Here is a 72089-nt window from a genome sequence, read left to right as displayed (position 1 = left end):
ATAATACTTATGTTCCATGTCAGGAATTCATCACTAGACAGAATAGAAGCACTAGTTAATGATTTCTTTGAGAGGTCACTATGGGAAGAAATAAAATAGTGGGCTGGTGAAACCATATTAGATTCATAGAGTAATAAGTGACCTCAGTTGTCATTTACCCTAGCCTTGCATTTTAGATAGGAGAAACTGAGGTTCAGAGAAGAATTATGACTTGTTCAAGTTTACATGTAGGTTTATTAGTGGTAAAGTCGAGATTTCAAGAAAGCGATTTAATCCTATACTAATTTCTAATATTGCTCCAATTTATTTGCTCCTTCTATTATAAAATTTATTTCCTAACATGTTTGTATTTGTATATTTTATATAATAAGATTAATAGTCTATCTGACTCTACAACTGAGAGCCAAATTATTATTCAATATTTTAAATAACTACTTTGTGCATTTCATCATTAGAATATAATGTCACATTCTTTTTTGCATGCAGTTTACAGTTTAATGACATCCCACCCTTAATACAATTAATATGATAATAGCCTATCTATTTTTTTTCAGGTCATTAGCTGACTATTTCAACACAAATAATTCTGTATTAAAAATATCTACCCTCTTTCTTTCATTAAATTGTTATTCTAAGATTAGGTTTTCTATGCTTCTGTAAAAATCTATTTTGCTATATTTTTATAGATAACAATAAAGTAAAACTGGGAAATAGATAAAATTATTTTGAAAATACAAGCATGACATTTGAAGGGTTGCTTACATAATAATTAAAAATTTTTTACATTAAATCTTTTTTTCTTGGAGCAAATGTGAAGGTTATTTTTTCTGTGTTTAAGCATATGTAAGTCATAACTACATTACTTTTAAAAGTATTAGAAACTCAAATAAATACTGAGATAAATGCAATCATGTCATGATCGGGCTAAAATAAATGCACTTAAACTATGCAACTGACTTCACTGGTAATTAATCTCCAGGCTCATTTATGAATTTAAAAATTTGATGCATTGTGAAAACCTTTATAATAAATTTGGAACATATATATATAAGTAATATAAAATGCACATAAGTTATCACTAGGACCCCAGTGACTAAATGGACAAGGATAATAAACAGGCAATTCAGCCAAATTTAAAAATAAAAATGGCTAATAAATACAAGCGAAAAAATTGTTCTCATTAATGGTAAGAGAAAGAAAATATGACTAGGATTATGATTATGACTATTTTTTCACCTAGATAATTAAATAGTAAAAAAATTATGAAATGTTTATGCATGCATGCTGTTGTTATAGTATCTTTAGTATCTCTAGTATAAACTGTACAACCCTTTATGACAGGAATTTTTCATTATATTAAAAATGTTAATAACCATCGGACCAGTAATTCCATTTCTAAGCAACTAAGCCTGAAAAAAATTTTATGCATGAAGATGCACAATTCTGTATATCAAAGTAGTATATATAATAGTAACAGCAAGAACTTGAGATAATTTGAATTCCAACAATAAAAAAGATATAGAATTATGTTCATATGATAAAATTATATATATTATATGTATGTCACAATTATATAAGTAAAATGTGAAGAGAAGAATCACTGGAAGAAAATACATAAATATTGTTAATGGGTAAAACAATCCAAATGCATTTCTATACTTTCCACATTTTATATAATAAGCAGTTATAACTTTCAAATTAGAAAAATTAATTTTAATAATAAAGATAAAGAAATGGGGAAAAATTTAGAAACATGCATAGCATATAAGAAAAATGTCCAAGCAATTAAATCCATACTAAAAGAAAAATTAGGTTTGATTTGACAATTCTAGCAGTAATTAAAAAAAAAGAGATAAAACCTAATGCTGGTGAAAATACAGGTTTAATTTAATAGAATTCTTCTGGTAGTTAATTTGACAATATAAAGAATCTTAAAATAATTACATATTCTTCCCCTATAATCCTCAGAATCATAGGAATATATTCAAGGACATTATTTGAATGGTTAAAAATAATTATAGTTATTAATATCAGCTTTACTTTTAACACCTGAACACTGGTGACAATCTAAATAATTCAACAATAATTAAATGATTAAATAAATGATGGTTTATAAATTCAGTGGTATATAATGTAGCTACTTAAACTCAACAGAATGATTAAATGGAATAGAAAGATATGATTACATCATTTATATACTATATACATTAGAAAACATTGGAAGAAAACTCTCCCAAAATCTATAAATAATTAGTGTGTTAAATTAGAGATGATTTGATTGACATTTATAAATCTTTTCTAAATGCTTTATAGTAATGAGAAATCTTTTTAAAACATTGCTTACCACTTGCACCCTAGGTGGCACCTCTTCTGGTCCTGTAAGTTCAGGTGGCAGATCAATTATGTAATGACACATTTTAGTCACATCCTTGCACTAGAAAAGAATGAAACAAAGATAAAAGAGTCATGAAATTCATATCAATGTCATGAACCCAGTTCTAATATGTGATTTCCAGAATTTTCATGTACTTGTATTCATATTTATAATCAGGGAAAGATACTAAAGATATACATAATTCATCAACAAGATGAAATATATATATATTTTTTTGTTTGCAGAGTGAGTCAAGTGTTCAGTATCAAAGTACAAAACTGTGTAATTTTTTAGTTAGTCTCAATTGTGGTGTAGGCAACATGCAGATGAGTGAAAAGAAGTAATAAATTTTGAATGTTCATTTGTATATATGTATATTCATGGAACTTTCAGGAGAGGCAGGAGGGCCTAAGAATATAACTATTTCCCAGAATATCACCCACAGGGAAAGAAGTCAAATATTAAAATTAGTTATCATGACCTCCATGAATATATATTTACTGTGGATTTATCTCAAAGTGCAATTTTTACAGGAAATTTTGTATATCCCTATGTATATGCGGTCAGGAAACATACTGTCATTTTCCTTAAATATGGCAAACTCTCTGAAGGAAATCTGAACCATGTGAATTTTAATGCTTTTTTGTTAATCCTCACTCAAGGATATTATTCTATTGATTTTTAGATAGAGTAGAGGGAGGGAGGGAGAGAGAGACAGAGAGAAACATTGATGTGAGAGAGACACATGGATTGGTTACCTCCCAGAGGACCCAGACTGGGGCTGGGGATCAAATCTGCAACCTAGGTATGTGTCCCTGGCCAGGAAACAAACCTGTGACCCTTCAATTTGCTGGCTGATGCTCTAAAAGCTGAGCCAAACTGGCCAGGGTTCAGTATTTTGATAAAACAGAACTTGATTCTAAGATGTCAGTAAGAGTTTAGGAAAGAAAATTAAAACATTAAATAAAAGGAAAGAGTTATAAATAATGGACCAATAAACAATCTACTTATCTAGAAAAGCTCACGGGGGAAACTGTAACTTATACATACTTCTAAATCACTATAACTTACCTCAATTTCAAATAAATACATAAACGTTTATATTTTGATAGTATAAGGGAAGAAAGGCAATTCTCAAATTTTTTCAAGCAAATGTAAAAGTATTAAGTCTAAGATTGGCCTCAGGTAAGGGGATCACAGGAAAACACAGTGATTTAAATAGTTAAAGAGCAACCATTCTGAAGTACACCTGAAACCAACACAAAATAACATTGGAAATAAACTGTTATTTAAAAAAATAAGGTATCCCATCATATTTTGACAATTTATATGAAATGCAAATAAAAGTAAATAAATTGTTAAAGAGTAAAATAGCTTATAATCTTAATGACTTGAAATAATCTATGGATAAAAATACATATCCATGCTAGTATCACATGCGTATTTTATCCCTGGTAAATATTTAATTTGATATGAACATTTGAAGTGTAAAGTTGTAAATATGGCAATAGGTTACACATACATGCATAGGTTCATCTGTTTTAACCTCAAGTCTGAAAATATTTAGGTTGGATATTATCTTAAATAAAATCTAGTCCAACCTTTTCATTTTGGGATGAAGAAAGTGAGGTTGTTACAACATAACATTTGAGGTCTAAGGGGCAAGGATCATGTCTATATACTCTTCGTATCCCTTTCATCTAAACTCGGTGCCCAGAACATAGTGTATGTTCATTTAATCTGTACTGAGTGAATTAAATTCTTCCCCAACTGGAACTTCGTGCACCAACCAGCCACTTTCTTAATTGTTATGTCAATGCACAGTGCCCGTTCCTGTTTCCATACTGTTACATTGATTGAAAAGTCCCTACCTTCACCTCTGTCTAACCAAGTTTTTTCAGCTTTTAGAACCCAGTTGAGCTCCAATTTTTTTCTTTGAAATCTTTTTTATTGAATTTATTGAGGTGACATTGGTTCTTTTAGTCTTCTTTGCACACTATGACTATCTTCCTATTCAAATTCTTTTGTGGAGCAATCTACTATCTAAATCATTAACTTGGACCACACGGGTAAGAAGAAAAGGGTAGGGATAGGTGAGGGTGGGTAAAACAGAGCTTTCATGAGTTTATTAGGAATGGGGCAAGGAGCAATAATGAGGCAGTGTTAAGCTGCTTCACTATAAAGTTTATTTCATAAACCTACAGTTGGGCAATGTTGGTAAACACCACACAACATAGCCTCATCTGATGCTTTCATTTATTTGGATACCTTATTGTCTCAATTAGGCTATCAGGCTTTCTTTTACAAATTAGGTTATCAATACTTTAAGAGCATGCAACGTATTTTGCATTATGTAAATACCCTTAATATAGTGTGTAAAGAATATCTTTAATAAAATATCAGGCAAGCCCAGAAAGCACAAAGACAACCAACAAGGGTATTCATTAAGACCGTTCCTGGCCCCTTTTGCTTTCCAGACCTGGCTACTCATTCTCTTATCTCCATTTTGACTCTAGAGAGATCAGAAACTAGGCAGACAACTTAGAGGTCAGGAGTGAAAGAAAGAAACAAATCTTCCTTACCAAGTTGCAAGTTCTTACTTCTAAAAGGCTATAGTTAGGAGGGGATTATGTACAATTTTGAATGAAGTTGAAGCTCTGATTTCTACAGGACTTAGAAATTCTAAGTAACTTCAAGGATTTCTATTACTTAACCGTAAACAGAAATGTCATAGAACTGCCAAATTATTAATCTTCCATCGAAGTTTAAAGAAACATGGGGGGGGGGGAATGAATATGTGTTAATGATAATATCAAACAAATCTTGCTTGACAACATTCTAACATTACAAGTAGTTATTGCAGGAAGGATTATCATGGGACCGGGTTTATCCATTGCCCTTTTGCAAGAAAAATGACTATGTGGTTGCTGAACTTGGGGAATGGGGTTAAGTCATCTTGAAAAACATAAAAAAGGATTGTTGTTACTGTTAATGGTAAGTGTTAGGACATATTTCCTCACCTCTTTTCAAGTGAATTCTGAAATGGTGTATTTTGATCTCACATTCTCTTCCCCACTCTTTTTTTTTTTTCTTTCTAACAATGTAAGGGTTACTGTATATGTTGAAATTTGCTGGAGGACAATGGCCTAGTGATAAGTAAAGATAATCAAGGCATGAGCCATCTCTAGTACTCTTTCCATCTTACCAAAAACACTAGTTCCGTTCCCCGTTTTCTAAGAGAATGCAGAAAAGCACTATGAACGCTGGCTACTTGCTAATATAGTCTCAAAAATACACAATTCCTTGTTATGTTTCTTGTCCTAAGTAAAAATGAATTTGAACTAGCTTGAAATTTACAGTATACACATTTTATGAATGTCGTTTTTCCTTCAGTGCATAATTTTCTTCCTGATACACAAAGAAGAAAAAGCCTCTGATTAAAAGTTAATGGTTTACTATAAACGGTGATAAAGTAAATAATAGAGGAATCAGTTTAAGTGATAAGTAGTACTATTCCTTAAATATCCCATCATCAGGGATAAAGAATGTCAGGTTGACCTCCAAAGATACACCAGAGAGGGAAAGTCTAAAAAGCTGTTCTAAATAGCACTATCATTATTAGAACCCTGTTAGACTGTTTTTCTCTCAATGATAGTACTTTATGCACAACAAAGGAAAAGACTAGAAGAAGAAGAAATATATATTATTATCCTGGCATTTGTCATGGTTAAACCATATATTCATTTTCCTCAAACACTAAGCTAAACGATTGAGATATACTCCAGATAAATCAATTAAAATAACACAAATTCTATTCAGATTGTGATCTGTATATTGTTTCATGCTTTTTAGTCAAGCCATAATTTATGACATTAAATAACTTCACTAATCACCAACATTTATTTTACAATATGGCCTTTGTGTGCTCCTGATAGTGAAGTTGACAATGTGATCAGAAAAGCACTAAACCTGGCTTTTTATATAATATGTCATTCTTATTCTCCCTTTATTTAATTGGGAGATGACAAATAGTAATGGATAGAGTGCATCTGCTTAATATTGAGCTGTACCTAAATTTCAAATTTACAACTTTCCACTCTTTCACTCTGGGAATTGAAAGGAATTTGGACAATTGATGATTTAGGATACTCTATAAGGAAAGAAAAGATAGTCAGAAAATACTTGGACCAAATCTACTTTGAATCTTCCACTATTTATCATTTAGAAAATGTCACTTTCCTTTTTTTTTAAATCTTCACCTGAGGATATGTTTTTATTGATGTTTTAGAGAGACAGAGAGAGTAAAGGAGAGGGAGAGAGAGAAACATTGATGTGAGAGAACAATATTAATCAGTTGCCTGCCATAATCACCGCAACCAGGGATCGAACCCACAACCTAGGTAATGTGCCCTGATTGGGAATCAAACCCTCAACATTCAGTTTATGGAACAATGCTCTAACAAACTGAACCATATCAGCCAGGACAAAATGTCACTTTTCTTTCTTACTTGAGAAGCTAAAGGTGCTAACAAGATAATCATTCCTGTATATGTATCATTTGGACCAACAATGATAATAACTATTTTGTCTCTGTATGATGGCTTATGCCAAGAAAACAGTTTACTGGTAGACCTGGATTTACACAGATAATGATTTAACCCTTCTGCAATTAACTGTATATTCATCAAATCCATTCATCTATCAATTTCAAAAATTTATCTTCTATTCTTAGCAAAATAAATATTTTCATCGAGAGTGACCTCCTCCTGCTTTCCCACTAGCCTCCTAGATTATAGAAATGTGAATTTAAATTATGAGTATATTGCAGATTACAAATCAGACCAGTTTAGAACTAGCCTGGGTTCCATAATTTATATACTGAGTGCCTCTCATCTATGAATCTAATTATCTATGCCAACTTTCTTATTTTGTAAGTAAGGTTTGGCAGGAGGTAAATGTCAATTACTAAAAGGAGAATTGAAATGTGAGTCAGAAGTCATAGCCTCCCCCCCAATTTTTAATAATTTATTTTGTTACAGTTTTTCCTTTTCCTCCCTAGACACCCTCCCTCACATCCCACCCCGAAGCCCCACAAACATTGTTGTCTATGTCCATTGGTTATTCATACATGCATATAAGTTCTTTGGTTCATCTCATCCATTCCCCCTGCCCACCTACTCTGAGGTTTGTCAGTCTGAACCATACTCTTTTCTGTCTCTGAGTCTATTTCATTCATTAGCCCACATTGTTCACTATATTCGAAAAATAAGTTATATCATGTGGTATTTGTCTTTCTCTGATTGGTTTATTTCACTTGGCATAATACTCTCAAGGTCCCTCCATGTTGTCTCGAAGGATAAGAGACAGAAGTCATAGGTTTAAGGGTTGGCTTTGACCCTTTTAAAAATTTGTATCTTAGCCACTAAAATGTCCCTAATCTTGTGAAGGAAAAAGGCACACAAGACCAGAAACATGGAGAATACCAAAAAAGATGAACCCAAAGAGGCTCACACCAAGTAACTTCATAATTAAAATGGAAAATATTAAAGACAAAGAGAAAATATTAAAAGAAGCAAGAGAAAGACAGTTACTTACCTACAAAGGAGCACCCAAAAGACTGTAAATGGATTTCTCAACAGAAAAATTTCAGGTCAGAAGGGATTGGCATGAAATATTCAAAGTGATGAAAAGCAAGGGCTTACAACCAAGACTACTTTACCCAGCAAGGCTACCATTTAAAATTGAAGGAGAAATAAAAAGCTTTACAGATAAGAAAAAGATAAAGGAGTACAGTACCAACCAAGCAGTATTACAATAAATGTTAAACAATTTTCTTGAAGAAGAGGAGAGAAACATAGTTATAGAGTACAAAATGGCAGAAAATATGAAAATGTCAATAATCATTTTAAATGTAAATAGTTTAAATACTCCAATCAAAAGACACAGGGTGACTGAATGAATGAGAAAAAGAGACCCATATATATACATGTTGTCTATAAGAGACTCAGCTCAGAACAAAAGACTCACACAGATTTAAAGTGAAGGTATGGAAAAATATATTTCATGCAAATAAAAAAATTTAAAAGCTGGGATAGCAATATTTATATCTGACAAAATAGACATTAAAACAAAGACTATAATAAGAGACAAAGAAGGACACTACATAATGATAAAAGGAGTGATTCAACTAAAGGATGTAACACTTGCAAACTTTTATGCACCCAATATAGGAACACTTAAATACAAAAATCAAAGGTTGATGGATATGGAAAAAGATTGATAGTAATACATTCATAGTAGGGGATTTCACACCCCACTGTCATCAATGGATAGATCTTCCAGATAAGAAAATCAACAAGAAAACAGCAGTGTTAAATGACACACTATATCAGATTAAATTAATTGATATATTTAGGGCATTTCACCCCAAAGAAGCAAAATATACATTTTATTCAAGTGCACATGGAAGATTTTCTAGGATTAACCACATGTTAGGACAGAAAACATGTTTCAATAAATTTTAAAATATTGAAATCATATCAAGCATCTTCTCTGACCATAATGGTATGAATTAGAAATCAATCACAAGCACAAACAAAAACAAAAACACAAACACATGGAGGCTAAATAACATGTTACTAAACAGTGAATGGGGTAACAATGAAATCAGGAAAGATATCTAAAGATACCTTGAAAACACTGAAAATGGGAGCACAACAACTCAAGATTTATTATACACAGCAATAGCAGTCCTAATAGGAAAATTCATAGCATTTCAGGCCTACCTTAAAAAATAAGAAAAATATCAAACAATCTAAACTTACAGCTAAAGGCACCAGAAAAATAACAACAAACAAAGCCCAAATTAAGTAGAAAAAAAGAAATAATAAAGATTAGAGGAGAAATAAACAAAATAGAGTCTAAAACAAGATTACAAAAGAGTAATAAAACCAAGAGGTGATTCTTTGAAATGATAAACAAGATTGATAAACATTTAACCAGACTCACTAAGAAACAAAGAGAAGGAACCCAAATAAATAAAATCAGAAATGAAAGAGAAGTAACAACTGACACCACTGAAATACAAAGGATTGTAAGAAAATTTTACAAACAACTATATGCCAACAAATTGGATAACTTGGACAAATGGATAAATTCCTTGAAACATACAATCTTTTAAAATTAAATCAGGAAAAATAACAACATCTGAATAAACTGATTACAACTAATTAAATTGAAGCAGTAATTTAAAAACAAAACAAAAAAAAAAAAACTCTCAACCTCTCAACAAATAAAAGTCCTGGACTTGATGGCTTCTCAGGTGAATTTTACCAAACATTCAAAGAAGAACTAACACCAAATCTTCTCAAACTATTCAAAAAATTAAAAGAAGCAGGAAGACACCTAAGCTCATTTTATGAGGTCAGCATTATCCTAATTCCAAAACCAGATAAAGACACTACAAAGAAAGAACATTATAGGCCAGTATCCCTGATGAACATAGATGCTAAAATCCAAAACAAAATAGTGTCAAACCAAATCCAGCAATACATTAAAAGGATTATAAACCATAATCAACTGGGGTTTATTGCAAAGGTGCAAGGTTGGTACAATATCTGAAAATCAGTTAATGTGATACACCACATAAACAAAATGAAGGATAAAAATCATAAGTTCATATCAATAGATGCAGAAAAAAAAAAAGGTTCTGACAAAATCAGGTATCCATTTATGATAAAAACTCTCAGCAAAGTGGGAGTAGAGGGAACATACCTCAACATAATAAAGGCCATATATGATAAACCTACAGCCAACATCATATTCAATGGGGAAAAACTAAAAGCATTTCCCTTAAGTTCAGGAACAAGTCAGGTATGTCCACTTTACCACTCTTATTAAATACAGTACTGGAAGCCCCAGCCACAGTAATCAGAAAAGAAGAAGAAATAAAAGGTATCCCAATTGAAAAGGAAGAAGTAAACTTGTCATTATTTGCACATGAAAAAACTGCATATAGAGAACACTAATTATTTCACCAAAAAAACTACTGAAACAAATAAATTCAATAAAGTAGCAGGATACAAAATTAATCTCCAGAAATTGGTTGTATATTTTATTTACCAATAATGAACTATGAGGAAGGGAAACTAAAAAGACACTCACAATTACAAATCATCCAAAAAACAACAACAACAAAAATAAATAAATAAAAACTAGGAATAAATTTAACCAAGGAGGTAAAAGACATTGCTTGGAAAACTATAAGACACTGAAGAATAAAACTGAAGAAGATGCATATAAATGGAAGTATATATCATGCTCTCATGGATAAGAAGAATTAACATTGTTAAAATGTCCATACTACCCAAAGCAATCTATAGATTCAATGCAATTCCTATAAAAATACCAATGGTATATTTCACAGAACCAGAACAAATAATCAAAAAATTTATATGTAACTATGAAAGACTCCAAATAGCCATAGCAAACTTGGGAAAGATAAACAAAGTTCAAGGAATCACGCTACTTGATATCCAACTATACTACGTGGCAATTGTAGTAAAAAAGCAAGGTCCTGACAGGGGTGAGAGGGTAGATGGATGTGGAAGAGGGCATAAAGGAGATACATGGTGATAGGAAAAATAAAATAATATAAAATAAAAAGAAATATATTTTTAAAAACACCTGACACATAGATTAGTGGAATGAAATAGATAACCCAGAAATAAACCCATGTTGACATGGCCAATTAATATTTGACCAAGGAGGCAAGAACATACAAAGGAATAAAGACAGTCTACTTAATGAATAGTGTTGGAAAATTTTGGCAGATCTGTGCAAAAAAAAAAAAAAAAAAAATGAAACTAGACAACCTTCTTACACCACATACAGGAATAAACACAAAATGAATTAAAGACTAAATGTAAGACTAGATACCATAAAAATCATATAAGAAAACATAGGCAGTAAATACTTGAACATCTCCCTTAGTAATATTTTTTTTATATATCTCCTTGGGCAAGAAAAAGAAACAAACAAATGGACTACATCAAACTAAAATGTTTTTGCACAGCAAAGAAAATCATGAACAAAATGAAAGATGCCCCACTGCACAGAACATATTTATCAATAATATATCTGATAAGGGGTTATTATCTAAAATAAATAAAGAACTCATACAACTCAACACCTCCCCAAAAGAAACAAAGAATCCAATTAAATTGGGCAGAGAACCCAAATAGTAGTTCTCTAAAGAGGACCTATAGATGGACAATAAACATATGAGAAGATGCTCAATGTATCTAATCATATGTTAAATGCAAATTAAAATCAATGAGATATCACCTCACAAATGTCAGAATGGCTATCATAAAACAATCAACAAACAATAAGTGTTGGTGAGAATGTGAAGAAAATGAAATCCTCCTGCAGTGTTGGTAGGAATGTAGATTGGTGGAGTCACTGTGGAAAACAGCATAGAGTTTCCTCAAAAAATTAAAAATAGAACTGTCTTTTGACCCTGTGGTTCCACTTCTGGGTATATATCCAAAGGAACCCAAAACACTAATTCAAAAGAATATATTCACCCCTATGTTCCTTGCAGTGTTATTTACAATAACCAAGGTATAGAAGCAATCTAAGTGTCCATTGATAGATGAGTGGATAAAAAAGTGGTGATACACATGTATAATGGAATAGTATTGGGTGATATAAAAGAATAAAATCTTACCATTTGTGACAGCACAGACTAACCTAGAGAATATTATGCTCAGTGGAATCTAAATAACAATATAAACAAACAAAACAGAAACAGACTTATAGATACAGAGAGGGGACTGATGATTGCCAGAAAGGAGGTGGGTTGGGGGGGGTCTATGAAAGAGGTAAAGGGAATGAGAAGTACAGATTGTAGTTACAATATAGTCATGGGCATGTAACATACAGCATAGGAAATATAGTCAGTAATATTATAATATCTATGTATGTGCCAGTTGGGCAATGGAAATATCAGGAAGAATAGTTTTTAAAGTATATAATTGTCTAACCACTATGCTGTACAGCTGAAACTAATAAAAAAAAATAATAGTGAATGTAAAATGTAACTTAAAAATACTTTCAACAATAAAGATAAACCAAAGAACTTATATGCATATGTGCATAACCAATGGACACAGACAATAGTTTGGGGAAAGCAGGAGCGCAGTGAGAGTGGGGAGGAGGGGGTCAAAGGGAAAAAAGAGGGGTATCCATAATACTTTCAACAATAAAAATTTAAAAAATATAAAATATATATTCACTTCTTTCAAAAATTTTAGAAATTAAAATAAAGTTGTATCTCTGTCAAATCACTCAACTTATATGATTATAATAATATTGACTAGGGTTGTTATGATTATTAAATAAGACTATATATATATATATATATGTCTGTGTGTGTTTTATAGTGCTTGCAAATTATAATCTACAATATACTAATGAGGTATTAAGATATTAGCAATAAAATGTATTCCATATGACCTGTTCTTTAATGCAATGCCATCATTTGTTTGCAAAGATAAAGTATAAAAATAAATGTTTAAAAGTATATAACACAGTTTAAACCTCCTGAAAATGTATGCGATTAATTTCTAAGTAGCATTATTTTCATTAATAAGGTTATTTATTTAACTTACTTTCCTAATCACTTTAAGAATGAGGCATTAGTTCCTTTAAAAATATATGCTAATGCATATATCAGAATATCCATCAACGGATGGACGGAAAAAGAAAATGAGGTATGTCTGTACTTCATACAATGGAGTACTATTTAGCAATAAAAAGAAAGAGTTAATTCATACAACAACATGAATGAACCTTGGAAACACTATGCTGAATAAAGGAAGCGACTCACAAAATTATCATAAAACAGTATATGCTATGTTGCCACATATTAGTTATGATGTTTCATTTTGGGGTGATAATGTTTTAAAACTACATTGTTGCATAGTTCTGTGAATATACTAAATTCCACTAAATGTTACACTTCAAATAGTTAAATTTTATATGTGTTCTATATCTCAATAAAACTGTTAAAACAAAAATTTAAAAAATAATAAAAGATCATTTCTGTTCATGTGTAAAAAAATATAAAAGAAAAGATAAATTAAAATGAAGCTATACATTGCCTCTCATAACAACAACCTTTAAATATTGCACTGCTCAGCCAGTGTTGCTCAGTGGTTGAGCATTGACCCATGCACCAAGAGGTCTCTGGTTCGATTTCCGGTCAGGGCACATGCCCAGGTTGTGGGCCCGATCCCCAGTGGGGGGCGTGCAGGAGGCAGCCAGTCAGTGTTCTCTCTCATCGATGTTTCTATCTCTTTCTCCCTCTCCCTTCTTCTCTCTCTAAAAATCAATAAAGAAAAAAAAATTAAAAAAATAAATACTGCACAAAGATATTTAATTTTTCCATTACATAAAATCTATTAATTTCAGATATAAGATGCTACTGGTACAATTATATTTCCTTCTATGGTGATCCTGATTTATTAAACATGTCACTCAGATTGCATCTTAATTTCTAAAGGCATCACCACTTACTATGTGCCACAAACATGTCACATTACTGACATTAAAATCTTCAGTGGTTTTAAATTCATCTGATCACTAAGTCAATTAAATGCATAAGGAAATCAGTTGCATTCCAATCTTCTTGCAAACATTTGAAAAATCACTGAATAACATTATGTGCTAATAGTACCCATTGAGCACTGAAAATAGTGTACTGCTTTTTGTTACTTTTAACATAATTCTGAAGGTGCAATTTTAGCACATACTTCTAATCAAACATAAAAGTACACTTTAAACTAAAAAACTAATTGACTTAAAAGAGTACTTTATTGCAAAATTCCATGAAATAGCACATTGCTCATTTTAAGTAAAAATCCATTTTCCAGTGTTTTATTCTCTTAAAGCTTTCATGAACTAAACCACTTTAATAAGTTAGCATCTGCTGAAGTATAAATATTTAAAAAAACCTGGGAAGACACATACTTTGATATCATCTTCTAATTGCTAAAAATCTCTACCCACTGTAGCAATATTTTTCCTTTCTATATTTCACTCTAATTGTTCCTCCATATTCATATAGATTCTCTCAAATCTAACATTTTCTGATTTAGATAAAGGATATCACATCACTTTGGGTTACGAAGTAAAACAAATGCCAAACTAACAATCAGACTAATCTTTAAAATGTAAATGAATCTAATGAGTATGATTGCTATAGATAAAGAGGAAAGTAGAACATAGTGGCTAAAAGCATAGACTCTGAAGATAGACTCAGTTCCAAAATAACTGGCAGTGTGACTTTAAACAAGTTAATCTCTCTGTACCTCACAACTTCCATCCTTAAAATGGAAATAATCATAAGCATGAATCTCACAGAACTATTGTCAGAATTAAATAAGTAAATGTATGTGGACAGTGATTAGAATAGTGTGTGTCATGTGGTAAGAGCTATATAATGATTCATTGTTATTATCTCTAAGTAAGGCATTATCAACGCAGCTTTTGAGAATTAATATGTACATTTTCTGTTATTCTGCTTTTCATTAGAATCTGACCTTTACTTGGAATTACTCAAATTATTCTCAAACAAAAAGTGAACATTAATTATCCTTTTTGTTCTTGCTTCTTTCTTGTTCCAAGTCACACAAATTTTCTGAGAAGTTATCGTTCAGCTGCATTTTCACCTGATTCATGGTGCAGATGTGGCTACTACCTCTTCCAATAAGAAAGATAGATTATTTGTTTACTATTGAGAAAGACTTTGGAAAAAGAAATATTGTTACTGATTAAATATAATCAAAGCATAGCATTTACTTAGGTCATACAGCATTAAGGAGATTGGATAACCTGAATTATATAAATTTAAAAAATACCAGATACCACCTACAAAACGCCAGTCATATAATCACTAGGTTTTTAGCTTTTAGAAATATTGATGCATACACAGAAGTTCTTTGGGAATTCATAATTTATTTACCCTGCAAATACTATAGGTTGTATACTTTGATGATAATTAAAGAGCAATAAGCTCCTTCCTCACCCACCACGCCCTTTGATGCACTTCAGAGAAAAGAACGTGAGAAATTATAGAGTCAAGGGGGGAAAGGACTTTCCAGTTTTGGTAGAAACCCCACCTCATGGTTTTTTGTTTTGTTCCACAATGGTTGTTTTCAAACTAGGCACTATTATAAAATAGACTAGAACCCCAGGATTAGCTTCAGGCTACACCTGCCTCCTGCCTCCTGCTCTGCTCCATTCTACTTGAAGTCCAAACACACAAATAAAATAAGAAAAATCTTGTCTAAATAGTACTGATATGTCTGCAGGAAATAGTGTGTTAATGCATCACCATGCACTGTACAATGGTTTAACATGCATGGTTTCATCTGGGTCCTTCTAAAGATTTAATATTTGAATTCAAGTATGTAATTTTAGGGGTAGACATTTTGTTCACTATCGGACTTCAGTACTTAATATAAATCTTTAGTAATAAAAATAGTGTGGTACTAGGAGGGCATTAAAACTTACTAATAGGTAATGAAATAATATACTGTCCAGAAACAGACTTTCATTTATACCGTCATTAAATGTTTCATAAAGACGCCAAAACAATTCAATCAAAAAAGCAAACTCTTTTCCATAATGGTACTAGAACAACTTAATATCCATGGAACATACAACAATCTGTAACCCCTACATTAAACCATACAAGAAAATTATTTTGAAATGGATCCTGAATCTAAATGTAAGAACTAAAATGACAAAGCATCTAGAAGAAAACATAAAAGAGTATCTTTACAACTCGGGGTAGGCAGTTTTTCTAGACATAACACAAAAAGAACCGACACATTAGACTTCATCAAAATTAAAAACTATTGCTCAACAAAAGACTCCATTGAGTCAATGAATATGCAAACCTACACTGGGAGAACATACTCCTAAATTAAATGTCTGACAAAAGACTGGTATCCAGGTTACATAAAGAATTCCAATAACTCAATAACAAAAACACAAACAACTATTTTTTTTTAGAAAATGGGCAAAAGTTTTGAGCAGATACTATACACACAAAAGTGATATATGAAATTGCAAAAAAATAAAAGCATGTTTGAAAGTACTTAACAAAATGTGTTAACACCAAAATGCAAATAAAAGGTACAATAAGATATCACTGTACACCCACCAGAAAGGCTAAAATTGAAAAGTCTGAGAATACCAATGCTTTTTGAGGATGTGGACCAATTGAAAATTTTGTACATTTTTTTTTATCCTCACCTGAAGACATTTTTGCAGATAGAGCGGGAGGGAGAGAGAGAGGAAGGAAGAGCAAGAGAGACATCGATATGAGAGAGACACATCGACTAATTGCCACCCAGACGACCCCAGCCGGGGTTGGGGACAAACTGCAACTGAGGTACGTGCCTCTAGTGGGAACCAAACCCAGGACTCTCTGGTCCACAGGCTGATGCTCTAACTGCTGAGCCAAACTGGCTAGGGCTGTACATTTTTATTGTAGTATAAAATGATATAATTACTTTGGAAAAAGTTCTGGAAGTTTCCTATAAAGCTAAACATGCATCTTCCCCAGGAATCTCATTCCTAGCTATTTGCAGGGAGAAATAAAAACACATGTCTACAAAACAGCTAAAAAATATTCACAGAAAACAATGGATTTTTAGGGCAGTGAAAATACTCTATAATACTATGATAATGGATATATGTCATTGTACATTTGTTCAAACCCACAGAACGCAGAACAGCAAGTACAAGCCCATAATATAAACTGTGGACTTTGGATGATTCAGATATGTCACTGTAGGTTCATCAATGATAATTAATGTACCACTGTGGTGGGGGTCACTGATAGTAGGGTTGGCTATGCATGTGTGGGGGTATGAAGTATATGGGAAATTTCAGTATCTTCCTCTCAATTTTGCTGCAAACCTAAAACTGCTCTAAAAATAGTTTCTTAAAAAATCCTTCCATGAAATATACTGATAGAAACTTTATTCATAACAACCTTAAACTGGAAATAATAGGAACCTCCATCAACAGCAGGAAAGATAAATTGTGGTATATTTATACAATAGAATACTACATAACAATATAAAAAGAAAAATCAACTGATATAAAATATGTTGAGTGAGAAAGTCCTTACACAAAACAGCACATAGTGTATAATTTTATTTATATAATTTTTTAGAATTCTCATAATGAATGTGAGACAGAAGAAAATCAGAACTGTGGTGACCTCCTAGTGGGGGGTGGGAAAGCAGGTGAGAGATATCAGGTATGACTCGAAATGAACAGGAGTGAAATTCCTGGGTGAGGGTAATGGTCTATATCTTCACTGGGGTTTGGATTAAACAGGTATTTGTATTTGTCAAAACTCACAGAAGGACATGCTTAAGATTTTTATATTTCATTTTTGTAAATTTTATCTGTAAAACTGAACTGAAAACCAGTACTGAAGGTCTATTAATAATAACAGTATGTATGTTGAAGCATTTGGGGCAAAGTGTACTGATTTCTGCAACTTACCTGGCAGTGCATCATAAAAAATAAGATGAATTGGTGGGAAGCTAGAGGGATGGATAGATGATGAATGTTTGACAAAGCAAATACAGTGAAATGTTATATGTCGAATCTAGGAGGTATGGAGATGGGTGTTTAACTGTATAATTCTTTCAACTTTCCTGTATATTTGAAAATTTAAAAAAATCAAATGTTAAGGGGAAAAAACTTAAGTCTGTACAGTGGCCCACTACCTATATAATCTGCCACCCAATCATTTGCTCTTAAACCTCAGCTTTATTTATTATACTCCCCATTCCACCTCCCCTTGACATCTCACTCCAGCCACATTAGCCTTCTGGTTATTCTTGGAATACTGTACACCAGACATGCCCCTCCCTCATATCCTTTACTTTTTATGCCCTCCACTTGAAACACACTTCTCCCAGGTAACTACATGGTTCAAGGCCTGATCCCTCATGTTCTTCAGGTTCTTGCCTAATTCACCTTTTCATTGAGGCCTTCCCTTACATCTAACCTTGCTTGTCAGTATTTGATCCTATCTCCTCACTTTATTTTTCTCTATAAAACTTATAACCATCTGATATACTATGTATTTCATTTATTTACTTGTTGATTCAAATTTAATGAGGACAGGGATATGTATCTATTTTGTACTTAGTATATTGAACAGTACATAACACAAATGTGTGTTCAGTAAATATCAACTGAATGAATGAATTAGAGTTGTAAAGGTGCTGGATAAGTGTTGACGATGAAACTTAATTGGGCCAAATGTAAAACTTTTAAAAAACAAATACGAAAGTATGTGACAGGGAAAATTTACAGTGGCTATGAGAAAATGACTAAAGAATTTCAGTTACATTAAATGGTCACATATGTAAAACAGAAAAGTGTCTGCATTTAGTAAATGTTATGAAAATATATTCTATTTTATTATTTGAGGAAGCAACACAAGCTTTGTCAGCTTGTGATGAGGGATGTCAAGACAAAGCAATAAAACAATGAATTCCATCTTAAGCAGCATTAAAAAAAATATAGCATTTGGAACAAAGAAGTGACAGACTAATGCCCTCTACTGGCTGTTATAGTTCTGAGTATGTCATGAAAGAGGGTCATGGATACCTTGTACCATATTCACAACAGAGCAACCATAATGGTAAAGGTAACTGAGAATGTTTATCTGAGGAAGATAATATCTCTGTATTGAAATATATGAAAAGCAGTCATGTGTAAGAATAATTAAATTAGTTCTGTCAACATCTGGGAGCTGAACTAAGAATTGATGGAGGGACACAATACAATGGCAGGTTTTATGTCATTCTAAGAGAGGACCTTCCAAAACTGAGAGCTGTCTATGATAAACTTCCCAGGTAAATAGAACTGCAGGTATATAAGCATATGCTATACAGACAGGTGGTATAAAAAATAACATGGGTTTTGGTATTACAATATCCTGAATCCAAATCCTATATGTGCAACTAATTAGTTGTGTGATCTTGAGCAAGTGACTTAGAGTCTATCAGCCTCAGTTTCCTTATCTGTAAAATGTACTTCACATCACAGGGATTATGAGAATAGAATGAAATGAAATGAATGTTAAGCAACAAACACAGCATTTGGCATATGTTAGGTCCAGTTTAATATATGAGGTTATTCAAATACTAGAATAGATGGTTGGATCAAAACTAAAGTGTTTTCTAAGTTTAAGAATATATGATGAGGAGGATGATATTCATTTTACTTGAGGTATGCCCAAACATGGATCCCAGAGCTGAACTCTGAGTCAATACATAAGCAATTTTTGATATTCTGAGGAGAATCCAATATTTGTATCAAGTATCAGGTGCTAAGGAAGTCTTAAAACAGATTACCCTATAAGAAAGACAAGAATACATTTTCCTTTCTTCAGCATGTCCACATATCATTTTAATGTCAATATACTTTCTGATGAAGAAGCATGTCTTAGAAAGGAGATATAGCTATAACTGTTAATGCTAAGCAGTGTGGACAGAGACACATAAAAATCCTTTAGCTATTAGGTGGTTTTTAAATTAGTTTCTAAAGATTGAAATATTTTAACATTATATACATTCTTAAACTTTATGAACATTTCCTGTATTTCACATCAGTACTTTACTTTCAGGTCCCATATGGAGCAGTGAGAGAGAGAAACAGTAAAAGAAAATAGAAATAGTTAGGAAGAGAAAATTTTAAGAACAAAGGAAAATAAAATGGAAGGGGAGGGCAAAGAATGTTTGGAGACAACAGGGTGAAAATAAAATATTAGTTAACAGATAATGTATGTTTATTAAATTATCAGTGAGAAAAAAACATTTAAAATTTATTTATCTATACTTAAAAAGTAATATATATCAGAAATCTCAAAATGTGTTCAATTTATATAAAATATAGTCATTGCAACCTTCAAGTCTACAAAACAATAAAAAATGTGATGAAATAGTCTTTTTTTCATGATTTCTAAAATAGGATAATCTCAAACACAAGACCTCCTCTGAGGTGCTAATGAGACAGATGTGATGATTTATGGCAGATACAGAATGCACAGCCACTTCATTTTTAACTATACCTTTGATAGTTCCTAGTTGGCTACTGAAGTTAACTCCAATTTATATTTAACTACAACAAATGCTTCAAGAGCAAAGTCTCCTACTCCCTAGGAAAACTGTCAAAGTAGCCTATTTTCCTCCTGTTCCTTTCTTCTCCAGTTCTCCTTGTATGAATTGAATGTCCTCAGGCTTTATTTCAACTTGCCCTTATCAAAATCTTTTTTTTAGAAAGAACTCAAAAAACGTTCTTGTACTTAAAAAGAAAGCACAAACTATATTTCCTGTCTATACTTTACATCCCCATGGTTATTTTGTTTTTGTTTGTTTGTTTGTTTGTTTTGTTTTGTTTTTTCAAATCTTTATTGTTGGATGTAAAATGTATTACAGATGTTCCACATTTTTCCCCCATTGATCCCCTCCTCCCCACTCCCGCCCCCCTCCCACCTTTTCCCACACTATTGTCTGTGTCCATTGGTTATGCATATAAGTTCTTTGGTTTATTTCTTCCCACCCCCCCAACCCCTTTCCCTTTGAGGTTTGTCAGTCTAGCAATGAATTTGTGCTTCTTAATCCCTTCACCTTTTTCACCCATTCCCCCAACCCCCCTCCCAACTGGCAACCAACAAAATGTTCTCTGTATCTATGAGAATGTTTCTGTTCTACCTGTTCATTTTGTTTGTAGATTGCATTGTTGATAGATATGTATTCATTGCCATTTTGTTTGTTCATACATTTTATCTTTTTCTTCAAAAAGACCCTTCATCATTTCATATAATAATGGTTTGGTAGTGATGAACTCCTTTAACTTTTTTTTGTCTGGGAAAGTTTTTATATGTCCATCAATTCTAAATGACAGCTTTGCAGGATAGAGTAATTTTGGTTGTAGGTTCTTGGTTTTCATCACTCTGAATATTTCTTGCCACTCCCTTCTCACCTGCAAAGTTTCTTTTGAAAAATCAGCTGACAGCCTAATGGGAACTCCCTTGTAGGTAACTAGCTGCCTTTCTCTTGCTGCTTTTAAGATTCTCTCTTTGTCTTGAACCTTTTGCATTTTGATGATGATGTGTCTTGGTGTGGGCCTCTTGGGGTTCATCTTGTTTGGGACTCTCTGTGCTTCCTGGACTTGTATGTCTGTTTCCTTCACCAAGTTAGGAAAGTGTTCTGCCATTATTATTTCAAACAGGTTTTCAATTTCTTGTCCTCGCTCTTCTCCTTCTGGCACCCCCAAGATGCGAGTGTTGGCACGCTTGAAGTTGTCCCAGAGGCTCCTTACACTATCCTCATTTTTGTGGATTCTTTTTTTCTTTTTGCTGTTCTGATTGGGGATTTTTTGCTTCCTTATATTCCAAATCGATGGTTTGCTCCTTGGATTTACATACTCTATTATTGAAGCTGTGTACATTATTCTTTATTTCAATTAATGCCTCCTTCAATTCTAACTGTGCATCCATGATTTCTAACTGGTCCTTTTTTATGCTCTTGAGGCCCTCCCTAAGTTCACTGAGGTTCTCACTAAGTTCATTGAGCATCCTTATAAGCAGTATTTTGAACTCAGTATCTGTTAGGTTGCTTATCTCCATTTCGCTTAGTTTTTTTATTGGGGTTTTGTTCTGTTCTTTCATTTGGGACCTGTTTCTTTGTCTCCTCATTTTGGCTGCCTCCCTGTATTTGTTTCAGTGTATTACTTAATGAGAGGTATGGGGCTAGCTGAGACCCGATGCTGCTCGTTTGAAAGAATTTAGGAAAACCTGAAGCAGGATCCAAGGCTGGCCAATCCTATGGTTATGCAAGTGGCAACAGCTTGGGTGGGCTTGGAAGTTGGGTGGGGCGGGGCGGGGCCTCAGGGAGTCAGAGGGCGGGGCTACCAGTGTGAGCCAGGTTGCTGGAGTCCCAGACATGGCGACTATCTGCCGCCCCGGGGAAGGGCTCACCAAAGGAACAAAGGCCTCTTACAAAACGTTTGTCCCCAAGAAAGCCCCCTCTCTAGCCCTCGCTCCAGTGCCAAACAGCTCAGTTCTTCCCTGTATGTCTCTGGTGCCCCTCGAGCTGCCTCTCCTCCAAGCTTAGAGGGAGAGAGTCCGATAAGTCCGTGCGTGGGCCCTTTAGGGAGCTGCCTGGGGCTCCAGCCGCTTCAGCTTCCCTGAGCCTCAGTTCCCGCTGGTTTTTCCAGCCAGAAGTTATGGGGACTTCTCTTCCTGGCACTGGAACCCTGAGCGGGGCACCTGGTGTGGGACGGGGACCCCTCAGTCCTCAGGAAGGACCTTCCCAGCCGCGGGAGCCTCCTGATTTTTATCCGCCACACTTGGGTGTGGGACCAACCTGCCGCCGCCCCTCCTACCAGTCTGGATGTGGCTGCTGATTTAATTTCGTTGTTGTAGGACTTCCATTCAGCTTGATTTCAGGCGGTTTTGAATGATGGCTGTTCTGTAGTTTAGTTGTAACTTTGATGTGGTTGTGGGAGGACGCGATACCGCGTTTACCTACGCGCCATCTTTACCGGAAGTCCCCATGGCTATTTTGTAACTACCAATCTGTACTTCTCAATCCCTTCACCTTCTCCACCCAGTCTTCCAACCACCCTCCCCTGTGGAAACCATCAGTCTCTTCTCTGTATCTATGAGTCTGTTTCTGTTTTGTTTGTTCATTTGATTTGCTCTTTAGATTCCATATCCAAGAGAAATTATATAGTATTGGTCTTTCTCTAACTGACTTATTTCACTTAGCATAATATTCTGTAGATTCAACCATGCTTTCCCACATGGTAAGATTTCCTTCTTTTCTATGGCCAAGTTATATTATTGAATGTAAATAATATTAATGTAAATAATATTGAATGTAAACTCTACTTTAACATTTAAAAGAAAAAGAAAGCATGAACTTGCTTAACAATGTATGTCCTACAGGGAAATTTTCATTCTGACAAGGAATAAGTCTTAACGTAAAAAAGACACTGAAACATTAGCAAATTGTAAAAGAAAGTAGTTTCTAAGACAGAGGGATTTTCTCTTTGGTTCCAGATAGTATATAAAAAATGAAATTAGTATTAGACACTTTCTTTTGGCATGAAACAATTGTTAGACAGTGGACAAAACAAAACAAAAAGAAGCTAAAACACTACTCTTAAACCAATTACAGTTATAGGAGTGTTTGAGTTTTTTAAACTTCCTCAAATGGATACTAGATTTGTCTAGAAAGGAAGAAATATATTTAATTAATTCTAATTGTTTCACACACATCTAAAATATTTTAGGCGATCTGTAATTCTGAAGAGTGCTATAAGATTTTTTAAAGGAAGAACAAACAGAAGTACCCAAGAGAAATGGTATGGGTTCGAGGTGTCTTTTGTTGGAAATTATAGAGAAAAAATATTCCCCAACAGTGGTATTTTATGAAGATAAATTTCTCTACACCAATATTTGATGTACATAATTAAAAAAAAACTCTGTCTTATTAAGTGTATCAAGGTCTGTCTCTTGAATAATTAAAAACTCCAAAGTGCAGTTATAGTCTGCCCAGAGAAAGCTACACACAAGCAAATTATTTCTCAGGGGAAGAGTGTTCTGAATCAGTAATGTGAATAAAGGAACTATTTTTGTTTTTGTTTTAGAATACACTACAAAGATACTGCTCATGTTTGCTCATTGTAAATTATACCTTTTCAATGAATTTATGGTTTATTTCTGTCTCACATTTTAGAATATCTTCTGTAAGAAACATTTAATTTTTTCCCTTTTTTCAAACTATTTCATTTGTGTGACAGAAAAAAAAACACTATTCTATGCTTTAAACATTCATTATATATTTATATGTCTCTATACATTAATACAGAGTACTGAAATATATATAATTATTTAGTATTCAAACATCAAAAAGTATATTGTATATGTGAAATATTTTATAAAACAAGATTTTAAAGGCTACTTACCACATCTATTATATCAGATTCCATTTCATTGTTGAGATCAGACTACAAGAGAAGAAAATATAATTGTTGCTATATAATCTGTTATTTATTTAGGTCACAGAATATACATTACATAAAAATACTAGTGTGTTTCAAATAATCTAATCATTTCTAAGTCATAGAAAGGAATCCTTCAACATTGGTGGGAATAGCACCCATCTGAGAGTTTCTGTCTTTTAACAAATACTTTTTATCCTTTTGTAGTTATTGTGATTATGATACATTTGGACTTATTCTTCTATCTTATTTTGTCTTCTATGTATCATATTTCTTTTGGCTCCTTTCCTGACTTCCTTGCATTCTATTAGAACACATTTTCTTTGTTATCCCTGTTTCCCACTCTATTAGTAAAGATATTACACATTATGTTTATATAGCTTTAACCTAAAAATTGTAACATATATAGCAGAACTAATCTGTTTAATTAATACCTTATCTTCTGATCAACACAATGACCTTAAAATTCTATACTCCAATCTCCTCTCTTTCACATTTTGTGTTATCATTGTCCAATAACTTAGTCCATCTTTTCTTCAGTTGACAAAATTAATATTATTTAACTGCCAAAGCTTATAAAGATAAATGGCAGGTTTAATGATTTTTCTACCCATCACAGGTTATTTTTAAGAAATTTATTTATTTATTTTATAATAAATAAAATACAAGTGTGCTAATTATAAATATATAACTTGATGAATATATGTATATTTGGGTATATATATTTGCATGATCACAACACAAGTAAGAATATGAAAAGTTTCCAGTATCGCATATGGTCCTTTCATGCTCCTTCACAGTCTATACTCCAAGTGGTAACCAATTTTCTATCTCATAAACAATTATTTTTGTTCACTTTAAACTCCATACAAATCAATCAACAAACAACAGGTATTGGTGAGGATGTGGAGAAGAGGGATCTCTCGTGCACTGTTGGTAGGAATGCAGTGTTGCCACTGTGGAAAACAGTATGGAGATTCCCCTGCATATATATCTAAAGGAACCCAAAAAGCTAATTTGAAAGAATATATGCACCCCTATGTTCACTGTGGCATTATTTTCAATAGGCAAGATATGGAAGCAAAACAAGTGCCAGTCATCTGATGAGTGGATAAAAAATTACATATAACAATGGAATGTTACTCGGCCATTAAAATAAATAAAATCTTAGCATTTGTGACAGCATGGATGGACCTAGAGGGTATTATGCTAAGTGAAACAAGTCCGTCAGAGAAAGACAAATACTATATGTTTCCACTTATATGTGGAATCTAAAGAACAAAATAAATGAACAAATATAATGGAAACAGACTCATGAGTACAGGGAACAGACTGATGTTTGTCAGGAGGGATAGGGGTTGAGGGACTGGCTGAAAAAGGTGAGAAATTAAGAAGTACAAATTGGTAGTTACTAAATAGTCATGGAGGTATAAAGCATAGCGTAGGATATATAGTCAATAATATTGCAATAACTATGCATGGTGCCAGATGGGTACTTGAAATATTGGGGGGGATCACTTTGTAGAGAATATAATTATCTAACCACTATGCTGAACACATGAAACTAATACTAAACAATATTGAATGCAATCTGTAATTGAAAGCTAAAATTAAAAAGTTAATTGTAACAGGAAAAAACTAAAAGTATATTTCTTAGCCAGAGTGATAAGCAGAGCTCAATCCTCAAAAAATTCTCCTGAACAACTCAGGATTTATTAACTAGGCCTGACTAGCTGCCTAAAGACCCAGGACAAAAGGCAGAACCCTAGCTAGTATTACAGGTAGTTTCTCTGGTCTCAGTTTCCTCATCAGTAAAATCATGGAATATATTCTAGTTTTAGTGACTTAAGTGTTTAGCTGCTAAGGGTGAACAAATGGCTGGATTACATTCAAGGTTCTGATCCCCAACCTTCTTACTGGAGGGATTAAAAAGGTATGAAAGTTTCATTTGTCATATGGATATAAGCACACACAGAGAGCACACAGACACACATGAAAAGATGAGATGCTGCCATTTGCAACAGCATGGATGGATCTTGAAGATACCATGCTAAGCAACATAAGTCAAACAGAAATAGTAAAAAAAACAGATGATATCACTCATATCTGGGATATAAAACTAAAAGCAATGAATGAACAAACAAGACAAACATATAAATAAAAATTTGTAGACACAAATAATATGGTGGTTACCAGAGAGAAATAATGGGGTGACATAGTAAAGGGTAAAGAGGAGATTTGACTTTGGGTGGTAAACACAAATTGTAATATACAGATGGTGCATTATAGAATTGTACACTTGAAACCTATATAAATTTATTGAACAATATAACCAAAATAATTTAATTAAAAATAAAAATAATATATTTTACACTTAAAAATTTGTTCAGAATCAATCACATGTTAAACGTTCTTATCAGATGTGAAAATGGAGGCAGAGTGAATGGAAGCCACAAAGACGATCTCCCAGGATCAAATGGGAATTACAACGAAAATAAAGACAAATCCTCAGGAAAACAAAACAAAACAAAACAGAAAAGCAGCAGGAAAGGACCGTATAACCAGAGACACTGGTAGGATCTGCAGAGGCGTAAGAGGGTGGCAGGCTGGGAGCCCAGGGACAGCAGCAGTCTTACCTGTAAGCAGCGCCCTTGGGGAATAAAGATCAAGCCTCCTTCACAGTGCAGAGAGCCTGGACAGAGAACTAAAATAGCCACAGCCACTCAACTGGCAGAGGGAGGGCAGACTAGGCTGGAACTCTGTGGGGACACCCGGGATTTGGAGGGCACTCAGACTTTTTGCCGAGTTGTGGCCAAAAGGAGCAGTTTCCCAGAGCTGAGGGAAGAAGCAGCAGCCCCTAACACCCTCAGAGATTCAACCTTTCCCAGGTGAGGCAAAGAAATGCAAATTGAGGCCCATTAATAACCAGCATCTATCCCACCCTCTGGAAATCCTCTTTTGCAGAACACCAGGGATACATTCCAAGGCACTGAGTAGCTGAGACTACTAGCCACCAGAAAAAAGCTAGAGGAGAACTGAACTTTTCCTGGGCTTTCAAATCAATGCAGAAAAGTAAGACTTGACAGTGGTGTTTAACGTGGGCCCACCGGGCTCATCCAAACCCAGTAGAGGGAGCCACAAACAGCAGAACACCAACATCCACAGGGAAAATTTGGCAGGCTCCAAAACCCACTGAGATAGCCAAAATGGTTAAACAAAGAAACAAATCACAAATGAAACAACAAGGCAACTCTATCAAAGATAAGATCAATGAAATTCTGCTAAGCAAATTATCAGAGGTAGACTTCAGAGCCATGATCTTGAGGAGGCTCAACAGCATGAGTAAGGACATCAACACCATGAGCAAAGATATAGAAACACTGAAAACGAACCAAGTGGAAATAAAGAAAGAAATAGCAGAAATAAAGAACACATTGGAAGGACTAATCAGCAGAGGAGAGGAAGCTGAAAACTGGATCAGTGAATTAGAAGACAGGGTAGAAAAAATCAACCAATCAGAAAACCAAAAGAAGAAAAACAATAAAAAACAAAACAAACAAACAAACAAAAAAACAAACAGGAAGATAGCTAAAGAGAACTGTGGGACAACTGGAAACGTAATAACATTCATATTATGGGAGTCCCCGAAGAATGGGCAAGGGTTAGAGAAAATATTTGAAGAAATAGTGACAGAAAACTTAACTTGGTGAAGGAAGAAGGCATTCAAGTTCAATAAGCACAGAGAGCCCCAAGTAAGAAGAACCCAAACAGGCCCACACTAAGACACATAGTGATTAAAATGCCAAAATTTAAAGACAAAGAGTGAATCCTAAAGCAGGCAAGAGATAAGCAACAGGTAACCTACAAAGGAAACCCCATAAGCTTCTCAGCTGACTTCTCAATAGAAACATTACAGGAAGAAGGGAGTGGCATGAAATAATCAAGGTAATGAAAAACAAGGATTTGAATCCAAGACTACCTTATCCAACAAGGCTATCATTCAAAATAGAAGGTCAAATAAAGAGCTTCCCAGCCAAAAAAAAAAAAAAAAAGGCTAAGGGAAAATATTAACACCAAAGCACCACTACAAGATATGCTGCAAGGACTGCTGTAATTAGTAAAAGAAATAGGAAGAAAAATACAACCACACTGAACAAAAATGGCAATGAATAAGTACATATCAATTATCACCTTAAATGTGAATGGTTTGAATGCACTGATAAAAAGACACAGAGTAGTTGATTGGATAAGAAAGCATGACTCACATATATGTTATTTACAAGAGACCCACCTCATAACAAAAGACTAACACAGGTTGAAAGTGAAGGGATGGAAAAAATTTTTTCAAGCCAACGGAAAGAAAAATAAGCTAGGGTAGTAATACTCATATCTGATAAAGAAGATTTCAAAATAAAGGCCATAACTAGAGACAAAGAAGGCCACTACATAATATTGAAAGAATCTATCCAACAGGAAGATATAACCTTGGCAAACATATATACACTCAATATAGGAGCACCAACATATATTAAAAATCTTCTGGCCCTGGCTGGTTTGGCTCAGCGGTTAGAGCATTGGCCTGGGTCTTGAGAGACCCGGGTTCGGTTCCCGCTAAGGGCATGTACCTCGGTTGCAGTTTGTCCCCGGCCCTGGTTGGTTGTGCGGGTGGCAGCCACTCGATGTGTTCCTTTCACATCGATGTTTCTCTCTCTCTCTCTGTTCCTCTCTCTCCCTCCCACTCTACCTGAACAAAAAATGGAAAAATGTCCTCGGGTGAAGATAAAAAAAAAAAAAAATCTTCTGGAGGACTTCAAAGGAGAAATCGACAGCAACACAATCATAGCAGGGGACTTCAACACTCAGCTGACATCACTGGATAGATCTTCTACACAAAAAATTAACAAGGAAACACAGATTCTAATGAAGCACTAGATCAAATGGACTTAACAGATATCTAAAGAGAATTATACCCCAAATATGCAGAATTCACATTCTTCTCAAGTGCACATGAGACATGTTCAAAGATAGACCACATCTTAGGGCACAAACTAAGTCTCTAGAAGTTCAAGAAGATTGAAATCATATCAAGCATCTTCTCAGATCACAATGGCATGAAACTAGAAATCAATTGCAACAAGAACATGCAAGGCTAAATTCCATGTAATTGAACAATGAATGGGTTACCATGGGGATCAAGAAAGAAATTAAAAACTTCCTAGAAACCAATGAAAATGAACACACAACAACACAAAATCTATGGGATGCAGCGAAAGCAGTTCTGAGAGGGAAGTTCATAGCACTACAAGCCTACCTCAAGAAGCAAGAAAAATTTCTAATAGATTATCTAACCTCACAACTGAAAGAACTAGAAAGCAAACAAAAAGAAAACCCCAGAACCAGTAGAAGGAAGGAAATAGTAAAGATCAGAGCAGAAATAAATGACATGGAGAACAAAAAAACAATGCAAAAGATCAATGAAACAAAGAGCTGGTTCTTTGAAAAGATAAACATGATTGATGGACCCTTAATTAGACTCAACAAGAAACAGAGAGAGAGAACCCAAATACACAAAATCAGAAATGAAAGAGGAGAAATAATAACTGACACCACCAAAATACAAAGGATTGTTAACAGATATGATGAACAATTATATGGCAGGAAATTCAACAATCTAAGCGAAATGGACAAATTTCTAGAAACACATAGTGTCCCAAAACTGAACCTAAAAGCAATAGAAAACGAACAAACCAATAACAACAAAAGGAATTGAAGATGTAATCAAGACTCTCTTAGCAAATAAAGGCCAGATCCGGATGGCTTCACGGGGGCATTTTACAGAACATTCAAAGAAGAACTAATACCCATTATCCTCAAACTATTTCAAAAAGTTCAAGAAGAAGAAAGACTTCCAAACTTGTTTTATGAAGCCAGCATAATTCTAATTCCAAAACCAGAAAAAGGCAACGAAGAGAAAGAAAACTACAGTCCAATATCCCTGATGAACATAGATGCCAAAATCTTGAACAAATACTAGCAAATCGAATCTAGCAATACATTAAAAAAATTATTCACCAGGACCAAGTGGGATTCATCCCAGGGATGCAAGGCTGGTACAATATTCACAAATCAACACATGTGATACACCACATAAACAAAATAAAAGATACAAATCATATGATCATATCAATAGATGCTGAAAATGCATTCAACATAATCCAACACCCATTTCTGATAAAAACGCTCATCAATCTGGGTATAGAGGGATCATATCTTGACAAAATCAAGGCCATATATGAAAGACCTACACCCAACATCATACTCACTGGGCAAAAATTAAAAGAATTTTCCTTAAGAACAGGAACAAGACAAGGATGCCCACTTTTTCCACTCTTATTTAACATAGTACTGGAAGTCTTAGCCATGGCAATCAGACAGGAAGAAAAAATAAAAGGGATCCAAATTGGAAAAGAGGAAGTGAAACTGTCACTATTCACAGATGGCATGATATTATATGTAGAAATCCCCAAAGACTCCATCGAAAATTTACTAGACTTAATAAATGAATTTGGCAAAGTAGCAGGATACAAAATTAATGTCAAGAAATCGACGGCATTCTTATACACCAATGATGAACTCACAGAAAGAGAAAGTAACAACAAAAAAAAGCCATTTACCATTGCAGCAAATAAATTAAGATACCTAGGAATAAACTTAACCGAAGAAATAAAGGACCTATTTGCAGAAAACTACAGTCATTGAAAAAAGAAATAGGGCAACATATAAAAAACGTGGAAGCACATACCTTGTTCATGGACTGGAAGAATCAACATCATTAAAATGTCCATATTACCCAAAGCAATCTATAGATTCAATGCAATCCCCATAAAAATACCAACAATATACTTCACAGAACTAGAACAAATACTTCAAAAGTTCGTATGGAACCAAAAAAGACCTCGAATAGCCCCAGCAATCTTGAAAAAGAAGAACAAAGTTGGAGGGATCATATTACCAGATTTTAGGTTATACTACAATGCCCCTGTAATAAAAACAGCCTGGTACTGGCACAAGAACAGGAAGATAGATCAATGGAACAGAATAGAGAACCTAAAAATGGACTCAAGACAATGTGCTTAATTAATATTTGACAAAGGTGGTAAGAGCATACAATGGAGTAAAGACAGCCTCTTTAATAAATGATGTTGAGAAAATTGGACAGCTACATGCAAAAAAATGAAACTAGACCATCAACTTACACCATACACAAGAATAAACTCAAAATGGATAAAAGACTTAAATGTGACTTGTATGTGTAAACGTACTACAGCTTTTTTATCCACTCATCTACTGATGGACATGGGCTGCTTCCAAATCTTGACTATTGTAAATAATATTGCAATGAACATAAGGGTGCATATATTCTTTCAAATTAGTGTTTCAGGTTTCTTTGGATAAATTCCCAGAAGTGTAATCTCTGGGTCATAAGGCAGTTCCATTTTTAATTTTTTGAGGTAACTTCAAACTGCTTTCATAGTGGCTGCACCAATCCGTATTCCCACCAATAGCGCATGAGGGTTCTATTTTCTCCACATCCTTGCCAAAATTTGTTGTTCGTTGATTTATTGATGATAGCCACTCTGACCAGTGTGATGTGATATCTCATTGTGGTTTGAATTTGCATTTCTCTGATGGTGACTGATTCTGAGCATCTTTACATATGTTTATTGGCCATCCATATGTCCTCTTTGGAGAAGTGTCTATTCAGGTCTTTTGCCCATATTTAAATTGGATTGTTTGATTTTGTGCAGAGTTTTATAAGTTCCTCAAAAATTTGGATATTAACTCCTTATCAAACGTATAACTGGCAAATATGTTCTCCCATTCAGTAGGTTGTCTTTCCATTTTGTTGTTGGTTTCCTTTGCTATACAAAGACTCTTTAGTGTGATGTAGTCCCATTTGTTTATTTTTTCTTTTGTTTCCGTCGTCTGAGAAGATATATCAGAAAAAATATTGCTACAAATAATGTCTGAGATTTTATTGCCTATTTTGTCTTCTAGGATTCTTATGGTTTCAAGTCTAATTTAAGTCTTTAATCTCATACTAATTATATGGACTGTGTAAATTTAAAGTTCAAGATAATAAAAACTTTGACCAAATTTCATTTTCATTTCAGAGCATCCCAGATGTTCAGTTGACCAAGAATGTTATAATAATATTCATATGTTTCCCATCTTTAGGTATTGAATGGCAGAAAAAGTGAACTATGATCATCACATCCATTAAGGATCTCTACTCATTCTATTTTGGGACTGATCAATTTAAATGAACAAATTGCTAATCCCATTTTAGAGGACTCTGTATACAAAGTATAACACTCAACAACAAAAAGAGAAGCAGCTCTATTTAAAAAGAAACAAAAGAATTCAATATACATTTCTTTAAAAATATATACAAAGGGCCAAGAAGCACATGAAAAAATGCTAAACATGATTTTCATTAGAGAAATAAAAAAAAGAAAACCATAATCAAAACATGGAAAATAACAGATAATGGTAGAAATTTAGAGAAACTGAAACCTTTATACATTGTTGGTGGGAATGTAAAATGGTGCAGCTGGGACATTTTTTTTTTTTTTTATCCTCACCCGAGGATATTTTTCCATTTTTTGTACAGATAGAGTGGGAGGGAGAGAGAGGAAGGGAGAAAGAGAGAGAAACATCGACGTGAAGGGACACATCGAGTGGCTGCCACCCGCACGACCAACCAGGGCCGGGGACAAACTGCAACCGAAGTACGTGCCCTTAGCGGGAACCGAACCCGGGTCTCTCCGGACCACAGGCCGACACTTTAACCGCTGAGCCAAACTGGCCAGGGAAAATTTTTTTTTTTTTTTTTTATCCTCACCCGAGGACATTTTTCCGTTTTTTGTTCAGATAGAGTGGGAGGGAGAGAGAGAGAAACATCGATGTGAAAGGGACATATCGAGTGGCTGCCACCGCACGACCAACCAGGGCCGGGGACAAACTGCAACCAAAGTACGTGCCCTTAGAGGGAACCGGACCCGGGTCTCTCAGGACCGCAGGCCGATGCTCTAACCGCTGAACCAAACCGGCCAGGGCAAGCTGGGACATTTTTGATTTTTGTTCTAACATGTAGAGTTTCAAAGTTATCATTCCCATGCTTACAATAAGGAAAAAGCTCAAAAAACTGAAAATCAACTTTTCTTATGTTAATCAAATAACTGAGGTCACATGGCAAAAATGTTTCCCCTCAAACTGGAAGACAGACATAAAATTACAGAGAACCGCAGCTTACCATCACAGCCCGCTGGGAGCAGAAGCCCCAGCCATAGTTGGTAGCTACATTTTAAGCTGTAATTGACAAAATGCTAGAGGCTCAGTCTAGAATAGCCTACAAGTTAAAAATCTGATTTGGCCCAGTGTTAAGAGACCCCCACTTTTGTGAGTTTACCTCCAGAAGCCCCAAAAGTTTCTCAATGTGAAGATCTAAGAAAACCCCCCTTGTGCTTTAGAGAGGAGAAAAGTAACAATTTTTAAATATGCACATTAAATAATAATAATCAGAACAAAAACCAATACAATTGAAAATATAAAGTCAATAAAGACAATCAATGAAACCAAAAGCTGACTCTTTGAAAAGGTCAATTATATTTATAAACTTCTAGCTAGGCCAAACAAACAAACAAGCGAAAAATAACAGATTTAACACAATAAATAAAAGAGAAAATATCACTACAGATGCCATGGATCTTAAAAGAATAATAAAGGAACACTACGAACAAGTTTATACCCACATGTTTGATAAATGAGATGAAATGAAACAATTCCTCATATGAAACAACCTACCAAAACTCACAGATGAAAAAACAGATGATCTGAATAGAGGCATGTCTATGAAATAAATTGAATCAATAATTATTGACACAAAGCACTTGGCCCAGATAGTTTTATTGACGGAGTATACCAAACATTTAAGGAATAAAATATATGAATTCTCTACAATATCCTCCAGAATACAGAAACATAGGAAATATTTCTGATCTAATTGTATAACTCCTGCATTACCCTAGTACTAAAAGTAGCAGATACATGACAAGAAAGAAAAAAATAAAGATCACCATTTTTATAAATATAGATGTAAACATCAACAAAATATTAGCAAATTGAATTAAAATACTGTATGCCATGACCATGTTGTATTTACTCCTGCTAGGCAAGGCTTGTTTAATATTTGAAAATCAATTAATGTACTCCATCACATCAACAGGCCAGAGAAGAAAAATAATATGATTATTTCAATAGATATGGAAAAAGTACTTGATAAGATCCCAAATGCATTTATTTTTGATAAAAACTCTCAGACAGATAGGAATAGTTTTCTATTTCAGCCTGATTTTTAAAAATCTACAGAAATTCTATTGGCTATTGTAAATAATATTTCAATGAACATAGGGTTGCATATATTCTTTCAAATTAGTGTTTCAGGTTTCTTTGGATAAATTCCCAGAAGTGGAATCTCTGGGTCATAAGGCAGTTCCATTTTTAATTTTTTGAGGTAACTTCAAACTGCTTTCATAGTGGTTGCACCAATCTGCATTCCCACCAACAGTGCATGAGGGTTCTCACATCCTACTAATGGCAAGAAAGTAGATAATTTCTCCTTAACATCAGGAATAAGGCAAGGATATCTTCTCTCGCCACTCCTATTCAACTTTATACTGAAAGTTTTAGCCAAGCCATAAGGAAAAAAAAGGTATAGAGTTTGAGAATGAAGACATGAAACTCTTTGTTCTCAGATGAGATGACTGTCTATGTGGAAAAAACAAACAAAAGTATATTTGAATTAATAAGCAATGACAATATTGTTACAGGACACAGGTTAATACATAAAGTCAATTGCTTTTCTATATACCAGCAATGAGCAATTGCAATTTAAAATTTTGAAATAAGCCAGTCAGAGAAAGACCAAGTATCACATGATCTCACTTATTTGTGGAATATAATGAACAGAATAAGCTAACGAACAAAATAGATCCAGAGACACAGACTGACAAAGCTCAGAAGGGAGGTGGGATGGAAGGGCGGGAGGAGATAAACCAAAGAACTTATATGCATATGTGTATAACCAATGGACACAGACAACAGTGAGGTGAAGGGGGGGGGGCATGGGAGCTGGGAGGATGGTGTCAATTGGGTAAAGAAGGAGGAACATCTGTAATACTTTTAACAATAAAGATAAATTTTAAAAAAAGTAAATTAAAAAACAACAATGCAGTAACATTGCCCTGACCATTGGTTGAGCATCATCCCTGTCCCATGTACCTAGAGGTTTCCTGTTGAATTCCCAGTAAGTGCACATGCTTGGGTTGTGAGCTCAATCTTCAGTAGGGGGCATGCAGGAGGCAGCCAATCAATGTTGCAAGGTTGCTCTCTCTCTCTCTCTCTCTCTCTCTCTCTCTCTCTCTCTCCCCCCATCCCTCTCCTTTCCTGTCTCTCTAAAATCAATAAAAATGTATTTAAAAAATAAAAGGCAAAAAGGCAACACCATTTACATTAACACATAAAAAAGAAGGAAATCTTACCTTTTGTGACATCATGGATGGGCCTAGAGATTATTATGCTAAGTGAAATAAGCCAGTCAGAGAAAGACAAATACTATATGACCTCAATTATATGTGGAATCTAATGATCAAAATAATCTGACAAAATAAATAGAAATAGATATTCCGTGAGTATACACGGAACAGACTGACAGCTGTCAGAGGGGAGGTGTAGTGGGGGACCAGATTAAAGAAGGAGAAGGGATAGTCAAAGAACATATATGTGTAGCCCATAGACACAGACAATAGTTTGGTGATGGCTGGAGGGAAGGGAGAACGGGGACTGGGGTGGAGGTGGGCAAAGGCAGTGCAGGGGGGGGGGGGGGGGAATGGGGACATCTGTAATAGTGTCAATAACAAAAATAAAGTAAAAAAAGATATAATTCATAAACAAAAAAGGCATAAAAATAAACAAACAAATAAACACATACAAGATCTATATGACAAAACCTACAAAATGATGGTAAAAGAAACCAAAGAGCTCTAAATGACTTGTCATGGATAAGAAGACTTGATATTATTATAGTATCAGTTCTTATCTGCTTGATCTTTTGATTCAAGATAATCACAATAAAAACCCCAGCAAGGTTCTTTGTGGATAAAAAGCAAACTAATGCTAAAGTTCATATGAAAAGATAAAAGTGGTCCAGAGTAGCCAACACAATACTGAAGAACAAAGTTGAAGGCCTGACATTATCCAACTTCAAGACTTACAATAAAGCTACAGTAATCAGCATAGTGTGATATAGGTGAAATAACAGACAAATATATCAGTGAAACAGAATAGAGAGGTAAGAAATAGACCCACGCAATTAAAGTCAACTGATCTTTGACAAAGAAACAAGGCAATTCAGCAGAGAAAGAATAGGCTTTTCAACAAATGGTGCTAAAGCAACTGGACATTCATATGCAAAAAAATTATTCTAGACACTGACCTTATACCTTTCAGAAAAATTACTTCAAAATGAATCACAGATCTCAATGTAAAACCCAAAATTATAAAATATTTGGAACAGAGGAGAAAATCTAGGTTACCTTGGCAATGAGTTTATAGATACAATATCAAATGCACAATCAGTGAAAAAAAAAACAACTGAAATATTAGATTTAATTACAATTTCAAATGTGTGATGTGCAAAAGACACTATTAATGCCCTGGCTGGTGTGACTCAGTTGAGCATCGTCTCATGCATAAAGAAGTCACTGGTTGGACTCCTCGTCAGGGCACATGCCCAGTTACAAGCTCAATCCCCAATAAGGGGTGTGCAGGAGGCTGAGGATTGATGTTACCCTCTCACATTAATGTTTTTTCTCTCCCTCCCTCTCCTTTCTTGTCTCTCTAAAATCAATAATGAAAACATTTTTTTTTTAAAAGACACTGTTAAAAGGATGGAAAGAGAAGCCATAGACTGTGAAGAAAAGAGCCTGGCTGGTGTGGCTCAGTGTACTGAGCATGTCCCATGGACTGAGAGGTCTGGGTTTTATTCCTGGTCAGGACACATGCCTGGATTGCAGGCTCGATCCCCAGTAGGGGGCGTGCAGGAGGCAGCTGATCAATGTTTCTCACACTGATGTTTCTATCTATCTCTCCCTTCCTCTCTCTCTAAAAAAATCAATAAAAACATATTTTTAAAAAATATGAAGAAAAAATCTGAAAAGATGCCTCAGCTAAAATATACGGTGATAGAAAATATGAATCTGAAAAAATACTCGATATTATATCTCATTGAGGAATTACAAATTAAAACATCAATGGAACACCTATTAGAGTGGCTTAAACTCATAAATCTGACACCACCATAGAGTGTCAAGGATAGTTAGCAATAGGGACTCATTCATATTCATTGCTGGTGGAAATGCAAAATAACATAGTTACATTGGGAAAGTTTGTGAGTTTTTAATAGAAACTAAACTTAATCTTACCATACAATCCAGCAATCACATTCCTTGATATTTACTCAAATAAGTTGAGAGCTTAGATTCACACAAAAACCTGTACACAGATATTCATAGCAGCTTTCTTCATGATTGTCAAAATTGAAAGCAACAAAAATGTCTTTCAGTAGGTGAATGGATAAAAAAACAAAATTACATATGTACAATGAAATATTATTTAGTAGCAGGAGAATTGAGGTATCAAGTCCCAAATAGACATGGATGAACATTAAATGCATATTTTTTTAAGTTACAGAAGTCAGTCTAAAAGTGTATATACAGTTATGATTGCAATTATAAGGCATTCTGGACAAGGCAATGCAATAGAGAAAGGAAAATGTTTTGCTGTTGCTAACAGGAGGAGGGGAAAGGAGGGAATAATTATTAAATGGAGTAAAGACGATTTTAAGAAAGAAAACCTTTTTTTTATCCTCATCCGAGGACATTCTTCCATTTTTTGTTCAGATAGAGTGAGAGGGAGAAAGAGGAAGAGAGAGAGAGAGAGAAACAACGTGAAAGGGACACATCGAGTAGCTGCCACCCGCACGACCAACCAGGGCCGGGGACAAACTGCAACCGAGGTACGCACTCTTAGCGGGAACCTAACCTGGGTCTCTCTGGACCACAGGCCAATGCTCTAACCGCTGAGCCAAACTGGCCAGGGCAAGAAAACCTATTAATATAAAGGGCGGGACAAAAGTAGGTCTATAGTTGTTCATATGGAAAATAATAATTAATAATAATACAAGAATAAACTACCTTTCATGTACTCACAAATGGTAACCTTATTTTGACCCCACCCTGTAACTTTGTAATGTGGACACATGACATTACACATTTGGCAAAACTCATGGACTTTAGTTAATAATAATGTTTTCTATATTGATTCATGAATTACAAAAAATGTATCACAACAAAGCAAGTTATTAATAATCAAAGAAACTTTGGAAGGGAGACTATATATGACCTGTCTTTACTTCTGTTAGATTTTTCTGTGAACCTAATACTGATATAAGAACTGAAGCCTATAATTTAAAAGGAGGAAAGAAAAACATGTTATAGCCATTGTGGAAAATAATTTGTTACTCAAAAAGTTAACACTGAGCCAGCAATTCTACTTTGAGGTATACACACCAAAAATTTGAAAATTTTTGTACATGATTGTTTATAGCAGCAGTATTTACAATAGCCTAAAAGTGGAAATAATTAAATATCTGTGAATGAATGAATGGATAAACAAAATAGCAGGTCCACATAATGCAATTTTACTCAGCCTTAGAAGGGAATAAAGTACTGCTACACGAATAATCCTCAAAAGTATTATATGTGAAAGAAGCTAGACACAAGAGATCATGTACTTTATGAAACTATTTATATGAAATATCCAGAATAGAAAATCCATATAAACAGAAAGCAGATTAGTGGTTACAAGGGGATGGGGAGAGGGGAGAAAAAGGAAGTAACTACATAATGGGTACAGGGTCTCCTTTTCATGTCATGAAAATGTTTTGGAATTAGAAGTGATGTTTGCACATTATAAATATACTAAATGAAACTGAATTATATATTTTAAAAATGGTTGATTTTATGTTATGTAAATTTTACCTCAATTAAAAATAAAAAAAAGTAAGGATTCTTTTAGGTGAGGTATCTTCAACTGGCCTATTTAAAGGCAAGTTTCTATAAACTACTATGATCAGTATGTTTAGATCATCTCAAATGTGTTGACATTCAAAGAAGTGAGCTGCTGGAATCTGGAAAATCTTACATGCAAAAGCATTTTATTTCAGAGAAATATGGTGGCTAACAATGTAATGCTGCTTGAACTTCAATTTAATCATCTATTAAAAGTGGATGTTACATCAAACTAAAAAGCTTCTGCACAGCGAAAGATACAATCATCAAAATGGAAAGGCTACCCACTGTATGGGAGAACATCATTGCCAATGATATATCAGATAAGGGGTTAATTTCCAATATATATAGAGTGCTCATACAACTCCACAAAAAGAAGACAAAGAACCCAAATAAAAAATGGGCAGAGGAACTAAATAGACACCTCTCCAAACAGGACATACAAATGGCTAAGAGACATATGAAGGAATGCTCAACATCACTAATCATCAGAGAGATGCAAATTAAAACAACAATGAGGTATCACCTCACACCTGTCAGAATGGCCGCCATCCACAAATCATCAAACAACAAGTGTTGGCAAGGGTGTGGAGAAAAGGGGACTCTAGTACACTGCTGGTGGGAATGCAGACTGGTGCAGTCACTATGGAAAACAATATGGTGTTACCTCAAAAAATTAAAAATTGAACTTCCATTTGACCTAGTGATACCACTTCTAGGAATATACCCTAAGAAGCCTGAATTACCAATCTGAAAGAATATATGTTCCCCCATGTTTGTAGCAGCACTATCTACAACAGCTAAGATCTGGAAACAGCCCAAGTGTCCATCAGTAGACTATTGGATAAAAAAGCAGTGGTACATATACACAATGTAGTACTATGCAGCTGTAAGAAAGAAAGATCTCTTATCTTTTGAGACTATTTGGAGGGACCTGGAAAGTATTATCCTAAGCGAAACAAGCCAAACAGAGAAAGACAAGTATCATATGATCTCACTTATTTGTGGAATATAATGAACATAACAGTCTGAGGAATGGGGTAGTCCCAGAGACGTGGAAGTGGGGTACAGACTGACAATCCCTAGAAGAGGGTGTAGTGGGGGAGAGATAAACCACAGAACTTATATGCATGTATGCATGAACAGTGGACATGGACAACAAAGCTGGGGACAGGGTGGGGAGGGATGGGGAGGAGGGAATCAGTGGGGGAAGAAGGAGAAACATCTGTAACAAAAATAAATAAATTAATTAATAAAAATAAAATAAAAAAATAAAACTTCCTGTCAAGCACATTAAATTAGACGAGGGGAAAGATCTTAACAGAGTAGTTCTCAAACTTTTGTCTGTCAGTATTATCTGGAGGGTTTCTGGGCTCTGTCCTCAGAGTTGTTGATTCATTTAGTCTCCAGCAAGGCTAGATAACTTGCATTTCTAAAGAGTTCCCTGGTGATGCTGATGAGAACCAGTACTTTAGGTTATCATTGTTAAAATTTCGTATTTCAGACCAAAATCATGAAAACAGGCATGTCATTTATGGTAAAATTATGTAAGTGCTGAATAATGTTTCCACGTATTATTAATAAAAAGAACTGATGCACTTAATTTTTTGCACTCATATTTTAGTTTGTTCAAGGTGTTCTCTTAACTACTTTGACCTTTAATAAACCAATTTACTGAAGTTCTTACTCAAAAATGTAATTATCCCGTAAAACATTATTCTACATAATCTTCTATGCTAAGTCAGTCATATCAAGCACTAGTTTTCCTTTTGGAAACTTTTTGATGATAGCTTAAAATGTGAAAAACAACAACAACAGGATTTGTGAAAGAAAGATCAGTATTTCTTCTACATATAGCATGAACAACACACTCAAAAAAGCAATTTTCACAGAAAGCAGTCTCTCCCATGTTTTAAATTACGTTTACTAATGTTCTTGTAATTCCGGTAAAATGTTTTAAATTTCTGATTCAGGAGAAAGCTCTTTTCAACCTTATATTTTGTTACACCACATTTCTGAAGCTTAGAACTACACAATTCTCTAGGTATTCTCTAGGTATTATGAAAAAAATATATATATATATATATATATATATAAAATGAATTTCTATAGTAACTTTATCCTGAAGCTGAATTGACTGGCTTGTAGATTTGAGTTGGAATTCCCACTGCAGCATTTCTGTGTATTAAAATTGTATGCTACTAGATGATACAGAGCATCACAATAGGAAATATATTATACAGGGCAGCACGGAAATTAAAGTTTAAAAACAATAAAGCAATTAATGTGATATGATAATTTAAGAGGAGGAAAGTAGGCAGTGTTGGCAATATTATGATGACTGTATTTCTTCACTAAAAGCTGCAACTGTCTTCCAGATGTCAGCACTGGCTGCACTGAAACACACAGGTTACTAAATGAGAACCAAGAAAAGAGATTTCTGACATCAATAATGCACATAATAAATTATTTCCTCCAGGCATAGATGGATTGTAAAGGGAAACTAGCAGAACCAGGATCTGCAGTCATTCATTTTGTATGGCTAAGGAGAAGTGTGTCTGGAAGCTAAACTAGTATATGTTGAGCCTGTATGATATTCTAAAATTTTTGCCAAATTTAAAGCTGACTGCGAAGGCCTTAGAATTAAAAAGGTAAAAGAGTGAAGACAAGCATACAAGTCCAAAACCCAGGATGTATATAGTGCAAAACACTCATACCAGAGATATCACAGTCACAAATTCTAATTGTATCACTATGGGATATTTATTATGGGTCCAAATGCAAGAATATACAATCCAAAGTGAAAGAGAATCAATTCTCCTCCGATGTCAGATGGAGCTTTCAAAAAGGCTGGCACTTTCTGTTTTATGTCAAGACAAATTTCAGCCTTTAATAAAGATAAAATAAATATCAAATTTCGTAAGACTAATTTTGGAGGAAATTCAAGTCTTATATAATTAGTAAAAAATAATCCCTGAAGCAAAAAAATATGTGCACTCAGAAATGCAAGAAAGAATGTGGCACAAAGAAGACAATTATATTACAAAATATATGTTATGAGACAAACTTTCCATTCTGGAACATTTCTGCTGCCCTGTTAGTTTTCAAAATTAACTGTGTGCAATTAAAAGAGTACAACATAAGATATATAAATGTCAAGTCACTATGTGGTATACCTGAAATGAATATAACATTGTACTACAACTATACTTTAATAAAAAATAAAATAATAAACTTTAAAAAAAATACACCTCTTTAGAACACATCTTGAAATTTACAGGTGTTTTCCTTGTCCGTGACTGTGTCCATGGAACAACTTCCACCTGCAAAGCAGCTGTTATGTCACTAGTTACTTTACCATTGCACAGCAGCAAGAGGGCCCAAACAAGTGTGTTCTTCTACAATACAAATCTACCGCTATTTTAAAATAAGTCTTTAACCTGCAAAGTTATTATTTGTACTTCAAAGAATGTCATATAAATTGCATCTGTATACTAATGTGAGGTAGAAAGGAAGGTATGACTCCTAAAAGTAAAATATGTCTGGATAGATGATTGGGATCATCTGTGCTGCTTTTTGGTATTATGATAACTAAGTATTAGGATGAATAGGAAAGGCTTATTTGAAAGCCACAAACCACAGAACACCTCATACATGTGATGCTTAGAGCAGCAGGTTTGTGATATGTTGAGTACACAATTTTACCTAGCAATATACAAAGTGTAGTCAATCACATCTTATTCACTTAGAGGGTATTTTAAAAGTAGAATTATAGACCTCATCTAAGAGCTTGGTTCCAACCCCTGGCTGCACATTATAATTACTTGGGGAGTTTCTGGAAAATAATGATAGCCAGGCTTTGTCTCATACCAATTACATCTTAAATATCTGGTGTTGGGACTGGACATGAGTGTTTTTAAAAAGATCCTCAGGTGATTGTAATATGCAGTTAGGGTTAAAAACCAATGATAGTGAATCAGAACCTCTGGAGAAAGACATTGAAAGTAGGCTGTATTAACTCCCGAAGTGATTCTTTCACACTTTATGGTTTGAGGACCATTGCTTTAGAACATCCTGACTTTTTCTGTGAAGACGGCTTTCAAATGTTAACCTAATTTTCATCTTCATTGTTCAATACAGATGCTGTGTAAGGTCATAGTCTTTCAGTTGTAGATGCAACTTTCTGGTGATCACATGAAATAACATATATTTAATCAAGCTCTCTTGGTTGTTTTTCTTCAAGATTAAGATTGATTGATAAAGAACTGTGGCTTTGGTCAACTGCATTCACGTCTTACATTCTTGTAGTGTTTGTGAGTCTTTGAGATTCCTACTATAAGCACAGGGCTGTGATGTGTGAAGTTGTAGCTACTGAGAAGAAACATGTACATACTGTAAGCAATGTCTGAAGTACTATTTCTGACAATTACTGGAGAATGAAGGTAGAAGCAATAGTGAGAGTTTATTTGGCAACAGTTGCTTATTTATATCTTAGTTGCTTATTTCTCACTGAGTTTTCCATTTATCAATTTAGGCCAGAGTATGAATGATAATTCATTTTACTTTTTTTCAGGCTTCTTGACTTTCAGTGGACTTACAGACTGTGGGCTTCTATTTTTAGATAGGGTACCCATTAGAAATTCCAGGTAGAGAGCAGTTTAATGAACACAAAGTGATTAATTTGCTTAATGGCCAAATGGAATTTTCCCTAAACAAGATGTGTTTAGGGGGAAAATACATATTGAAGCTTCAAATATCTCTTAGACTCAGTTTAAGGAAGACCCTAAATGCTATAATCAAAACTTTTATTTGGAGGTACTAGGAAACCAATGATATAATTAAAGCTGCGCCTTGAGAAAATCAATGTGACAGAATGTGATGGTAGATGAGATGAAATGCTATTTCAGTGGCCCAAGACTAAAAACAGATAGACAGAAACAAAAGCACGACCTATTGTGGTAGTTCCTTACTCTTCCAAGCAAATGGTAAGGCTGCACTTCCACATATACTTGTTCCATTTGAAGTTAAGAGAGGCTATATGGCATGCTTTGGCTAATAAAATGTGCAGTGAGTATCCTCTCAGGTTGGAAGTTTTAGTGTACAATTTGACATATTTCCTTTTCTTAGCTTCATGCATGTGTCAAAAAGATCTTCCGTAAGCACAGATTTCTAAGTTACTACAATGAGCAGAACCCCTCTGCCAACCAGTGTTTTACATGTATAATAAGAACGAGAGAAAACCTTTGATGGTTTAAGTCAGGTATCAGCAAACTAAATCTTGTGAGCCAAATCTGGCCCAATGCCTATTTTTGTATACCCCAGGAGCTAGAATTTTTCTTTTCTTTTTAAAATTACATATATTGGGTAACATTGATTAATAGATGATTGGATAAAGAAGATGTGGTACATATACAATGGAATACTACTCAGCCATAAGAAAAGATGAGATACTGCCATTTGTGACAACATGGATGGACCTTGAGAATGTCATGCTAAGCAAAATGAGTCAGACAGAAAAGGTTAGAAATGTTTGTTATTTTTTTTCACATTTGTAAAGGTTTGAAAACAATAAAACTAAGTATTTCATGGCAAGTGAAAATTATATAAAATTCAAATTTCAATGTCCATAACGTTTTATTGGAAGTCAGCCAAGTTCATTTGTTTACAAATTACTTATGTTTGTTTTCACTCTAACTGCACAGCTGAATATTTGCAAATGGAGACCTTATGTGGCATTTTCATTGTTCTACTCTCCTGCTTGGCATAGTACACATCATAGTGATCTAGTTATAAATTGACTGTGTTTAACTGTAATATGTATTATTTTACCATGGTATTTCATTTCATTTTATCTTTTTGTTACTCGTGTATACCAAGCATGTTAAAAATACAAAATGAGCCCTGGCCAGTTTGGCTCAGCGGTTGGAGAGACCCGGGTTCGGTTCCCGCTAAGGGCACGTACTTCGGTTGCAGTTTGTCCCCGGCCCTGGTTGGTCATGCGGGTGGCAGCCACTCGATGTGTCCCTTCACGTGGATGTTTCTCTCTCTTTCTCCCTTCCTCTCTCTCCCTCCCACTCTATCTGTACAAAAAATGGAAAAATATCTTCGGGTGAGGAAAATAAAAATTAAAAAAAATACAAAATGAAGAGAAAAATAAACTTTGAAAGATATGCATTTAAGGCACAGTGGAGTTATGGCTTATTCTGTTATCAAATTATATGAAAAAGCATTGTGTTTATTAAGTAATGACACTATAGTTGTGCTAAAAGAATACAATATATTTTGACACTATCAAACAGCATATATCACAATGTTTCCACCTCACAGGAAAACAATGGTCAAAAATCAGAAAATTTTAAGCAGGATATTTTATCACAACAGAATTTCTTCACATACATGCAAAAGAAAATGATTGAGAGCAATACCAATAGTAAATTTAATAAGAAGGGAAATGATTTTAAGTACTTTTCCTTGGCTCTTGATGAGTTGAGAAATGTCACCAATACTGCTCAGTTGTTATTGTTTATTTAAGGAATCAAAGCTGAGTTTGAAGAGAATGAATAAATAGTCTTTATGAATAGTATGCATGCAACAACTACAGGCAAGAATGTTTCAAGTAAAGGAAACATTAATTCAATATACCTTTAAGTGGAATCTGTTAAGATGTGCTAGAATTGATTGTAGTAAAAATATATGGTGTTTACTACATATATGGGGTTGTAAAGGGTAAAGGGGGTCAAATATATGGATATGAAGGTAAATTTGACTTTGGGTGGTAGGCACACAATGCAATACACAGATGATGCATCACAGAACTGTACACTTGAAACCTATATAAACTTATTAACCAATATCACCCCAATAAATTTAAGGAAAAAATATATACTTTAGAGTTGATGTGGGAAAAAAAACATATATGTGTGTAGAAAAAGGCTAATTGAATAAATGTATGAAGATTGTGAAAATGTAAGGTATATAAAGCCTATGTTTATTTATTGCATTATTTATTAGAAGGAACTTTATAGGAAAAAAAATCATGTATTATTGAACCAATAATATCAACAGTAAATTTCATTCACTTTAATGGATTTAACCATTACCAGTTTTGTGTATTTTTTGTTCGAAATATATGCTGAATATCTAGACTTGTCTATTACACAGAAGTTTGATGAATTAGCAGTGGTGAATTTTATTGTGATTTTTAAAAATCTGGGCCAAGACTGAAGTTTTTCTGAATGAGAAGAACTGCACCCAACCACTATTTACATTAAATGATTTTGGTAATTAATTTTTGCTGTAGAAGTCATAATATTTCTTAATATATACAACACAGAATTACAAAACAAAACAGCACTTATATGAGAAATATATAGTATGATAAAGTCACTTTAAACACAAGTAATATTGTTTGAATGACAAGAAATGTCAAGCTATTTCATTCATTCCCCATGTTACCAAAATTTAAAACAAAAAGTGAAATGTTTGTTCCCAAGCAAATTTGCAGCAGATATATTTTCTGCATCCCAGCAATATTTTTGGACCTTGATATAAGTGCAATGGAAATTTTAGCATTTCAAAATCTATTTAACTGTACAACTAATGAGCTTCCATCTAAACTTTAATTGGAAGTGATTAGTCTGCAATGTAATTTTATACTAAAACAGAATTCAAGAGAAACATCTAATGGAATTCTACAAATACTTTTCTAGTATATATTATGTTCAATTAAAATCATATACCTTTGGATTAATATCAGTATTTGGAATACCTATCTGTATAAAAACACGTTTCCTAGATTAAATATGTAAAATCTCATTACACATCAACGTGAACAGATGAACATTTGCAATTAATTCTGATGGTAGAGAACACTGAAATGCTATCCCCTTACAAATTATATCATTTTCATTACTAGACCTGCATCATAAAACATTGTACTCAATTATCAATATATATTGAATTTTGTTAACAAGATTGTGAAAATTTGTTTTCTTTTTGCTTATAGAAGTACCTACATAATATCTTCAACTTTGTCTTTTGTCTCATAAATCTTAAAATGCTTATCATCTGGCCATTTACAAAAAGAGTTTGCCTATCCTTACATTAAACCACTGAGATTTTGGTGTTCTTTTATTACTGCAGCAAAATCTAGTTACATCCTAACTAGAGTACAAACGAGATAGGAAGAGATGAAAGATAATGCAGAAGAAAAATACATATGAATTAAAATTTCATTAAACGCGTAAGATAGAAGAAAAGAGTCTTTCAACTTATTATAGTCTAAGAGGTGAGTATAAAGAGGTTGACATGAAAAGAAATAACAAAATTTAGTGGAATAGTTATTTTCCAGTTAATTAAAGAGTTTGACATGAAGAGAAATAACAAAATTTAGTGGAATACTTATTTTCCAATTAATTTTAGAAATATTGATGTTAACATGCTGATAGTGGAACCATATGAAAGACTCACACATGGGAAATACTGAAAGTATATTTAATGAGTATTTTCTTAATTGACAACACTGCCACCACTCTTATAAATTAAAATAAAACTGACTTAGAGTAAAAAGCACACTTTCAAACTCATTTTTTTTATGTGAAGCAATTGCTCTAAATATAAATTAGAGAAATAAAACAAAAATATTTAAAGCAAAGGATTACAGTAATATTTTTTAAAGTTTAGGTGAATGACATCTAAAATAACCTCTACTACACATAAGTTCCTTGAAGGAAAAATCCAAATCAGATTTACATTTATATATTTCACAATGTTTGCTCACAGTACACAACCTGGTATTTGTTGAATAAATGAACAAACAAAGCCAACTAATATATTTACTCATCCAAGCTTAAATTAATGAACCATAAGAACGTGGACATCCAAATATAACATATTTCTGTGTCTGCCTCTTAAAACTGCCTCTGTTGTTAATTAGAATGCCTAGTGTGTGGACACATAGAACATATTCATGATATTATTTTTATACTGAACAATCTTTATATTTACTTCACACTACATGTAGATATTTTTTTCACTGTCAACCTTAGCATTATAGAATCATATTTAGCAAAACATACTGTCCGATTTTGTAATGTTTCTTTACGGCAACTTTCTTCAGAAAATGTCCACCTAAAATCAGCAACTTTGTTGTTCATAGATATTAATCTCAATTATTGCATTAGCAGGATTTAAAAGAAACTCACATCTTATTTCAGGTTAGTTTGGTTAACAGAGCAACTGCTTTTAACTTTCTGCCCTCTGAGAATTTTATCATAATCAAAAAATAAATATACTCATAACATTGGGAGAATGTATATGCCAATAAAAGCAGGAATCACATCTATTCTTTTCATTCAGTGCTTTAGAACACTAAACAGATATGTCACACTTTGACTTGTAGTAAGATATGTGGTAGAGATAATGTTTGGGAGAAAATGGTTCCATTCATGGCATCAACCAAATTGCTTTTGGCTTTTACAGAGTTCTCGAATGCACTGTTCCAAAATGAGAATTTAAGTATAGAGAAAAATAAAAAAAGGTTCATCAGGCATAGAAAATGTTTTTTCACACTGTTTAAAGGTCAGATGAACCCTTCTAAAAGGTAATTTACTATAAATAAATTTGCATTTAATAATAAAACACAACAATGACTATTTCTTTGGTAATATCAACTCAGTGCTGGAAAATTATAAGCCAAGTCTCCTCTTACAAAACTCATCAAAGGTATTAGAACTTTTAAATAAACCACCCATAACTGTTATATAGCCAATTAATATCTTTCCAACAAGAAAAATAGAATAGAGTGATCGCTTCGGCAGCACATATACTAAAATTGGAACAATACAGAGAAGATTAGCATAGCCCCTGCGCAAGGATGGCACGCAAATTCGTGAAGCGTTCCATATTTTTACAAAAGATCGGTAACAACTACTATGGACAATTAAATGCAACAAATTCGACAATCTAAGCGAAATGGACAAATTTCTAGAAACATAGTCTCCCAAAACTGGACCAGGAAGAGATAGAAAACTTGAACAGACCAATAACAACAGAAGAAATTGAAGATGTAATCAAGACTCTCCCAGCAAACAAAAGCCCAGGCCCAGATGGCTTCACAGGGGACATTTACTGAACATTCAAAGAAGAACTAACACCAATTCTCCTCAAACTATTTCAAAAAATTCAAGAAGAAAGACTTCCAAACTCGTTTTATGAAGCCAGCATAATTCTAATCCCAAAACCAGAAAAAGACACTACAAAGAAAGAAAACTACAGGCCAATATCCCTGATGAACATAGACAACAAAATCCTGAAAAAAATACTAGCAAATCAGATCCAGCAGTACACCAAAAAAATTATTCACCATGACCAAGTGGGATTCATCCCAGGGATGCAAGGCTGGTACAATATTCACAAATCAATAAACGTGATACACCACATAAATAAATTGAAGAATAAAAACCACATGATCATATCAATAGATGCCGAAAAAGCCTTCGACAAAATCCAGCATCCATTTATGATAAAAACACTCAGCAATCTGGGAATAGAGGGATCATATCTTGACATAATAAAGGCCATATATGAAAGACCTACAGCCAACATCATACTCAATGTACAAAAACTAAAAGCATTTCCCTTAAGAACAGGAACAAGGCAAGTATGCCCACTTTCGCCACTCTTATTTAACATAGGACTGGAAGTCTTAGCCACAGCAATCAGACAGGAAGAAAAAATAAAAGGGATCCAAATTGGAAAGGAGGAAGTGAAACTGTCATTATTTGCAGATGACATGATACTATACATACAAAATGACAAAGACTCCATCAAAAATTTACTAGACTTAATAAATTAATTTGGAAAAGTAGCAGGATACAAAATTAACGTCAAGAAATCGATGGCATTCTTATACACCAATGATGAACTCACAGAAAGAGAAACTAAGAAAACAATCCCATTTACCATTGTCGCAAAGAAATTAAGATACCTAGGAATAAACTTAACCAAAGAAATAAAGGACCTATTTGCAGAAAACTACAGGTCATTGAAAAAAGAAATAGAGGAAGATATAAAAAAGTGCAAGCACATACTTTGTTCATGGATTGGAAGAATTAACATCATTAAAATGTCCATACTACCCAAAGCAATCTATAGATTCAATGCAATCCCCATCAAAATACCAACGGCATACTTCAAAGAATTAGAACAAGTATTTCAAAAGTTCATATGAAATCAAAAAAGACCTCGAATAGCCACAGCAATCTTGAAAAAGAAGAACAAAGTTGGAGGGATCACATTACCAGATTTCAGGTTATGCTACAAAGCCACTGTAATGAAAACAGCCTGGTACTGGCACAAGAACAGGCATATAAACCAGTGGAACAGAACAGAGAACCCAGAAATGGACTCAAGGCAACATGCTCAATTAATATTTGACAAAGGTGGCAAGAGCATAAAGTGGAGTAAGAACAGCCTCTTTAATAAATGGTGCTGGGAAAATTGGACAGCTGCATGCAGAAAAATGAAAGTAGACCATCAACTTACACCCTACACAAGAATAAACTCAAAATGGATAAAAGAGTTAAATGTGACTCATGAATCCATAAAAATCCTAGAAGAAACTGTAGGCAACAAAATTTCAGACATCATACGCAGCAGAATTTTCATTGATACATCACCTAAGGCAACAGAAACAAAGAAGAAAATGAACACATGGAACTACATCAAACTCAAAAGCTTCTGCACAGCGAAAGATACAATCATTAAAACGGAAAGGCTACCCACTGTATGGGAGAGCATAATTGCCAATGATATATCAGATAAGGGGTTAATTTCCAATATATATAGAATGCTCATACAACTCAACAAAAGGAAAACAAAGAACCCAATTAAAAAATGGGCAGAGGAACTAAATAGACACCTCTCCAAACAGGACATACAAATGGCCTAGAGACATATGAAGGAATGCTCAACATCACTAATCATCAGAGAGATGCAAATTAAAAGAACAATGAGGTATCACCTCAAACCTGTCAGAATGGTCGCCATCAACAAATCATCAAACAACAAGTGTTGGCAAGGGTGTGGAGAAAAGGGGACTGCTGTAGGGAATGCAGACTCGTGCAGCCATTATGGAAAACAATATGGTGTTACCTCAAAAAATTATAAATTGAACTTCCATTTGACCCAGTGATCCCACTTCTAGGAATATACCCTAAGAAGCCTGAAACACCAATCAGAAAGAATATATGTACCCCCATGTTTGTAGCAGCACTATCTACAATAGCTAAGATATGGAAACAGCCCAAGTGTCCATCAGCAGACAAATGGATAAAAAAACAGTGGTACATATACACAATGGAGTACTATGCAGCTGTAAGAAAGAAAGATCTCTCATCCTTTGAGACTACATCGAGGGACCTGGAGAGCATTATCCTAAGCGAAACAAGCCAAACAGAGAAAGACAAGTATCATATGATCTCACTTATTTGTGGAATATAATGAACGTAACAGTCTGAAGAATGGGGTAGTCCCAGAGACGTGGAAGTGGGGTACAGACTGACAATCCCCAGAAGAAGGGGTGTTGGTGGGAGAGATAAACCACAGAACTTACATGCATGTGTGCATGAACAATGGACATGGACAACAAAGCGGGGGACAGGGCGGGGAGGGAGAGGGAGGGGGGAATCAGTGGGGGGGAAAGGAGAAACATCTGTAACAAAAATTAATTAATTAAAAAATAAAAATAAATAAATAAATAAAAAGGGAAAAAAAGAAAAATAGAATAGAGAAAAGGAATAAGGAGGGAGGATCCAAGATAGTGGTACAGTAGGACCAAACTGAAAATACAAGTGAAATATAGATCAACCTGAATAGCCAACTGAAGACTAACTGAACAGAAATCTTATAACCAAGTATTTACAGAAGAAGCCTCAATGAGCCCAGTAGGAAGAAAAAATAAGTGTAAAGGTCTGGCCTTACTCCCAGGGATGGTGGCTGAGATTCTGGAGGGATAGCTCAATTGCAATGGTTCCCCCTAAATGAGAACTTACAACTGACACTACAGAAAAATGAATCATTAAAGAATACTATGAACAAAAATTTGTCCAAAATTTGACAATCTAGAAGAAACAGATAAATTTCTAGAAGCATATAACCTTCCAAGATTGATCCAGGAAGAAACAAAAAATGTAAAAAGAGCAATTACTAGCAAAGAAAGAGAAGCAGTAATTTAAAAACTGCCAATGAGAAGATGGTGGTGGAGAGGACCAGAGGGAGGGTGAGTGTGTGAGAGAGTAAGCTAGTGGGTGAGAGAGTGTGAGTGGAAATGAAGGTTGATGACCAAACCCCAGCAGTGCAGAGCTGTGGAGCAAAAGGTTCCTGTACTGTGGACTGGAGCAGCCTGCTACCAGGGTAAGCGGCCCTTCAGGGCGCTTCTCCCTGAGCCTCTGGGAGGTCCCACCATTTTGGAAAATCCCGGGTCTTCCCTGGGAGGAGGCAGTGGGAGCTTCTAGGGCCCAGTAACCTGAACCCACCAGCGCACCTGGCACCATCGGACCAGTAGACACTCTGAGTCAACACAGACCAGTGCACAGTAATGGAGCTCCCAAGGTGCCAGTCACTGAAGCCTGAGACAGCCTGGAGCCCAGCACCATCCCCCATAGCAGCAGCCCAATCAGAGTACAGATATACCCCCAGCAACAGAGGCTGGGGAGCAGACATCCATCCCCAGACAACAGAAGCACAGACCAGCAGCTGAGACCCATCCCCAAAAACTACAGCAAAAGCTGAGCAGGAGTTGAGCCCCATGGGGTAGCAGTACTCCCCAGCCACCAGCTGCAGGACCTGGGGCTCCACAGAGGCTTGTGAGGTCCAGCAGCTCACAAGTGCAGTGGGAAGCCAGAGCCCTAGAGAGACTGGTGCTAACCAACTGCCCTGCAGGGTGCAGGGACACCAGAGAAGCCAGTACAACCCAGCAGGGACTGCAATCCAGTTACCCGTGGGACCTGCAGGGTACTGAAGCACCAGAGAGGCCTGTGCAACCCAGCAGGGACTGCACGATCTAGTTACCCACAGGGCTGTGGGGTGCTAAAGCACCAGAAAGGCCTGCATGACCCAGCAGAGACTGTGTCATCCAGTTACCCACAGGACCTGCAGGGTGTTGAAGCACCAGAGAGGCCTGTGCAACCCAGCAGACCATGACATAGGGATAGAGCCCGGTCCCAAAGGGACTGGGCTATCCAGTTACCTGCGGGACCTGCAGGGTGCTGGGGCACCAGAAAGGGCTATGCAACCCAGCTGCACACAAGATAGGTGAAGAGGATGTGAAAATGCAGTCAGAATGAATAGAAGCTACGCAGATGATCTCCCAGGACCAAATGGGAATCACAACTAAAATAAAGACAAATCCTCGGAAAAAAGCAACAGAAAAGCAACAGGGCAGGACCGTATAACCAGAGACACTGGTAGGATCTGCGGAGGCACGAGAGGGAGGCGCACTGGGAGCCCATGGACAGCAGCGGTCTTAGCTGTGAGCAGCGCCCTTGGGGAATAAAGACCAAGCCTGCTCCACAGCTCAGAGAGCCCGGACAGAGCTCTAAAATAGCCACAGCCACTCACCTGGGGGCTACGGCAGAGAAAGGGCAGACTGGGCTGGAACTCTGTGGGGACACCCGGGATTTGGAGGGCACTCAGAGTTTTTGCTGAGTTGTGGCCACAAAGGACTCTGGCCAGTGTGCTCCTTCTCAGAGCTGAGGGGGGAAAGCAGCAGCCCCCCCACCCTCAGAGATTCAGTCTTTCCCAGGTGAGGCAGAGAAATGCAAATTGAGGCTCATTAACAACCAGCATCTATCCCACCCTCTGGAAACTTCTTATGCAGAAAACCAGGGCTACGTTCCAAGGCACTGAGTAACTGAGACTACTAGCCACCAGGAAAAAGCTAGAGGAGAACTGAACCTTTCCTGGGCTTGCAAATCTACCCAGGAAAGTAAGACTTGACAGTGGTGTTTAACGTGGTCCCACCCAGGCTCATCCAGACCCAGTAGAGGGAGCCACAAACAGCAGAACACCAACATCCACAGGGAAAATTTGGCAGGCTCCAAAACCTACTGAAATAGCCAAAATGGTCAAACAAAGAAATAAATCCCAAATGAAAGAACAAGGCAACTCTATCGAAGATGAGATCAATGAAATGCTGCTACGTAAATTATCAGAGGTAGAGTTCAGAGCCATGATCTTGAGGAAGCTCAACAGCATGAGTAAGGACATCAGCACCATGAATAAAGATATAGAAACATTGAAAACCAACCAAGTGGAAATGAAGAATGACATAGCAGAAATAAAGAACACATTGGAAGGATTAACTAGCAGAGTAGAGGAAGCTGAGGACCAGATCAGTGAATTAGAGGACAGGGTAGAAAAAATCAACCAATCAGAAAACCAAAAGGAAAAAACAATTAAAAAACAGGAAGACAGCTTAAGAGAACTGTGGGATAACTGGAAACATCATAGGAGTCCCCAAAGGGGAAGAAAATGGGCAAGGGTTAGAGAATATATTTGAAGAAATAGTAACAGAAACCTTTCTTTACTTGGTGAAGGAAGGAGGCATTCAAGTTCAAGAAGCACAGAGAGCCCCAAGTAAGAAGAACCAAACAGACCCACACTAAGACACATAATAATTAAAATGCCAAAAATTAAAGACAAGGACAGAATCCTAAAGCAGCAAGAGATAAGCAACAGGTTACCTACAAAGGAAACCCCATAAGGCTCTCAGCTGACTTCTCGACAGAAACACTACAGGACAGAAGGGAATGGCATGAAGGTAATGAAAAACAAGGATCTGAATCCAAGACTACTCTACCCAGCAAGGCTATCATTCAAAATAGAAGGTCAAATAAAGAGCTTCCCAGACAAAAACAAATATAGCACCAAACCAGCACTGCAAGAAATGTTAAAAGGACTGCTGTAATTAATGAAAGAAATAAGAAGAAAAATATAAACTACAGTAAACAAAAATGGCAATAAATAAGTACATGTCAATAATAACCTTAAATGTAAATGGATTGAACACTCTGAACAAAAGTCACAGAGTAGCTGATTGGATAAAAAAAGCATGACTCATATATATGTTGTTTACAAGAGACCCACCTCACAATAAAAGATTCAGATAGTTTGAAAATGAAGAAATGGAAAAAAAATCTTCCAAGCAAATGGAAAGGCAAAAAAGCTGGGGTAGCAATTCTTACATCCAATAAAATAGACTTCAAAATGAAGGCCATGGCTAGAAAAAAAAAGGCCACTACCTAATATTGAAAGAATCTATCCAAAAGGAAGATATAACCTTGGCAAACATATATGCACCTAACGTAGGAGCACAAAATATATTTAAAAAGTTCTGGAGGATTTCGAAGGAGAAATCGACAGCAATACAATCATAGGAGGGGCTTTAACACCTTGCTTACATTACTGTATATATCCTCTAGAAAAAAAAAATTAACAAGGATACAGAGACTCTAAATGATTCACTAGATTAAATGGACTTTATAGATGTCTACAGAGAATTAACCCCAAAACTTCAGATTTCACGTTCTTCTCAAGTTCACATGGGACATTCTCAAAGACAGACCACATGTTAGGATACAAACTAAGTCACTACACGTTCAAAAGACTGAAATAACTGTGTTCATCAGCTTATTTTGTTCATTATATTCCACAAATAAATGAGATCATGCTGTGGTATTTGTCTTTCTCTGATTGGCTTATTTTGCTTAGCATGATACTCTCCAGGTTCCTCCATGTGGTCTCAAAGAATAAGAGATCTTTCTTACACGTGCATAGTATTCCATTGTGTATATGTAGCAGAGCTTTCTTATCCACTCATCTACTGATGGACATGACACTTAGGGCTGTTTCCAGATCTTAGCAATTGTAGATAGTGCTGCTATAAACATAGGCATACATTATTGCATGTGTTCCCCTTTTCCCCTCTTTGTTCACCTCCACCTCCCACTCTCTTGGCCTTTACCAAACTATTGTCAGTGTTCATGAGACATGCATATGTTCTTTAGTTAATCCCTTTACCTTCTTTATCCAGTCACCCCCATGTCCCTCCCCTTGGACAACAGCTAGTCTGGTTCCATGTATCCATGCTTCTGGTTCCATTTTGTTCTTCAGTTCATTTTGTTCATTAGATTCCACATATTAGTGAGATCACATGGTATTTGTCTGTCTCTGACTGGTTTATTTTGCTTAGCATAATACTCTCCAGGTATAACTTCACCTTATTGAAATGTAATTTCTTCATCTGAGAAACAGTTAATTTCATAAATCCCTTCTAGGCAACAGTATGTACTTCTACTTCACAATCTTTCCTTCAGCCTTCACTATAGATAATATTCTAGTTTCCAAATAAGCAGAGAGGCATAAAAGTTAAGAAGTGATTTAATTATGCAAGTAAAATTAAAAAATGGAATGAGCTCTAGCCTCTGACTTTCTTCTTCCCATTCAAATATTAAATCCTGTACAGACATAAAGTTTCACCAGGCCAAATCATATTTCCAATTATTACTGAATCTCATTTTTTTCCAACTTTGACACACAATACTGTAGAACATAATAAATTGAGTTAGTAAGGTTTAATTGCCAACACTCCTAAGATATACTGTTGCTGTTAATATTAATAGAAGCAAAGTCTTTGTAGTCCATTAGTTGTACAATGGTCAAAAAATATATGAGGACCAATTCAAACCTTTCTGATGTTACTGGAAGATATTAGATGTTCCTCTCAAAATGAGGAACAACTGTCAATTTTTCACTTAGCGGCTATTTCTACAATTCTATTTTTTTCTGATTTATATGATACATTTTTATTTCTAATGCTTACTTATGCACATATAGCTTATATAGAGAAATCATCAATATCATCAATATGCACACAAGGGGAAAAAAAAGATTCTGCCTTGGGTTCAATTATAACTGGTACCAGTCATTTGGTCTCCCTTTCCAATAATTTTTGTCCATGGACCAAGATAAAATATTTCATGGTTCTATGGGCCCTGACCCAGTGAATCTCTCCTTGGCTTAGTTTGGGACACTGTTTAAAGAACCAAGGCATGATAAACCCAGGTTTAGACAATGAAAAGAAAGCACACTTACTTAAACTGAACACAAATCTTTCATGATATGAGTGGAGAAGAACAAAAACATGGCAGGAAGAGGTAGCTATATCCTAGGTCATTTTTCATTCTGGTTCCCTCTCTGTTTGGTGGTCAGTCACACTAATGAACCTGGGAATTACTGTAGTTTATTTCAACAAGAGGTTCAATTCTGACCCCCCTCCTCTTTTCCAACAAAAGGATGATTCAGCAAGATCATGCTAGTGTATGTGTGCAAGAGATAATTACACTAATTTGTAGCTCATGATCCTATCAGTTAACTTGAATTGCTGAAACCAAAGATTTCTGAGGAATCAGAGTTTGAGATAAGTAAGAGTTAATGGGCCATTCCAGAGATCATATCTGTTATCATGAAAGATAGTTCAAATTCATACTTTACATGAAAAAGTTTAACTATGATGGTTCACTTTGGTAGTTGCCAAGTGAAGTGATTAGTCTCAGAAGAATATATTTTTGTCTGAAGCCATTCTATAGCAGCCATGAAAATGTCACTCTCAGAGCTCATACTTCAGGGAGCATAACAGACAAACAGCCTCAGCTGCTACACTCTGACATCCATAATCCTATTAAAATTGAGTTCATTCTTCCCATGGGCTTCTCCAAGACAGCAACTGAGAATGGTACTGATGCAATTCCATTCCTAGAAGATGCAGGACATCTCTGACAAGTGTCTGACTTGCAGACAACCCACTGAACTTGACAAAATTTGTTGAGGTCTGTACTTCAGACTAAAACATTCCAAGTTAACTTTAGACCTTTCTTCCTCCCTCCCCTGCCCTCCATTATTTTCCAGGTTACCAGGGTCAGATCATCATCATGGTCTGATGGCTTTCACAGCCTCCTCAGTCTCCCTTTCTATTTTCTTTTACATGAATTATCCCCAAGAAATTTATTGCATGTCTAATCCCTTCTTGTCTTCTGCTACTAATAGGATTCAGAATAAAATATAATCTATCCCTATCTCTCTCCTTCTCTGACCATTTCACAATTTTCTATAGTAGGTTATATATAACAAATATGACAACTCTTTCCATTATACTCTGAGTTCTGTAAAAACAATATTCCAATGATATTTAAGCACATGCTTAAATTTATGTTCTTCTTGTATTTACTAGCATCAACAGCTTTATAATATCACTCAAGCTCAGCTGAAGACATTCTAGTGTTCTCTCCAATGTTTTCAGTATTTGGATCTTTTGAAAAAAATAAAACATACACAGACTGTGATTGTGTCACATGGCATTTACTGTCTGTTCACTGATATCGTCAAATACATAGCATAGAAGATTCCTTTGAATTCCTCTTTCATGTTTCAAAATTCCTGAAATCAGGAAGTTTGATGAATCTAAATTGATAAGGACTAAAATGGTCATACAGGAGCAAGTTGCATTCAAGAAGCACATTTATTTATTTGATTGATTGATTGATTTAAAGAAGAAATGAATGCCCCATAACTAATAAATGTCAGAGCAGAAATTAATGAAACACAGAACAGAAAACTAATATGAAAACAATGAACAAACTGAAACTGGGATATTTGAAAAGATCATAGAAATGTACATATCTTAATCTAAACTAACAGAAAAAATAGAGAAGACTCAGATTGATAAATCAAAAATAACAAGAGGACATCACTACTGACCTTACATAAATAAATGGCATTATTTAGGAAATATTAAGAACTGGATAACAACAAATTAGATAAATAAGATATAATGGACATATTTGAGAAATAAAAAACCTGCAGAAACAAGTTCAAGGAGAAATAGAAAATATAAGCACACCTACAACATGTAAAGACATCTAATTATTAATTTTAAAACTTCCCTAAAATAAAAATCTTGGACAAAATGGCTCACTGGTAAACTGTACCAAATGTTCAAAGCAAAAATTAATACCAATCTTTCACAAATTGCCCCCAAAATACAAGAGAGTGGAATACTTTCCAAATTATTCTATGAGGAAAGAATTATCCTGTTAGCAAAATCAGGCAAAGATATAACAAGAAAACTGAAAACCAGAATTTCTTGTGGATATAGACATAAAATTTTTCATTGAAATACTAGCACACCAAATCTTCTGACATTTAAAGAGATTATACACCATGCATGAGTGGGATTTATCCCAAGAATACAGAGTTGGTTTCACATATTAAAATCAATTAATGCAATACAAAATATTACTAGAATAAAGGACAAAAACCACAAGATCATCACAACAGATAGAGAAAGCATTTGACTAAAATCCAATACCCTTTTAAGATAAGCAACACTCAAAAAGTTAGGAGTAGAAGGGAACTTTCTTTAGCTGATCAATGGATTCTACCAAAAACAGAGCTAATATAAAAGTGAGTAAATAAGTCAGACAGAAAAAATCAAGAACCATATGATTTCACTCATATGTATGATATAAATCTGAAAGCAACAAGTGAACACATAAAACAACCAGAATCTCATGGTAGTTACCTGAGGGAGGGAGGTGGGTGATGTTCATGGAATTGTACACTTAAACCCTATATAATTTTATTAACCAATGTTATCTAAAAAGTAAAATAAATACATAAATCAGAATGAGTGCTTCCTGCCTAAGATCAGGAAAAAAACAAGGATGTCGCTTCTCAATACTTTTATTCAACATTTTGCTGGAGGTCTAGCCAGAGCAATTAAACAAGAAAAAGAAATACAAGAGATTGAGATTGGAAAGGAAGAAGAAAAACTATGTTTACAGAAGACATAATCTTATATATCAAAAATACTAAGGAATCTACTAAAAACTATTAGAACTAATAAATGACTTCAACAAGGTTGCAGTATACAAGATCAATATATAAAAATTGATACAAAATTATATTTTCATAAACTAGTAATGAAGAATCTGAAAATTAAATTAAGAAAACAATTACAATAATATAACATCAAAGTGAATAAAATACTTAGGAATAAATTTAAAAAAGAATTGTCAGACTTGTATAACCAAAACTACAAAAATTGGTGAAAGAAATTAACTAAGGTATAAATAAATAATAAGTTATCTCATGTTCATGTATCAAAAGGCTTAATAATGTTAACGTGGCAATACTGTCTAAATTGACCAATACATTTGATACAGTCTCTTTCAAAATCCCAGCTACCTTTTTGCATAAATAATCACAAAAGTCACATGGGAATAGAAAAATATAGAATAGTCAAATCAATCTTTAAAAAAAATAACAAAGTTGGTGGGGTCACACTTAACCAATTTCAAAATTTACTACAAAGCTATAGTAGCCAAGATAATGTGTTATTAGAATACAGGTATACACGTGGATCAACAGACCATAATTCAAGTTCAGAAGTACACCTAACATTTAAGGTCAATTGCTTTTCAACAAGAGGACTAGACAATTCAATAGAGAAATAACAGTCTTTTCAACAAATGTTGCTAGCACAACTGGCTATATTCATGCAAATGAATGAAGTTGGACTTTTAACTACCAGGGAATAAATTAATAAAAAATTGATCATAAATTTAAATATAAGAGCTACAGCTTTAAAACTGTTAGCATAAACATGAGCATAAGTCTGTATGACCTTGGGTTAGGAAATAGTTCTATAATATGAAGAACCATAAACACAAAACCAAAACACAAGTTGCAAAAGAAAAAAAAAATGTACTTATTCAAAATTAAAATTCTCTGTGCTTCAAAAAGCACCATCAACAGGAAAAGAAAAGCCACAGAATGACAGAAAACTTTTGCAAATCATATATATAATAAGGGGCTTATATTCAGACTATATCAATTATTCTCACAACTCAAGTAATGTAAAGACAAGTCAATTATAAAATGGGCAGAAGATGTGATTGGATATTTATTTATTTATTTAAATAGATTTAAAAATAGCTAAAAGTACCATTATCATTAGACTACAAGGAAATGCAAAAAAACAAAAAACAAACAAACAAAAAAAAAACGAAAAAAAACCCACAATGATATTGTCCTTCATACTCATAATGACAGCTATAATCAAAACATCATATAATAACAAATGTTGGCCAGGATATGGAGAAACTGGAACCCAGACACACTATTAGTGGGAATGTAAAATTGTGAAGGCACATTACAAAACAATGTAACACTTTCTCAAAAGTTAAATATGGAGTTATCATTTAACCCAACAATTACTCTCTTAGGTATATACCCAAGGGGGAAAAATACGTATATGTCCATGCAAACTTGTAGATAAATGTTCACAGAAGCATTATTCATAATAGCCAAACAATAAAAACAAACTATATGTCTATCAACTTTTGAATAGATAGTAAATGTACTTTCAAATACAATGGAATAGTATTTATCAATAAAAAAAGAATGAAGGCCCTGGCCAGTTTGGCTCAGCAGTTAGAGCATTGGCCTATGGACTGGAGAGTCCTGGGTTCAGTTCCCGCTAAGGGCATGTACCTCGGTTACAGTTTGTCCCTGGCCCTGGTTGGGGTCGTGTGGGTGGCAACCACTCGATGTGTCTCTCTCACATCAATGTCACGCTCTCTCTCTCTTCCTTCCTCTCTCCCTCCTGCTCTATCTGAGGATGAATGTAAAAATGTCCTCGGGTGAGGTTTAAAAAAAAAAAATAATAATGAAGGAATGAAGAATTGATGCATAATACACTAGACAAACTTTGAAAACATTATCCTAAGTGAAAATAGCCAGTTAAAAAGATCATATAGTAGTTGCTCAGCACTGGAGTGGATATGATGGTGATGGTGTTTGTTGAAATACGGAGTGACAATGAGGACAGAGAATTTTAAGGGGTGGTAAAAATGTTCCAAAATTGATTGCAGTGATTACCGCAGGACTCTAAATATACTAAAAGGCATTAAATTGCTCTGTCTAAATTGGTAAATCATATGGTATGTAAATGATATCTTGATAAGGCTGTTTTTTTGTTTTTTTTAAAGAATGTCCCATATTAAAACAATATTAGAGACTTCTGGTCAAGATGGTGGCATAGGTAAACTCGGTATCGCCCCCTCCCACAACCACATCAAAATTACAACTAAACTACAAAACAACCACCCTTCAGAACTACCTGAAATTGAGCTGAATGGAAGTCCTACAACTACAAAATTAAAGAAGCCACATTGAGACTGGAGTCGACTATGCAACTGCGTACTGGATGCCTACTGAGACAACAGTAGAAGTCAAAGACATACTGGACAAGCATGGGGATGCCTATGGCTTTTATAATACCTCTGTAAACACCACAGTCTGGGGTATCCTGGAGATCAGAGCAGGGTGTGGTTCTCAGTCCCTGAGCAACAAGATCATTATGTTTGTGGCTGGCTTTTTGGAGGGTTATCTCACTGCCTCACATATAAATGACCACTTCATAAACCTCTACCCATAGTTGATTAAGAAACCTTCCATCATGGATAAAGTGCAGAAGTTCATGGAGAACCAAGAACAATGGACACACAATAACATCAAAGCTTGTCAGGGTGACCCATTTTGGAGACCTACAAGCTATGTGATGGCACAAATGTATGGGCTGTATCTTGGAGCAATGAAGAAGGCTATATAAAAAGGGAAGGGGCCTCTGACCTTGTTCCAGATTCAGTTCCTGAATGCTGTTGGAGATCTGTTGGATCTGATTCCCTCAATTTCCCCCACAAAAACACTTCAGCCTGAAGTTTTTAAAGTGATGTAACAAGGGACACTGCTCTGCTCTTATGAAGGTTCTTCTTGGATTTGAGAACATCTACTTTACTCACTCAAGCTGGTACATGAATACAGCCATGCTCAGGACATACAAACACTGGTACTTCCACATTAAAGATCAGGATACCAGATGTAGTTTTCTCTCTTTCAGCAGTTACGCAGGGTTTTTGGAGTCTCTGGACGACTTTTACATTCCTAGCAGTGGTTTGATATTGCTGCAGACCACAAATAGCATGTGTAATAAAACCCTACTAAAGTTTGTGATACCCCAGTCTCTCCTGGCCTGGCAGAGAGTTCATGTGGCCAATATGATGGCCAATAATGGCAAGCAATGGGCAGAGATATTTTAAAAATACAACTCTGGCACCTATAACAATTAATACATAGTCCTGGACCTGAAGAAGGTGAAGCTGAGGCACAGCCTTGACCCAGGTACTCTGTACATTGTGGAGCAAATTCCTTATTCAGAATATGTAGAATATTCTGAAAAAAAACAAAACAAAACAATGTTCCATGGAAAGATTATAAGAAGGATCATTACAGTAGGATGATCAATGCAATACCATCTGCTGCCATGAAGACCTGAACTCACTTGACCCAAGTCCCAGAGGTTGCTACGATACAAGGTGGCAGATATGTACCTAGCATTAGAGTACACAGCACATGCCATTAGTGGTCCCATGGTACAAGGTGGCCTTCCTGTTTTTCAGTAGAAGAGGTTCAACAAAACTCTCCATGAGGGCATGCCAGAGGCCTACAACTTTGATTTTATTACCATGAAGCAAATGTTGAAACCTGACATAAAATGAAGAGGGAGATGAGGAAATAGAAGGCTGCAAATAAGATACCAAAGGTGCTATTTTATCTATGTTTTTCCATTCAAAATTCGTCTTAATAAAATGTATTAATTTTTTAAAATAAATAAATAAAATAAAACAATATTACGAAGTAGTTCAAAGTAATTTTTGGTAAGGGATCCTGAATCTCCATCAACTAGGTAACCCTGAACATACTATTATAACAATGACTTTCAAAACACCTGGAGATTTGTGATTTTTCCTGCTTTCTAATACAATAAAAGATAATTCAGTCTGCTTATTATAATAGAAGAACACAATCTAAGATTAAACATTGTACTATAATGTAATTCATTATGGATGATATAAAATCTGTCAGTCTGAGCTTAAAATGATACTCAACAAAGGTTATTTAATTAACCTATTCTCTTCTATCTCTACCATCCCTTCAACTACAACAGGTGAATTGAAAGCATAATAAATCCCAGTGCACGTGTATAAGAAAAGACAGATGTATGTAGCTATTTTTATGACAGAAGTTATGATATATAAAATAATATTCCCTAAAGAATAAAAGGACAAAACTGTCTGGAAAAGTACCATTACCTCAATTAAGTATTGAATGTCATTCATTAGTATTAAGGAGGAAAATCTAAAAACAAATTCAGAAGTTTTAGAGAGAAAATATCAGTACTTTTATTTTTGTGGAAATGGCTGATCTTTGAAGAACTTAGACTCTTATCTATGAAAAAGCCTTGTCTCCTGGGATATCTCCTAGGTGAAAGGATACTACAAATTATATATTTTTAAAAAATAGCATGACTATCCCTGACCAGTTTGGCTCAGCGGTAGAGCGTCAGCCTGTGGTCCAGACAGACAGGGGTTCGGTTCCCACTAAGGGCATGTACCTTGGTTGCAGTTTGTCCCCGGCCCTGGATGGGTCGTGCGTGTGGCAACCACTCGATGTGTCCCTTTCACGTCGATGTTTTTCTCTCTCTCCCTCCCCACTCTATCTGAACAAAAAATGGAGAAATGTCCTCGGATGAGGATAAAAAATAAAAATAAAAATAGCATGACTATGCCAAAGCTTTAGACAACATAGTCAAATACTTTCATGAATATAAGAGACAATTTCCATCCAAAATCAAGGTCACAAAATAATGTTTAAGGAAAGTTTCTAATCTGCATGCCATGAAATCCAGGCAAAATCGGGGACTAAAGTCCCCAATAACATGTACTCACTTATGAGACAATGAGAAAGATAATGCCTTAACCTAGAAAATGAACACAGTTATTGGTATTTCATCTACTCTGATAAGCAGTGAAGTTCTTTATAGGGGTATCCTTTATAGAGATAATATAAAGATCAATTACAGCTAAAAGGAGACATGGAATGTTTTGCTATACACACATAAAAATAAGATTTTTACTAAAATACAGGCTACATGAAGAGAAGTACTCAAATCCTAATTGTACTAAAAAATAAATTATCACAAAGTGAGAACACACATATTACCATCACCTAGAAATAGAAACTAATTTGCACTGCAGAAAGCCATATTGTGTTCTTTTCACTCACTGCCACTCTCCCTTTTCCAAAGGTAACCACTATTCTGACTTCTAACACCATAGATTAGATTTGTTGTTTTGAACTTTATATAACAGAATTAATATAGTACATGCTCATCTGTGTCTAGCACTTTTATTCAATAATTTGTTTTTAAGATTCATGATCTGTTCCTTTTTGTTACTGTCTAATATTCCATTGTATGAGTACAGGGGTGTATAAAAGTAGGTTTACAGTTGTTTGTATGGAAAATAATATAATAATTAATAAATAAAACAAAAAGAATAGAAGAATAAACTGCATTTCACATATTTACAACTGCACACCTACTTTTGCCCACTCTGTATACTACAATTTATTTATCCATGCTACTGTTTAGGTACATTTGGGTTGTTTCCAGTTTGGAGCTATAATAAATAATGCTTCTATGAACATAAATTTTGGTGCACATGCCCTGGCTAGTTTGGCTCGATGGTTAGAGCATTAGCCTGAGGACCAAAGAGTCCCGTGTTCAATTCCAGGCAGGGGCACTTACATCAGTTGCAGTTTGTCCCCGGCCCCGGTTGGGGTCATGCGGGTGGCAACCAGTCAATGTGTCTCTCTCACATCGATATTTCTCTCTCTCTCTCCCTCCCTCTCTCCCTCCCACTCTGAAGATAAATGCAAAAATATCCTCGGGTGAGGATTAAAAAAAAAAAAAAAGTATAATTGTATGTTGGGTATATTCCTGGGAATAAAATACTGTATCATATGGCATGTGTATGTTCACCTTTAAAAGATAATATATAATTGGTTTCCTATATGGTTATACAAATTATACTCCTTCAAACTATGTATAAGAATTTTAATTGCTCCACATCCTCCATTACAGTATTGTCAGTGTTTGTAATCTTAGCCTTTCTTGTAAGTATAAGGTGGCATCTACATAGTTTTGATTTGCATTTTTCCTGATGATGAGTTGAAGACATTTCCAAATATTTTTTTGGCTATTTCAATGCATTCTTTTCTAAAGTGTTTGTTCAGGGTTTTCCATTTTCTCATTAAGTTGTCTTTTTCTAATTGCTTTGTAAGAGCCCTTTGTAAATTCTAGTTTTGAACCTTATGTCAGTTATATCTATTGTGAATATTATCTCACATTTTGTATCAAGCGTTTTTACTCTGTCAGTGATATCTTTTTATGAATATAAGTTATTTTTACCAACAGAAGTCCAGTTTATCAATCTTTTCTTTTATGTTTAGTGCTTTCTGTGTATTCTTTAAGAGAAATTTAACTATCATAATAGTTTACCTTTGACATTTACATTTGCAAACCACCTAGTACAGATTTTTTGCTATGGCGTGAAGTAGAAATCAAGAGACCATTCTCAGCTCACTGCTTCTTAGTGGTCTTTAATTATAAATCAAGTATCCATGTAAGTGTCAGGTGTTTGTATATCCACTATTTATCTACATTGGTCTATATGCCTGTCTTTTGCCAACATGGCTCTGTTTCAATGTAGATTTATAATATTTTGATAACCAGTAGTGTAAGTTCACCAATTTTTTTTTCTTCTTCAACATTAACTTAGCTATTCTTGGTTTCTTGTATTTCAATAAAATTTTACATTATCAATCTCCATTGAAAAATCCTATTGGGCCCAACCAAGTGGTTGCCGGTTCGATTCCCAGTCATGGCATATACCTAGGTTATGGGCCAAATCCCCAGTGAGGGACATGCAGGAGAAGGACAATAGATGTTCTCTCTTACTGATGTTTCTGTCTCCCTCTCTCCAAAATTAATAAATGGAAAAAATAGAAAGAAAAATCCTATTGGATTTTGAATTGCATTTAAACTATAAATCAATCTGAATGGAATCAATATCTCTAAAATACTGAATCTTACAATCTATGAATGTGAGATATTTCTCCACTTGTAAAGTCCTTTAATTTCTCTCAAAATATTTTATAGTTTTCTATAAAGAGAAATTCCATATATTTTGTATACTTTTCCTAGGCATTTGATGTTTTGTATGCTTTTGAAAATAACATATTGTTTTCATTCCATTATTTAACTATTTGAAGTTAATATATAGAAGTGCAATTAATTTTAGTATTTTGACCTGAGAACAGCAATCGTGCTGAATTCAATTATCAACTGTAATATTTAATCTATAGTATAATTTGAATTTTCTATGTACACAATAATGTTACGTGAGAACAATGATGGATTTGTTTCTTCCTTTCTTATATTTACACTTTCCCTTTTTTCAGGCCCTATTTCGCATTCTTGGACTTTGAATGTTATGTGGAATAGAAGTAATGACAGTTGACATACTGGCTCATTACTAATTTCATGAAAGAAGGTTTATAACATTTCACCATTAAGTATAATATTTGATGTACTTTATTTGTAGACAACTTTTATCAATTAAAGGAAATTTCTATCAGTTTGCTAAGAGTTTGTATCATAAATACATGATGAATTTTACTCAATGCTTTCTATACATCTTTTCAGATGGTTATAAAATATTTTACTGTTGTTTTACTCTGATTCATTACACTGGACTGGTTAAACTGGCCTTGAATTTCTGGAATAATTCTATATACTATAATCTTTGTTTAGCACTGGACTCAGTTTGCTATTTTTTGAGATTTTTAGCTTCTTTCTTCATGGGAAAGACTTCCTTATAAATGTCATTTCTTGTGATGTCCTTATAGAATTTGGTAACAAGGTTACAATGCCCTAATAACATTAGTTGAAACGTGCTCTCCCTTTTTTTGATCTGGCAGTTTGTATGTCTCTTGAATGTTTTGAAGAATGCAGAAATGAAGTTATCCAGAAAAGAATGTTTATAATTATAGATTCAATTTATTTAATTCAATGCCTCCCAAACATATATATATATATATATATATATATATATATATATATATATATGGACTTTGTTAAAATGCAGATACTGATTCAGTAAGTTGGGATGAGACCTTACACTGCCTTTCTAACAATATCCCTGTGATATCAGTGTTACTGGTGCAAGGATGATAATAAGTTTTTATTGTATATGAAAATCTAGGTTGTCTGTTTCTTCTTGAGTCCATTTTTTGTTATGTTCTTAAAGGAATATTTTCATTTCATGTACACTATGAAATTTGGAGCACAAAAGGTGAAAAAAAGTATTATGAACTACTTTATGTAAGCATAATTTCTAGTACAGTCCCCCTTTTCATTTATGATATTGTACTTGTGGGTCTTAAACTATTTGATCAGAATTTATCAGTTTACCTTCAAATAATACAATTTGGTGTTTTATCCTTTTATTTGCTTTATATTTCATTAACCTCTACATTCATTTTAATTATGTTTATATTTATTTTGGATTTAGTCTGCTGTTCTTTTAAATAGCTTCTTGAGATGAATGCTTAGATCTTTAATTTTCAGTCCCTTTTTTAGCATCATGTGTTTATTATTATGACCTTATATTCTTATAAAACAGAAGTTTTTGCACACTTAAAATAATATAAAATAAATAAAACAAGGAAAGGAGAAAATTGATTGTGTTACCAAATATAGAAACAATTCCACATAATTGTAAATTTGTTAAGTGAAATTTCACCAGGTGAAGCCTTCTTCTTTTCTATTAAATATATTGATAGTTATGATTCCTCTCAAAGTAAAACTGCATGACACAAGTTTGTTATGTCACATTTTCATCATCATTCAGTTCAAAATACTTTCAAATTATTGTAATTTATTCTTGCCTTCTTTTTACCTTAGCTTTATTGAGGTATAACTGACAAATAAAATTATAAAATATTTAAATCATGAGGATTCCAAAATGGTAGTGGAGTGAATAGAAGCTACACAGACCATCTCCCAGGACCAATCTGGAATTACAACTAAAATAAAGATAAATCATTGGGGGAAAGCAACAAAAAAAGCAGCTTGTGAGAATCATATAACCAGGGACACTGAATCAATCCTGGTAGGATTGTGGGGTGCGAGAAGGGAGCTGGGAGCCCACGGACAGCAGTGGTCTTAGCTGTGAGCAGCACCATCGGGGCTAAACTCCCAAACCCGTTCCACAGCACAGAGAGCCAGGACAGAGCACTAAAATAGCCACACCCACTCACCTTGGGCTCCAACAGAGGGAGGGTAGACTGGACTGGAACTGTGTGGGGACATTCAGGATTTGGAGGGTGCTCAGAGCTTTTGCTGAGTGGCTGCCACACAGGACAGTGGCCATCTTACTCCTTCCCAGGGCTCTGGGGAGAGGCAGCGACCCCTCCCATGGAGAGTCAACCCCATCCAGGTGGGCATCTGCCCCACCCTAGGAAAATCCCCTTATGCTGAACATGTAAGGGAGTTTTCATTCAACTGAGAACTCAAGGCTCTTCAAGTAACTGTGACTATAGCCTCCAGGCAAAAAGCTAGGGGATAACTGAACCATTTCTGGCTTGCAACTCTACCCAGGGAAGTAAGACTTGACAGTGGTGTTTAATGTGGGTCTTCCCATGCTCATCCAAACCCAGTAGAGGGAGCCACAAACAGCAGAACACCAACACCCATAAGGAAAAATGTGGCAGGTTCCAAAACCCATTGAGACAGCCAAAATGGTGAAACAAAGAAATAAATCCCAAATGAAAGAACAATAGAATTCTACAGAAGAAGAGATAAGTAAAATGAAGTTAGGCAAGTTATCAGAGGTAGAGTTCAGAGCGATGATAATGAGGAAGCTCAACAGCATGAGTAAGGACATCAGCACCATGAGTAAAGAAATAGAAACACTGAAAACCAACCAAGTGGAAATGAAGAATGACATTTGAAAATAGGACACTTGAACCAAAACCCCATCTGCAGATTAATATAAATAATATTTGTATCACTTTGACTTGTGTTCTTCCTGGCCTTCTCATTAAATGCATCTTGACCTGAAGAAATTTCAGCCAGTCAACAGTCTTAAAATGAAGATTTGAAAATTAGAAGCATTATACCTAGCACCTAGGGCAGTGACTGACATATAGTAATTGCTATATAAGTGTTAGCTATTATTATTGCATATTCACACATAACCAGTTTTTGAACTAATTTCTGGTAAAACAGATACAATTCACATGGACACCCCTCCTATTATAATGAATATTGTTTCAGGATTTATTTATATGTTTAATCATTATAAAATATTTATTAGACACTCATATGTACAAAAAGTTATATTGAACTCTTAATATAAAATGATATAAAATAATTCCTGACCTCAAAAGACTTACAATCTAGTTATTAAGTCATATATGTTAAAAATTAAATGTTTCTTGATTAAGTATCTAATTATTCTACTAAGCTTTGAGAAAAATAATTCTGTCTTATTCATCCATATCTCATCTATGAAGCCTAGATCATATATGTGCATATAGTGAACTCTGAAATGATTATGGAATTAATAAATGCTTACAAAATATAATGTGCTAAATTCTTGAAAACAGTAACTAATAAGAAGTCATCTTTTTTGATTGATGAATGGAAGTATGAACAAATAAACAGTGTATTAACCAGTCCTTAAAGGAAGTATGTTGTTAATTAGATTAAAAGAGAAGTCATGGTAGTAAATTGTAGGTGGAGAAAATAGTATAATAAAAAAGATAGAGATGGAATCATACATGAAACACTAAAGAATGAATGAGTAAAACCTCTTAACTGTAGTAAGGGATAACATAAAACAGAAGAATAATATATTAGATTATTGTAAACCAAGAAGGGATGTAATGATAATTTAACAAATTTAGACTATGTTTGCCAGATAATGGTGAGCACTTGAAGGTTTCTGATCAGCCTAATAGTTATTTTAGAATAAGGCAGCAATAGTGACAAATTCTGATTGAATAAATAATAGATTTGAGTTGGCAAATTTGTTAGGTAGCTATGTATGTATTTATATTTGTCATATTTATATATGACAAAATACAGACATGAGTTTAGTATTGGCACTGGAAATTATAAAGAAGATACAGGTTGTTTAGGCATTATTGAAGATAAATTTACAGAATTGATGGGTAAATGCATATGAGGAGATATGGAGAACAGCACAACAAAACCATGTCTTACCTGTTCAGAGAAATGTTTCAGTAATGTGATATGTTTAATGAGGTGGTTTTTCAGACTGGAAAATTCTGGCATGCAATCAAGTGGAGGCCTGTCAGGG

At 34.6% G+C, this 72089-nt stretch overlaps 1 non-coding gene and 1 pseudogene across 1 annotated transcript; both read left to right on the top strand.

Moving 5' to 3' along the window:
* The first annotated feature begins 13099 nt into the window (after nucleotides 1-13099).
* LOC118636083 lies at nucleotides 13100-64100 on the top strand (annotated as a pseudogene).
* On the top strand, nucleotides 49484-49590 carry LOC118636712. The gene has a single exon (XR_004960699.1). It is a non-coding gene; the product is annotated as a U6 spliceosomal RNA (small nuclear RNA).
* Nucleotides 64101-72089: the final 7989 nt, after the last annotated feature.

The sequence above is a fragment of the Molossus molossus genome, unplaced genomic scaffold (assembly GCF_014108415.1).
Source record: "Molossus molossus isolate mMolMol1 unplaced genomic scaffold, mMolMol1.p scaffold_m16_p_2, whole genome shotgun sequence".
NCBI classification, from domain to species: domain Eukaryota; kingdom Metazoa; phylum Chordata; class Mammalia; order Chiroptera; family Molossidae; genus Molossus; species Molossus molossus.
This window is presented reverse-complemented; position numbering and strand designations above follow the sequence as displayed.